This window comes from Rattus rattus, chromosome 8 (assembly GCF_011064425.1).
Source record: "Rattus rattus isolate New Zealand chromosome 8, Rrattus_CSIRO_v1, whole genome shotgun sequence".
NCBI lineage: Eukaryota > Metazoa > Chordata > Mammalia > Rodentia > Muridae > Rattus > Rattus rattus.
This window is the reverse complement of record NC_046161.1, coordinates 14,309,708-14,381,796: the sequence shown is the minus strand read 5'-3', so window position 1 is coordinate 14,381,796 and position 72,089 is coordinate 14,309,708. Positions and strand designations below refer to the sequence as shown.

The window sequence follows — 72,089 nt, the reverse complement described above, 5'->3', positions numbered from 1 at the left end:
AAATAAAACATTAGTTAATATTGGGTTAAATTCATGAGACCATGTGAAAGAAAAGACACAAATCAATCTCTTTACATATTTGACTCTTTTTCACTTTCTTGTTATTTCAGGATGAAATTTTCATAAAATATTTCCCTAGTTTAGATTTTTAAAATTTCCTTGTGAATTTACTGATAAACACCCCAAAGCCTCTCATGTCTCCCTTCCCTCACTTTTTCTGTCCTCACAATTTCCCCCATACCAACTGAGAACAAAATCTTTGGAAGGTATAGAGGGTATCTGCATGTCCCACAGTAATTTCTTCTGTCCTGATCTCTTTGTTTGTTAATATTCATTGCAGTGGCTCATTCATGTGGTATGAGTCTTTGTTTTTGTTACTCTATCAGTACTAAAACTTCACTGTGTCTCCTCTTAGGTATATTGCTGCTACCCAATTTCCATGGAGAATCAGTAGTTTTGAATTTTCAGAATTGGCCCCTTCATGCATTACAGTATTTCAACAATGTGGTAGGAGTTTGGGTCTGCCAATTCAATGCCCTGAATCAAGGGGTTAGAAGTAAGAGATGTCAACTCACCAGCTTTCAAACTTTAATTTACTTTGTTCTGGCTCAACTGAAATATAAGGTCTAACTCTAACCTGGTTTCCAGGTGAAGTAAGGGGCCTACTTACCCCAGTGTTATAGTCAGTGCAAGACATGGTCATTTCCCTCACTCTCATAACCTTGGAGTCAGTTCACATTTAGGCTGTAGATGTTAAGGGATGATGAGGAGAAAAGGATGTCTTTCCCTCATCGGTGACACCACCAACACACATGACTTCTTTATTTTTTGAGCTCACATGAATATTGGAAATTGAGTATCTGTATTCAAGAACTGATATCTTAAAAGGACCAAAAATGTCTGTTTCTAAGAGTGTAGGCACTATATTTTAAACTTATACCACACAACAATTACACAGCTTCTTTTCTCATGGGGGATAAAATAGCAAAGCTCATTAGTCTGTTTATCGATGTTACTGGTGTTCTAATCCTCACAATGCCTACGGGGATAAAAAAGTAGTATTCCAACTGGCTTAGTCTCTGACTCTGGAGATCAGATGAGAGACATCTTTAACTATTTATTTATTTATTTATTTATTTATTTATTTATTTATTTATAACTTTATATCCCATTTGCAGCCTCTCTATTTTCCTGCCAGTCCCAACCCTCATAATCACTTTCTCTTCCATTATCTCCTTTCTGCTCAGAGAAGGGAAAGCCCCTCCTTGTGTACTACCCCAACCTGGAACATCATGTTACAGGAGGACTAGGTGCATCCTTTCCCACTGAGGTTGGACAGTGCAATCCAGCTAGGGCAAGGGGATCCATAGCAGGCAGGAGAGTCAGAGCAACTCCCACTCCAATTGTTAGGGGACCCAACTGAAGACAAAGTTCTGCATCTTATACTTTCTATTTACTTCATTGCCCTTCTTTCACAGAAGTGACTGGAGAATAGATGAAAAATTATTCTCAGCTGGTATGTATTCCTGCATCCATTATACTCACCCTAAGCACATTTGTCAGGCAGTCATAGAGTCAATTCTCTGAAACTATGATAAAAAGCCTAAAATTTGTATTTTTCCTCCTTTTTTCTAATATTTTCAGTGCTAACCTAAACTGTTTATAACTACACTGAGTAGCTTTTCACAAACCTATCATGAATTTACACACATTATATCATAACTAGATAAACAAATAGGAGGATAGATGATTAATGGACTTATGCTTAAAACATATAAATTGTGAATATTTAAGGTATTATCCCCATTTCCGAGTTTGCATGGGAGGACATATTTTGATTTATATTTTCCAACATAATATTTTTATTGATTATTTGGGAATTTTGCATTATACCATCCTCCCAAATTCACTCTCTGTTCCTTCCATGTGCCCTCCCAACACTTCTGGCCTCTCCAACAAAAAAAAAAGAGGAAAAAAATCAAACAAGTCTAATTAGTCTTTATTACATTCCCTGGAGCATGGTAAAACTCTTACTGGCCTGTCCCTTAAATAGAGCTGAATACTTCCCCTCCTATATCTCTCCAGAAGTAATCAATTTGGAGTGGTACAATTCAGTATCCTTATCACACTTCTTAAGAGTTCTCTTCAATGACTTACTGTTTGGTTGTTACTTTGATGGGTTGCTAGAACAGACTGTGAATAGGAGTTGTCACAGAAACATTTCATGTCTTTCTTTCTCTATTGTGTGTCCACAGTCATTGATATCACTGCCATGGAAGTTTCTTAACATTTTACAGTCAATAGGAGTATGGATCATGGGATTCCATATTCTTTGTTAATAGCATAGACCATAAGCACAGCCCCCAGCTACAGAAGAACCACAGACCAAGACAGGGCCCTAAAGATAGCCTGGACCACAAATATCTTCAGGGCCTGAAGTGTCAAAACACGCCACTCAGATCAATAAGGAAACACATCCCACACAGTTCTGCCTGACCTTTACTAGTAACATGGGCCATAGATGTCAACATAGACTCTAGCTTCGGCAGGACCTTGTAACCAGTCATGGCCTTAAGCACAGACCTGCATATGTCCATGGCCCCAGGTGACAGGTACAGGACATTTGTATTAATATGGACATTGGTGGCAGGAAGGGCCACAGACATCAATACAACATCAGGTTGTAGCACAATTGATAGATATCTGCCTAGCTTATGTGTGTCACATGGGGCATGGACATCAGCATAAATCCCACAGCTATAGTAGGACCTTAGATCCAGAGATGGCCCGCAGTGTCAGCCATGATCCAGGACACCAGCATTGCAAGGGGTTGCAGCACAAGCTACTCATATTAATGTGGACCCAGAAAAGCACAGACTATGGATATTTCCAATCTGCACTAAAGACTATGGATATTAACACAGACACCAGCAATGTCACATTGTGGTTACACGGGCAACGCATATTAACACAGACCCCAGAATGAACACAGCAAAGATCTGGTCATCACCATGGTGATGGGTATCAGTAAAGTCTACATATATCGAATGGAACCAAGCAGCAGACTCAACAAACATCAACATGGCATCAGGCCACAGCATAAACCATGCATATCCATGTGCCAGTAGGTTGCAACATAGGTCTTGGACATCAACTGTGTCCCTGGCCATATCAGGACCCTTGGCCAGACATGGTCTTCAGCTACATCTTAGACTACAGTAATCTGTGTCAGGTCCAATACAGGAAGTGAACTATTCCTTATTTCAGGTCTTACTCATTGCCCTAACCCAGAGCATTCTAGCACCTGGGCAACATGTTTTTGGAGCTAATCTCCAATGCTGTAAGATCTAGGCATCTGCAAGATACATGTTTCTGTGTGGACCTCATTCCTCTCTCACAGCTGCCATACCCTTCACATCACCAGTTTCATCTTCACAGTGCTTGTACTGTTTTGTTCTTCCGTTTTTTTCCCACCTCTCCATTGCAAGGTGGCAGGTGATGAAAGGTACCATGATCCCTGGTTGACATTGGTACAATCCCCAGGGAACCCCAGTGATGGCAGGAGCATTCCAAGTCTTCCAGGATATCAGGCCCTTCTCACATATCTAAATTCCCCACAACTACCTGTAGAACAGTTTGAGACAGATCAGTCAGGTAAGGCAACACCCCATCCCTTCCTCCACAGGTGAGGATGTGACCACATGTCATGTAGGCTCAAGCTGATCAGTTGTAAAAGCAGAACCATGCCTCCAAATATGGAGATGAGGTATTCCAAAGCTCTCAGGGCAAACCAGTAGGAAGTACCCCCTACCAGAACCTGACCTATACTGAGACTGGATTTAAGAATCCTGTTCAAAAGAAGGAAAGGTGTGCAGGAACTACTCTATCGCCTGAGAGCTTATGTCATAAGAGTTGTAACAACACTGCTTTGGGAAAGATTTGCTCTCCTGAAGTCACTGCCAGAAGCAACCAGGAACCTCTTACCAGCTGAGTCAGGCTGGCTCAGCGCAGCTTGATGTCCCATGGGCAGTGGAATGAGGTGGAGCAGCACCATCAGTAGAGGTGGCAAAAGCTGTCCCACCTTCTTGCCTGAGTTCTCTCCCCTTCATCTGAACCCATGCACCAGGCCAGATCAGAGTTCTCTGTGGAGAGCCCGTTACATAGGCAGGACTCCGTCACACAATGTTTATTGTAGTGATGCCTTGACGTCATATTAAATTTCTCCATTCTGTAAACTTCCCTGCACCTGCTTAATGCTTTAATTTTAAGGCTAAAAGTTTGATTATTAAATATACTTGAGATATTAAGCCCCAAACAGCATAATTTTGTGAATAGAGTTTTCATTTATGTACTTTCTTTTTCCTGATGTTTGATTCTATTTATACACAACAGTATTTACATTTATGAGACTAATTAGTGAATTTGGTATGTAAGGTGTCTGTTTATTTAAGGAAGTAACATTAAAGGACAAATATTACTTCTAATCAGAGAGGCTTCCTTCAGCTGCTGATGGGAGCAGAGAATCACTGCCAAGCATTATGAAGAGAGAAAGAGAGCACAAATTCAAAAGCTTCATCTGGTCCCACATTACAGAGCTGTTTATCTGTTTTCTTCAGAGCTCAAGGAATCCCAAGAAAGAGTGGGAGGAATAATTGTACAAGACAGAGGAATCAAGGAAACCATGGCAAGACATCCCACAAAATCAACAAAATCAGAATCATAAGGGCTCATAGAGACGGAAACAATAATCATGGTGCTTGCATGGTTCTTCATTATAAACTTGGCATATATATTAGAGTCGTTAGTTTACTGTTGTAGGACTACTACCAGTGGGGATGAGGGATATCTCTGACTCACATGATTTTAGGACCCCTTTCCTTTCACTATGCTGCCTTGCCCTTGTATAAGGGTTTGCCTGTCATTCTTATGATATGTTCCCATGATATCCCTGTGAGGTCTGCTCCCTTCTAAAGAAAAACTAAGGAATAGTGGATCTGTAGAAGAGGGAAGGTAGTAGTTGCAATGAGAGTGGTAGTGAGGGTTTAAGGGTAGGAGCTATGGATAGAAAAGTAACTATAGTCAGTTTATATTATATAAGAAAAAATTTGAAAAATGAAGAGAAAATAGTACCATAAAATATTATTTCAGGTAATTTCTTTAATTATTTCCTTTATTTATATTTCAACTGTTACCCCTCTGGTACCCCCTCCCATAGTTATTCACCCCATTCCCTGTCCCCTGCACCTCCGAGAGGGTACTCACATTGGGCATCTCTGTTTCTGTGGCATCAAGTATCTACAGATTTAAGCACATCCTCTTCCATTGAGGCCAGACAAAGAGATCCTCTGCTTCATATGAACTGGGGCCTACAACAAGCCAGTGTGTGCTTTTTTGGTTGTTGGCTTAGCCTGTAGGATCTCCAAAGGGTCTAGGGTTAGTTGACATTGTTGGTCTTCTTTTGGGCTTTCCATCCTCTTCAGTGCTGTCAATTCTTCCCCTATGTTTTCCACAAGGATCTCAAACACAGTCAAATGGACGGCTATAAGTGTCTGCACCCATCTCTGTCAGCTGCTGGTAGACCTTCTCAAAGGAGAGCTGTGCTAAGTTCCTGTCTAAAAGCACAAGAGTTTGATGCCTTCTCATGGATGAATCCGAAGTTGGACCAGCCACTGTTCAGCGATGTGGTTCATTTATACAATCAAATACTATTGAGCTATTACAGAAAAGGACATTGTGAATATTGCAGGCAAATGGGTGGAACTAGAAAATATCATCCTGATTGAGGTAAGAAAGACCTAAAAGGCCATGCAGGGTATTTATTCAAATAAGTGGATATTAGACAAGAAGTACTTATTACCCATGATACACTCCACAGATCTTGATAAATTAAACAAAAAGAAAGGCCCAGTGGGGATGATTTAATCCTACTTAGAAAGGCGATCAAAATAATCACAGTGGACAGAGGGAGGGACAGATTTGGGTGGGAGAGAAGAGAGGAATAGAAAAAGGGATCAGGTACTTGTTGGGGACCGGACGTCCGAACTAGGCAAAGCTAAAGCCTTCCCCTGAGAAGATTCCCGAGAAGGGCTTAACCTTTTCAAAGAACTTGTCCCCAGAAGACTGTTGCCTCAGTGTCTAAGGAGAATATCTTGCAGTTTAATGATTGACCTTATGTCCTTGGGCACTTCCCAGTACTCCCCCGCCCTAAGCTTCAGTTCCTGCTTCAATTCCTGCTTCAGAGCTTTAAATGCTGTACATTCCTCTCAATAAACGAGACCTTGACAACAGAACCTTGCTTGGAGTTCTTTCCCCCCCCCCCTTTACCCTCAGGTAGCACCTCTTCGGGACCCTGAATAACTGGACCTGCTGGACAGGTCAAGTGGCACCTGAACAGGGACCCAAAGCACGGCCAACTAACGGACCACCACGGAGACAGGAGATCTGTGGAGAGGTTGAGGACTCTTCAGGCCACATCGCTTGTGCATCGCTGGAGAGGGAGGTAAGATGAGTCAAATAATTGTAGTCCCATTGTCATGGGGAAGATATTGTCTAAGGAAGCTTGTTTCATAGGAGAGATCAAGTGCTCACTCAGGAAGAGAGGAATAAGAGTTAAGAAAAAGGATTTTGTTAATTTTTTTTTTGTCTTTGTGTCAGAAACTTGTCTTTGGTTTATTATTGAAGGGCCAGAAATTAGCTCCTATAGTTGGGACAAGGTTGGAAAGTGTTGAAATGACGTATTGTAAGAAAAAGGATCCGAGGTGGTTCCGATTCAGGAAATAGCGTCTGTGTCTTTGTGTCTTTGTGTTTTGTGCCGGCTAAACTCTGGGTCTGTATTTGCTATTCTGGGTCTGTATTTGCTTGCGAGTTCTGGAGTTCTGGTTTTGCAGTTGCTCCCATCTTGGGCTGAGAGGGAGGCTCGTGTCTCAGGAGAGACTCAAGTGTGAGTGGTAGATGTGCCAGGGGCTCACCAATCGCGCTGCCCTGGGAGACGTCCCAGGAGGTGAGAAGGGACCCCAGGGACGCCTGGGAGATTCTCGTTTGGGTGCCAATGAGGATTCGGTGATTCTCATGGATTGGAGAAAAGACACGTCTTTCCAGCTGTCTGTATTTCCAGAGTGGTCCTTGTCTGTGTGTCTTAGGTCTTTGTTTTGTGTTACTTGTGACTTTGACAACGGGAAGATTCTGGTTGGGAAGGAGGAGTGATGTGGAATCTGCTCCTCTTCATCTGTCTTTGGTGAGCTCATGGAAGCTCCCATCTGAATCAGTTCAGTTTTTGTGGCAATCTTGCGGTGGCCGCTTGTTTTTTGTTTTTGTGTGCACTTAAGTTTTTTTCTCTGTTAATCTTTTGATTGTCTTTCTGTGTGACTGAATGCTTTTGCCCTCTTTGGCGGACCTCTATTTCCTGGACTCTCTTCTTGTTTTATCACCATCCCACTTGGGATGCTTGTTAGTGGCTATTACAAGAAATCTATAATGCTCACTTGAGTGTGCTTTAGAAACAAGAATTTCATGTTTGCCCTGGGTCCATCGGTATAGGTGTGGGGATAGGCTTGATTTCTATTGCAAATGATGTAACATTGCATATGTTAGTACTCCTAACACTTCTTGGGACTGTGCCTCAGGAATCACAACCTGTATAAGTTTAGAAGTTCTAAAAGACAGTCATGACCTTGGTGTATAGCTTCAGATAGTGTCCAGATTGGAATCCTGATGCTAAAGACTTAGTAAGACACAAAAAGAGAGTTGAGAATTACTTAGGGCTATCTTAAGGAGGATCCTAGGTGCTGCAAGGGCAGCTACAAGGACAGCTGCTGTTGCCCTGCAACACAAGGATTATGGAGAATTCAGGACTGCCATTGACTTAGATATAGAAAGAGTAAAAAAGACTTTTTAGCTGACCTCCAAAAATCCCTAACCCCCCTCTCAGAGATAGTCCTTCAGAATAAAAGAAGATTAGACCTGATATTCCTTAAAAAAGGAGGTCTATGTGCTACACTAAAAGAAGAATATTGCTTCTATGTAGACCATTCAGGAGTAATTATAGACTCCATGAGTAAACTTAGAAAAAGGTTAGACAAAAGACAGAGAGACAGAGATGCACATCAGGGATGGTTCGATAGCTGGTTTAGTAGATCTCCTTGGATGACTACTCTGAAATCTTCCCTTATGGGACCCTTCTTAATTGTGCTTCTGTTTCTGATTATAAGTCCTGGTGTGTTAAATAAGCTAGTTACCTTCATTAGAGAAAGAGTAAGTGCTGTTCAGATTTTGATGTTACATCAGCAATATCATATTTTAATTTAGTTCTATGATTAGAACTAGCCATTAGAAGAAGTGGGGAATGAAAGGTAGAATTTTTTTTTCTTTATTAACTTGAGTATTTCTTATTTACATTTCGAATGTTATTCCCTTTCCTGGTTTCCTGGCCAACATGCCCGTAACCCCTCCCCCTCCCCTTCTATGTGGGTGTTCCCCTCCCCATCCTCCCCCCATTACCGCCCTCCCCCCAACAATCACGTTCACTGGTGGTTCAGTCTTGGCAAGACCAAGGGCTTCCCCTTTGACTGGTGGTCTTAATAGGCTATTCATTGCTACCTATGAGGTTGGAGCCCAGGGTCAGTCAATGTATAGTCTTTGGGTAGTGGCTTAGTCCCGGGAAGCTTTGGTTGGTTGGCACTGTTGTTCATATGGGGTCTCAATCCCCTTCAAGCTCTTCAAGCCCTTTCTCTGATTCCTTCAACGGGGGTTCCGTTCTCAGTTCAGTGGTTTGCTGCAGGCATTCGCCTATGTATTTGCAGTATTCTGGCTGTGTCTCTCAGGAGAGATCTACATCCATTACCTGTCGGCCTGCACTTCTTTGCTTCATCCATTTCATCTAATTGGGTGGCTGTATATGTATGGGCCACATGTGGGGCAGGCTCTGAATGGGTGTTCCTTCTGCCTCTGTTTTAATCTTTGCATCCCTATTCCCTGACAAGGATATTCTTGTTCCCCTTTTAAAGAAGGAGTGAAGCATTCATATTTTGATCATCCATCTTGAGTTTCATATGTTTTGTGCATCTAGGGTAATTCAAGAATTTGGGCTAATAGCCACTTATCAATGAGTGCATACCCATACCATGTGTATTTTTCTGTGATTGGGTTACCTCGCTCAGGATGATATTTTCCAATTCCATCCATTTGCCTGTGAACTTCATAAAGTCACTGTTCTTGATAGCTGAGTAATATTCCATTGTGTAGATGTACCACATTTTCTGTATCCATTCCTCTGCCATAGGGCATCTGGGTTCTTTCCAGCTTCTGGCTATTATAAATAAGGCTGGTATGAATATAGTGGAGCACGTGTCTTTTGATATGTTGGGGCATCTTTTGGGTATATGCCCAAGAGAGGTATAGCTAGGCCCTCAGGTAGTTCAATGTCCAATTTTCTGAGGAACCTCCAGACTGATTTCCGGAACAGTTGTACCAGTCTGCAATCCCACCAACAATGGAGGAGTGTTCCTCTTTCTCCACATCCTTGCCAGCATTTGCTGTCACCTGAGTTTTTGATTTTAGCCATTCTCACTGGTGTGAAGTGAAATCTCAGAGTTGTTTTGATTTGCATTTCCCTTATGACTAATGATGTTGAACATTTCTTTAGGTGTTTCTCAGCCATTTGGCATTCCTCAGCTGTGAATTCTTTGTTTAACTCTGAACCCCATTTTTTAATAGGGTTTATTGTCATCCTGCGGTCTAACTTCTTGAGTTCTTTGTATATTTTGGATATAAGCCCTCTATCTGTTGTAGGATTGGTAAAGATCTTTTCCCAATCTGTTGGTTGCCGTTTTGTCCTAACAACAGTGTCTTTTGCCTTACAGAAGCTTTGCAGTTTTATGAGATCCCATTTGTTGATTCTTGATCTTAGAGCATAAGCCAATGGTGTTTTGTTCAGGAAATTTTCTCCAGTGGCCATGTGTTCGAGATGCTTCCCCACTTTTCTTCTATTAGTTTGAGTGTATCTGGTTTGATGTGGAGGTCCTTGATCCTTGGACTTGAGCTTTGTACAGGTGATAAGCATGGATCGATCTGCATTCTTCTACATGTTGACCTCAGATGAACCAGCATCATTGCTGAAAATGCTATCTTTTTTCCATTGGATGGTTTTGGCTCAAAAGGTAGAAATTTTAAGGTTGCCTCACCCACTAGACAAAGGTTCTGAGTAAAAAAACAAAAAACAAAACAAACCAAAAAACTGGTTAGGCCCTGGAATTGTATGTTCCAGGAAGCTTCTCCTAGGACCATAGAATGGGTAATTTACATCAGCCTGTTTGACAACTCTCTCCCAGGAACTAGCTGACCATAAAGTTAGATTAAAATCTTAGAGAACATTCTTGTGAAGCAGAAAGCTTCTCCCAGGAGCTAGCAGACCATAAAGTTAATCTTGAGAAAGAGGAAGCTCCTTCTTTCATTTTTCACTGGTATTCTCGACATTTTCCAATGATGTCCTTCCTACCCCTCTTCCCCAACAACAGTTTTTTTGCAGCAATATCCTCTTTACTGGATACATTTACCTGTCTCCTCAACTAGGGTCCTTCCCACCTATCCCTTGCTGGTTGCACAAATCATACGTCTTGGAAGAGAACAGTCCCGTAAGCTCTTTGGAAGGGACCCTGATGCTTTAATCTTACCCTATGTCCCCTCCCAGGTTTCTTGCTCAGTCAACATGTAGACGAATGGACAATTAGCTGCATTGCCTTTCAGGGTAAGATAGATAATCATTATTAGATATCATAGAAAACCTTAGATAAGTTTTTTCCACAAAATTACAGTTCCTGTGGTCTTTCCAAAGGTCACACGTGATCACCCTATGTCAGGAGTCTACCTTGTTTTTAGAGACGGCTCCTCTAATGGACAAGCCGCATTTTCCATTGATGGTCAAATACAACAGTTCTCTATTCCTTTAGATTCTGCTCAGCTGGTAGAGCTTCAAGCTATCCTCGCAGTATCTTGAGCACAACCCGATGCACCTATATACAGATAGCTCATATCTTGCCTTTTCTATTCCCCTGTTAGAAACAGTGCCCTATATTCAGCCTACCACCAATGCTGACCCCTGTTTGCCACCTTACAAAAGAATATTCAGAGGCATTCTTGCCCCTTCTTTCTGGGACACATCAGAGCACATACTGGATTGCCAGGCCCCTTAGTCGATGGTAATGATGCAGTTGATCACCTCACCCGGCTCGTGGCCTTGGCCTAGGGGGCCTTCTCTATGCCCCTACACTTGCCCAAAAAGCACATGACTTACATCACCTTAATGCAGAAACCCTTAGGATTAAATAGAAGATCACAGGTGAACAGGCTCGAGGAATAGTCTGTAATTGCAAAGGCCTCGTGACCCTACTGCCTGACTCCCACCTAGGGGTCAACCCCAGTGGGCTGGTTCCTGGAGAGCTCTGGCAAATGGATGTCACCCATCTTCCTTCCTTTGGTAAATTAAAATATATTCATGTCACCATTGATAACTTTAGTGGCTTTATCTATACATTCCTGCAGACAGGGAGGCCACCAGACATGTTATAAGTCATGTTATGGCTTGCCTCACAGTTTTACCTCATCCTAAGATTGTTAAAACAGATAATGGACCTTGATATACTAGCTCTAATTTTAAATACTTTTGTTCCCAACTGGGAATTAAACATGTCACGGGCATTCCTTATAATCCTCAGGGACAGGGTATGGTTGAAAGAACTCACCAAACCCTTTAAAATATGATCCATAAATTATAGTCAAATGGGGAAATATTATTCCCCCTTCCCGGTAATCACAAAATTTAATAAATCATGCACTCTTTGTCCTTAACTACCTTGTCATGGGACAAGGATGGAAAAACTGCAGCAGACTGCCTGTGGCACCCCCATAATTCTTATGATTATGCACCAGTCTTATGGAAGGACCCATTAACATCTCAGTGATATGGCCCTGATCCGGTCCTCATTTGGGGACAAGGATCAGCTTGCATTTATGATTCAAAGACTGGGGGTGCCCATTGGCTACCCGAGTGCCTTGTTAAGACCTTTAGCCCACCCAGGGGACAACCCTGAGGAATAGTCTAACTATGCTTAATTACAGATCATGTTGACCATGTTCCCCTTCATCTGGATCCCTGGAACCATCATCACGTCTGCCCTTACTACATCGCCTCACCAGATCTTCAACTATATCTGGGTGATTCTTAATGGCGCCAGAGACGTGATGTCTGCCAACTCCACCATAGTTGCACGAGTTCCCTGGCCCAATTTTGAGTTCCTGCAGTTCTGGGAAAGAGGCACCTCCACGCGTACGAAGAGAGAACCCATCACTGCTGTGACTCTTGCAGTACTCCTAGGCCTGTCAGCTGTGGGGACAGGAAATGGAGTTGCCTCCCTGATCACCTCCCAACAGAGTTATCATCAGCTCAGTGGCACCATAGACAGAGGGACATCAGTGAGCTTCAACCAGGAATAACCTATCTTAAAGATTCAGTCACAAAGAAATAAAAAAAAAAAAAAAGAAAAACAAGCAAACAAACAAACAAAAAAAGATTCAGTCACTTCCTTGGCTGAAATTGTTCTACAAAATAGAAGGGGATTAGATCTTCTTTTTCTCCAACAGGGAGGGCTCTGTGCGTCCCTCAAGGAGGAGTGTTGCTTTTATGCTAATAAGACAGGATTAGTAGAAAACAGCCTAAAAAGTTAGAGAAAGTCTACAAAAGAGACAAAGAGAAAGAGAAAAGAGTGAAGCCTGGTACAAAAACTTGTTTTCTGCCTCTCCCCTGCTCACCTCTTCTACCCAGTATCCTGGGTCCCTTTATAGGACTCCTGCTGCTCATCTCCTTTGCTCCATGGGTGCTTAGAAAGTTAACTGATTTTATCAAGGCCCAGGTAGATTCAACTACCAGGCAGGTCTCAGTCCATTACCACCACCTCCATTTTGAGGAGGCTGAGACAACCTGGGAGTGTGATACTCCCCTTGGGTCGCCTGTGGCTGGCCTCAACTTCTCCACCCTAAATACAGCCTATAACTCAGGCTGGAAAATCAGTCACTGGTGGAAGCTCCACTGACGGGAATAATATGGTGCCACATACCAGGCGCACACCTCACCGCTGTGAAATAACCCTATAATGGGATTAGCACGGGTCCATGATCTGGCTTGCCCACTCTCACAAAACACACACGTATAGCCCAGAACGGTGTGTTAAAGCACAAGATCATTCCTAGCCATTGGGGTGCAGTCCTACCTGCAAGAGTGGCTCACCATGGCTGAGCTGGGCACTCTGTGAGGCATGTCTGATCTATCTCAGACCACTACTTCCACCCTGGTGGAAATAATGAAACCTAAGTGAGAGTGCCAGACGTGAGGGCAACCTGTGTAGCCTAAGACACGGGGCTTCACTGACCAGGTGCTGGTTGTGGATGCACACCATATAGATAGAACTTCCTCCCACTGATAGTTAAGGAAAGGTGGAGATGTTGGGAACCAGACTGCCGGACAAAGGAAAGCTAGTGCCCTGCCCTGAGCAGATTCCTGAGAAGGGATTGACCTTTTCAAAGAACTTGTCCCCAGAAGACTGTTGCCTCAGTGTCTAAGGAGAATATCTTGCAGTTTAATGATTGACCTTATGTCCTTGGGCCCTTCCCAGTACTCCCCCGCCCTAAGCTTCAGTTCCTGCTTCAATTCCTGCTTCAGAGCTTTAAATGCTGTACATTCCTCTCAATAAACGAGACCTTGAGAACAGAACCTTGCTTGGTCTCCTTCTTTTCTAACCCCCTTGACCCTCAGGTAGTGCCTCTTCGGGACCTTAAATAACTGGACCTGCTGGACGGGTCAGGTACTGTGTGAGATCAGGTATGAGAGGAAAGAAACCCAGAGGGCTAGGAAAATGACTAAGATAATTACAGATAACCTAGAATATTTGAAAAGATCAGAATTAACATTACCATAATTGAGTGTGGATTTCTGAAAATCCATGTATCATTTTACTGATAAAGCTCAAAACTTAAATTATTAGAAAATAATTTCAGGCTACTTGGAAAATCTGCTAATTATAAAAGAATATAAATGCAGCATAGTGGATGGGAAAAGTCACTGGAGGGATATCATTTCTCGGACAAATCTCAGAACCTTTGAAAATGAAAGCAGTCTCACACTATGAAGCTCAAACCAGACTTAAACTCCAATTCACCTGCCATAACCTTCTGGTTAGTGAGATTACAATTATGTATTACATGTCTGTTAGGACACTTTTTTTTTCACTGAAATTTACATTTAAAACTTTAACAAAAATATGTGCTGATATTGAAACCCCAAATAAAAATTGGCCTTAATATAATCAGTTACCATAGTTTATGGATTGGGATGATTGAAAAAGTACATGCAGTTGAACACATAAGAGAATCAATTTTAAAGTCTAAACTGAAATGTACCTACATATGATGCTACCATTCAGTGTTCAAGAAATTAGTGACATAACTCAATAAATTAATATCATAATTACTTTATATTTTGTGGATCATCTTAGCTGTGGGAATAGGTGTATTTCTGACTCTTATGCCTTTTCTTGGAACTCTTCATCTTCTGTCGGGTTGCCTTGACTAGTGTGAATGAGAGAGCCTTTGCATTTTTTGCAATCCTTGATCACCTGCTATGTCTAGATGGGCATCTCTTTTCTAAAAGAAAATGGAGAGAGTGGATCTGGAGAACGAGAGACTTGTGGGTGGGGGCTGTTGGAAGATTTGAAGGACAGGAAACTGGTTTATTTAAATCTATTAAATCCACCAAAAACGTATTTATCAATGGCTCTATTTTCAATAATAAATGCACATATACACAAATGCAAAACATATTTACACAAAAAAGAGAAAAAGAACATGATATTTTCCTATGTTTCTCATACTGATGAGTCTGTAGCAAGAAGAAAATACTGAAAGTCTATCAGAACTAGTTTGTTCTCTCAAACAAAACTGAAGTAAACAGCCCATGTAGCCTATAACTTAAATGCCTACATTTTTGCTGTGCCTCAAATTATCTGAAAAACTCTCAAATGCATGGGTGGTAGTTTGTCTTATCTGTCTCAGGTATGTTTTAACAAGAATTCCCATTTAGGTCTTTTTACAATATTATTTCAGCCCTTAGATTACTTGATAACTTATTTGACCATCATTGCAAATGTTTCTGAATGCAGAATTAACAATGATAATTCATAATGATTTTGTTTGTGTGTGCCAATACTTGTTGTGACATTCATATACACATATGTTCTCTGAGTTGACAGGCATATGCATCCACATTTAGGTGTAGGTGACAGAACAAAATTGTTTACTGTTTCACAATCCTTAGTCACTTTACACATTTCTTGCTATTTAAAGAAAGTTGCAGTGAAGAATGTGTGGCCAGAATCCTCCAGAATCCATTTATTTCTACCTCCATAAATCTGGGATGAAAATCACATTGCAAAATTCTTGATGTTTTAAAAATATTGCTTTTAGAGTTCAAATTGAGTTCCCCATGTGACATAAAAAGTGCTTTATCCACTGAACCATAATATGAGATAATAAGAAAAAAGTTCAAATCACTTTATTAGCAGCACAACATTTTTCTTGATTTTCTAATTAGATGTGCTTACTTATAATTATTACATCACCTGTGACAGGTGTTCTTTAGCAATAGTCAGAAAATGTTGCCTCTGAAAAGGACTTATTTAGTTAATCTTGTTGAAAATTAAATCAAACTGTTGCAGTAATTCCCTATACATTTATGTGAATATAATTGTCAGAATCTCTGTCTTTTCCTAATGGGCCCTATTCTCTTGAGACTCAGAGCATGTCATTCTACAATTTAAGAATGTGCTAAAAATAGCTAAAGAAGGAGAACGATAGCAAAATCTTCCATGAAAACAGGTTAAAAATCATTCTTCCAGTGACTGTGATTAACAATATAATAGATCTAAATAATTAGGCGTTTTAATAGACATATCTTTAGAGAGCAATGGTTTTGGCTTCCAGAGAACATGGAAATAATTTGGCAGTGATAATCATTTGATATTATATTCACTCACTTGAAAAGCGATAATTGTCTCACTTTCCTTTAGAACAGGGGAATATATTAAATTGAATGAGGTGACCTGTATTCTTATGGCAATAAGTACATTTATTTTCTAAGGGCAGATATTAATCACTGCACAATGTACGCACATTTTCTCAAAGTACAATCATTCATAAGCAGAGTGTAAAAGAAAGAAACTCATTGTGATGGACACTCATATTAACCTTATATCTAATCCATTCATCCTTGCTCCTTTTCATCTATCTTCTCTCTCTCTCTCTCTCTCTCTCTCTCTCTCTCTCTCTCTCTTTCTCTCTCTCTCTCTGTTTCTCTATCTTTTGTCTCTATCTCTGAGTCTTGTCTCTATCTCTGTCTGTGTGTGTGTGTGTGTTTGTGAATACAAGAGCCTTGATTTATTATTTCCATGCTACCAAACACTCACAATTTTACTAGTTTTAAGAAGTGTGCTGGGTTGGGATTTAGTTCAGTGGTAGAGCACTTCTAACAAGCACAAGGCCCTGTTGGTCCCCAGCTATGAAAAAAAAAAAAAAAAAAAAAGAAAAAAGAAGAAGTGTGTGTGTATTTGTTTGTGTGTGTGTGTGTGTGTGTGTGTGTGTGTGTGTGTGTGTGTGTGTGTGTAAGTGCTCACGTGCATGCACATAATCACATGACCCATTTTCATTAATCCTTAGAAATAAGTAGATAATTTTGAGCAGTCTTAGAGAAAGAAATGGTTAAGTACTTATAAATATTAATTTCAAAAAAGTTGATTTACTACCACACAGGCTATCTTGTATATGGAGAAAACTAAAGGAATCTGTATCAATAATACCAAAACTTATTAATCCTTCCTTATGAAAGTGTATAAAACAAAGGAACTGCCCATTCTTCCAAAAGAGCTTACTTTTTGTCCTGTGAAGTGGTTTTCTGACACATGCTGGCATTTAGAATGAACCACAGCATGTAGAAGGAACCACTACAACAGAAATAAGAGGAGGAGAAGAAACAAATGCTGGGAATGGTATATCTTGTGATAATGATATTGTTTAGATTCATAGTCCAAGTCAAATGTGAACCTGAACAGAAAGGCATGAACATGGTGTTCTAATATTGATACATATGTATCTCAGGTGCAATTTGTTACATTCATGGTTTCCTTAGTTCACTTTGGACTCTGCAGTCAAATTATAACTAAAACTCATCTAGAAATCATTCTGACAATCTTTCCAGCTACAGAGGCCCAGACATTTCTCTACTTAACAGACATGGATAAGTTGACAAAAGAAAAAGAAAGAGTGCCATGATAAATTTAGCCAAATTCTAACATCTAAGATTAGAATGAAGGACAACAATGAACTCAATGATAAAAATGACCAGGTCAGAAGCACATAGTTTAGTAATTTTTAATGGTGCATTAGAAGAGAATGTTATCTATAACTGCCACATGACTCAAGATGTAGAAAGTCAAAAATAAGTCATCATTATAAGGTTGGTTGAATTTTAACAAAACTTCAATTCCCAGGGTTGAGTGGTATGGGTGAATAAGCAAACTATTGATTTCTAAAGAATGGAATGTGGATGTTTGAGAGATTTATGTTAGAGCTGATAACATTGAAACCTCTGAATGTCATGGTTTTATCTCATACTTTAAATAAGCACCCCCCCGCCTCCGGCTTCAAGAGAAGATGTTTCCAACCCAACCCCCAAAATTTAACTTTCCACTTTTTTATTATTTCTAAACCTGCAATGTCTTTCTTTGATAAAAATTTCCAGAGAAGACAAAATTAATGTCCTTTATGGACTACCAAGTTTAGCCTCTTGATCTGTAATTAGACTTAATGGTAAACACACTTGTAGAAAAAAGATAAAAAGTACAATCTATGAACATGTGGGATACCACAGAAAAGACCTCAGTGAGTTAGCTAATTCAGTCAAGAATAAATCAGGAAAATTATGCATGGGGATGAATTTAGGAAAGGGGACAGCATTTAAAAATGTAAAGAAATAAAATATCCAAAATAAAAAAGGGAAAATAGAGAAAAGTACAAACAGCAAAAACAACAACAGCAACAGCAACAATAGCAACAACAACAACAAAACATACTGAAAACAATCAAACAAAAAAGGGAATGGTAGAAGGGATATAAAATTGGATCAGACTGATTTTACTGATATGAGCCAACAGAGTAGGTATTCTTCTTTTAATATGAGCATGTAAAGGAGTAAAAATTACTGCCTATAGTCTGGTATAAAGCCCAACCTGCAATCTAGGTTCTGCATTCTACTCCCTATCCTGTAGATCTACCTGCTTTCATAGAGGTCTGCTCCTACTATGGACAGCTAAGTGAGACATGTATGCCCCAATATGCCACCCTGAATCCCTGTTGCCCAAAAGCCCAAGACCCACCCTGTATTTTCTGAGTTCCATTTTGGATATACACATTTATCTGCACTTAATTGTAGAGTCTGTCCACTACCTGAGCCTGTTCCTGCCTTCAAGCCATGAGGTTTGCTGCCACCAGACTACTCAGTCTCCTGCCATTTCCAGGACTACCATACCATGCAATACTAGAGACAACTAGATGGTTAAACGCAAGCACAAGACATAATCAACAGGTTTGAACCTGCACCCAGAACAGACCTAGGGCACTGGATCTGCCCAGAATCTTACAACACCCAGAAGAACCTTAACTCCCAAGTGCTCTGAAATGCCCAGGATCACAGATGAGGCTACAATATCTGACACAACACCCAGAGCAACTGGGACCGCCAGGATCCAGGGATAGAGGAACCACTGTCCAGCCAGTGACACGGGTCCCTTGAGTTTTAACCTGTGCCTGGAGCAGACCAGGGGCACTGGCTTCATAGCCAGTCTCACAACACCCAGAGGGAACTTGACTCCGAGGTACTCTAACACACGCAGGATTACAGGATGACAGGATCACAGAGGTATCTCAAAGCCCAGGAGATAAAACACACCCAAAGTCACTGGAGCTCTGACAGATTCAAGATCACAGTGAGGGCCACACATTTTTCCCAACATGCAGTGTAACTGCGACTCCCACAGGAACCAGGGAAATACCAACCCCAGTCCAGCTAGAGGCACGAGTTCTTTCTGGCTTGTAAATGTGCCCAGAGGCCAGAGCAGACCCAGGGCTCTAGCTCCCCATCCACTCCTGCAGTACCCAGAGAAAGTTTAACATCCGGGAGCTCTGACACAAAAGGATCTTTGGAGCTTGGTAATAGGAGGATTTCAGAATCCCAGAGGTGGCTTGATTCCCAAGAGCTCTACCACACCCAGAATATCAGGATCACAGGATCCCAGAATTACAAAATCACAGAAACAGCTGGACTCCAAGGAGTTCTGATACTACCAGGATCAAGGAAGGGATAGGCTCCATCAGAGACAGCAAGGGCAATTAGCACTAGAGATATCCAAATGGCAAGAGGCAAGTGCAAGAACATAAGCAACAGAAACCAATGCTACTCAACAACACCAGAACCTAGTTGTCCCACCACACCAATCCCTGGTTACCCTAACATAACTGAAAAGTAAAGTTCAGATCTAAAATTCCTTCTTATTAATATAACAGAAATTTAAGAAGGACATAAATAACTCATTTATAGAAATACAGGAGAAAACAAACAAACAAGTAGAAGCCCCTAAAGAGGAAACAAATAAATGTCTTAAAGAAATATAGGAAAACACAATAGCCATAAGATCTACCCTGTATTTTCTGAGCTCCATTTTCTGATATACACATTTACCTGCAATTGCAAATCTGCAGTCCAATAGGTAAAGGAATTGAACAAAACCGTACAGGATTGGTATTCTAAGTAGAACATTAAAGAAAACAAAAAGGTAGACAACCCTGGAGATATTAACCTAGGAAAGAGACCAGGAGTCAAAAATACAAGTATCACCAGCTATGATAGATATAAGAGAGAATCTCAGGTATAGAAGGACTACTACTTAGAACATTCTATGAAGCCATAGTCACACTAATACCTAAACCGTACAAAGACTCAACAAAGAAAGAGAACTTCATACCAATTTTCCTCAGGAATGTTGATGACAAAATACTCAAAAAAATCTTGCAAACTGAATACATGAACACATCAGTATGATCTTTCACCATAATCAAGTAGGCTTCATACCAGTGATGCAGGAATAGCTCAATATAAGGAAATCGATCAATGTAATCTACTATATAAATAAACTTCAAGGAAGAACACATAATCATCTCATTAGGTTATGAAAAAGCCTTTGACAAAATAAAACACCCCTTCATGCTAATAATATTGAGGAGAATAGGAATTAAGGCAAGCCAATAGTCAATATCAAACTAAATGGAGAGAAACTTGAAGCAATCCCACTAAAATTAGGGAAAAGACAAGGCTGCTGACTCTGGCTCTATCTATTAAATGTAGTACTTGAAGTTCTAGTCAAAGATATTAGGAAACAAAAGGCATTAAAGGGATACAAATTGAAAAGGAGGAAGTCAAGATATCACTATTTGCGATGATTTGTGATGTAATACACATGTGACCACTAAAAATCCATGATAGAACTCCTACAGTTGATATAAAACTTCAGCAAAGTGGCTGGATACAAAATTAAACCAAAGAAATCAGTTGCTTTCCTCTACTCAGAAGATAAATGGGCTGAGAAAGGTATTAGAAAAATGACATCCTTTACAACAGTCACAAATAATATGAAATATTTTGATGTGAGACTAACCAAGCAAGTGATAGATTTGTACAATAAGAACTTCAAGTCTCTGAAGAAAGAAATTGAATACCTCAAAAGATTGAAAGACCTTCCATGGATCAACAGGATTAACATTGTAAAAATGGAAAGATCTCATGCTAGCAAACTAATAGCTCACAGGGAAGCTCTAGAACGCACCTAAGAGGAGTGGATGCAGGAAATAGTTAATCTCAGGACTAAAACCAATCACTTATAAACAAAGAGAACAATACAAAAATGCAAAAAAACCAAGAGCTGGTCCTTTCAGAAAATCTACAGGATAGACAAACCCTTAGCTAAACTAATTGAAAGGTAGAGGAAAAGTGTCCAAATTAAAAAAAAAAAAATTCCAAAATGAAAAGACAGATATAATAACAGGAACAGAGAAAAATTTAAAAAAACCTGTTACATTAAACACTTATAATCAACATTGTTGGAAAAATCCAAACGAAATATGATCTTCTAGACATACACCACTTACAGTGTTAAATCAGCCCCATAATCCTAAGTAAACAACAAGTCACTATTAAAAATGCTTTTTAGGGTTGGGACGATTTAGAGTGGTAGAGCGCCTAGGGAAGCGCATGGCCCTGTTCGGTCCCCAGCTCCGAAAAAAAAGAACCAAAAAAAAATGTTTTGGTAGAGCCTACAAATACAGAGGCATATGCTCAGAGACAAACATTGGACTGAGTACCAGGACCAATGTAGGAGTTAGAGAAAAGATTGAAGGAGCTAAGGGGTTGTATCCCCATAGAAGAATAACACACCAACCAACAAGAACACCCCAGAGCTCTAGGACTAAATCACCAACCAGTGTACACATGGAGACACCCCAGGCCCAGCCGCATATGTAACAGAGGATGGCTTTTTTCTGACATCAATGGGGAGGAGAGGCCTTTGTCTGTGAAGGCAGGATGCCCTGCATAGGGGAAATGCCAGGTAGGGAGAAGGAGGTGTGCACCCCTCACAGAAGCAGGGGAGGAGGTTGGGATAAGGGTGTTCTGGAAGGAAACCAGAAAGTGTTTATTTTCATTTGACATGTAAATAAAATATCCATAAAAAAGAGATTGAAAAAAAATGTCTTCCATGGGTCCGGGGAAATTCTATCAGAGCTTCAAAGAAAAGCTAATATCAATTCTCCTCAAAGTACTCCACAAAATAGAAACAAAAGGAACGCAGCCAAATGCATTTTATGATTCAACCCTGAGATTCCACCTCATACCAATCAAAATGGTTAAGACCCACAAAAACTCAGGTGACAGTAGATGCTGGTGAGGGTGTGGAAAAAAGGAGCACTTCTTAATTACTGGTGGGATTGTAAGCTGGTATAACTACTTTGAAAATCAATCTGGTAATTCCCCAGAAAATTGAAAATTGTTCTACCTAAAGACCCTGCTACACTAGTACTGGGCATATACCCAATGATGTTCTACTGTGTTCTCCACTGTGTTCATTAGCCTTTATTTGTAATTAGCCAGAAGCTGGAAAAAACCCAAAATGTCCCTCAATAGAAGAATGGATACATAAAATGTAGTAATTTACACAATGCAATCTATTGGTCTACTAAAAACAATGAGTCCATGACTTTTGAAGCCAAATGGAAAGAACTAATTCAGGATTCTAACTACCCATCTCAGAAGTTTTAACTCAGAGTTATTCCTGTTAAAATGAAACAGGGACAAAAATGGTGCAGAGACTGAAGGAAAGACAATCTAGAGACCTTCCCCCTGTGGTATCCATCTCATATACAGACATCAAAACCCACACTATTGTGATACCAAGATGTGCTTACAGACAGGAGCCATGTATGGGCGTCCTCTTAGAGGCTATGCCAACACCTGCCTAAGACAGATGCTTATACTCACATCCAATCATTAGTCAGAACACAGGGATCCCAGTGGAAGAGTTAGGAGAAGGACTGAAAAAGCTGAAGGGGATTGCAACCCATAGGAAGAACAATAATATCAACTAGCTAGAACCCTGAGAGCCCTAGGGACTAAACCAACCAAAAGTAGATGTGTATGGGTCCATGACTCCTACTATACATGCAACAAAGAAATGCCTTATCAGGTATCAATGGTAGGAGAGTTGCTTGGTTCTTTCTGTGGAGGCTTGTTACCCTGAGGGATGGGGATGCTAGAGTGTTAAGGGAGGAATAGTCAGTGGTTTGAGTGCACCCTTGTAGAGGAAAAACTAGAGGAGTAAAGGTGCAGAGTTTGTGGAGGGAAGACTAAAAGGAGGATAACATTTGAAATGAAAATGAATAAAATAAGTAATAAAAATAAAAAATAAAATGATGACTTTATATCTTCCGATACATAATTCCTAAAAGGTAGGGAAGAGATGACATTAATTTTATCTTCATCATCAAGAACTAAGAACATTTTTTTATGTTAAAAAGGCAGCAGAACTCTGAATTCAAATAGATAGAGAAATCAAGATATTCCATGACAAAACCACATTTACACAATATCTTTCCACGATCCCAGCCCTACAAAAGACAATAGATGGAAAACTCCAACACAAGGAGAAAAATTACCTCCAAGAAAAGGAAGAAAGTAATCTAATTTCAACTAATACAAAAAAATAAGCACAAAACAAACATAATTCCACCTCTAACAACAAAAATAACAAGGAAAAACAAACATTGGTCCCTAATATCTCTTAATATCAATGGACTCAATACCCCAATAAAATTACATAGACTAATAGACTGGATACATAAAGAGGATGCAACATTTTGCTGCATAGAGGAAACACCCTTCAGTGACAAAGACAGATACTACTTATAGTAAAAGTATAGAAAACAATTTTCCAAACAAATGGTCCCAAGAAACACACTGGAGTACCACTCTAATATCAAATAAAATCTACTTTCAACTGAATTTCTCAAAAAGATAAGGAAAGACACTTCATATTCATCAAAGGAAAAAAATCTACCATGATGAACTCTAAATTCTAAATGTCTATGCTCCAAATGCAAGAGCACCTACATTCATAAAAGAAAACTCATTAAAGCTCAAAGCTACATTCCATCTCACACAATAATAGTTGGAGAATTCAATACCCCATTCTCATCAATGGACATATTATGGAAACAAAAACTAAACAGAGACACAGAGAAACTAACAAAAGTAAAGAACTGAAAGAATTAAACAGATATCTATAGAAAACTTCATCTTAAAACAAAAAATATTAACTTCTCAGCAACTTATGGAACCTTCTCCAAAATTGACCATATAATTGGTCATAAAACAGGGCTCAACTGATACAAGAAGATTGAAATAATTTCATGGATCCTAACAGATCACCATGGACTAAGGCTGGTCTTCAATAACAACAAAAATGACAGAAAACCCATATACACATGGAAGGTGAACAATGCTCTACTCAATGATAACTTGGTCGAGGAAAAAATAAAGGAAGAAATTAAAGACGTTTTAGAATTTAATGAAAACGAAGGCACAACAAAGCCAAACTTACAGAATAAAAGCAGTGTAAGAGGAAAAGTCATAGTCCTGAGTGCCCCCAGAAAGAAACTGGAGAGAGCGTACATGAGCAGCTTTACAGCACAGCTTAAAGCTCTAGAAAAAAAAGAAGCAAATACATCCAAGCAGAGCACATAGCAGGAAGTAATCAAACTCAGCATTGAAATCAACCAAGTAGAAGAAAACAAACTATACCAAGAATCAACAGAAGCTGGAGCTTGTTCTTAGAAAAATTCAACAAATTATTAAACTCTAAAACAGACTAACCAGAGGGCATAAAGAGAGTATCCAAATTAGCAAAATCAGACAGAAACAGGGAGATATAACAAGAGAAATTGAGAAAATCTGAGTGAAATGGGCAATTCTCTGGACACATACCAGGTACCAGTGTTAAATCAGTATCAGATAAACCATCTAAACAACCCCATAATTGCTAAAGAAATAGAAGCATTCATTAAAAGTCTCACAAATAAAAAGCCCAGGACCAGATGTGTTTAGTGCCTATCACTAGATGTTTCTATCAGACATTCATAGCAGACCTAATACCAATTCTATCCAAATCATTCCACAAAATGGAAACACAAGGAACACAACCTAAGTCATTCTTTGAAACCACAATTACACTAATACCTAAACCACACAAAGACTCAACAAGAAAGAAAACCAGACCAATTTACCTTATGAATATCAATGCAAATTTACTCAAAAAATTCTTGCAATCCAAATCTAAAACGACAGCAAAACAATCATCTATTATGATCAAGTACGCTTTATCCCAAGGATGTGGAGATGGTTCAATATACAGAAATCCACTAATATAATCCACTATATAACAAAGTTAAAGAAAAAACAAACAATGATCATCTCATTAGATTCTGAGAAAGCATTTGGCAGAATTCAACACTCCTTCATGTTAAAAGTATTGGAAAGATCACACATTCACTGCCCATACGTAAACATAGTAAAAGCAATGTACAGCAAACCAGTAGCCAACATCAAGCTAAATAGAGAGAAACTTAAAGCAATCCCAATAAAATCAGGGATTAGTCAAGGCTACCCACTCTCTCTCTACCTATTCAATATAATACTTGAAGTCCTAGCCAGAGCAATCAGAGAACAAAAGGAGATCAAAGAAATACAAATTGGAAAGAAAGAAGTCAAAATATCACAATTTGTTGATGATATGATAATATACTTAAGTGACCCCAAAATTCCACCAGAGAACCGATACAGCTGATGAACAACTTCAGCAAAGTGGCTGGATATAAAGTTAAATCAAATTAATCAGTAGCCTTCCTATACTCAAAGGATAAACAGTCTGAAAAATAAATGAGGGAAATGACACCCTTGCAATACTCACAAATAATATAAAATACGTCAGTCTGACTCAAATAACCAAGTGAAAGATCTATATGACATGAAGTTCAAATCACTGAAGAAAGAAATTCAATATCTCAGGACATGGAAAGACATCCCAGGCTTATGAATTGGAAGTATTAATATTGTAAAAATGGAAATCTTGCTGAAAGCAATCTACAGATTCAATGCAGTGCCCATCAAAATTCCAACTCAATTCTTCATAGAGTTTGAAAGAGAAATTTGCAAAGTTAAAAACCCCAGGATAACAAAATATACCTTCAACAATAAAAAAAAAAATCTGGGGGAATCACCATCCCTTACCTCAAGCTGCATTACAAAGCAATAGTGATAAAGACAGGCAGTTAGATCAATGGACTATATTTGAAGACACAAAAATGAATCCAAATATGTCTCGTCATTTGTTCTTTGACAAAGGAGCTAAAACCACTCAGTGGAAAAAAGATAGCATTTTTCATCAAATTGTTTTGGTTCAAGTGGAGATTGGCATGTGGAAGAATGCACATCAATCCATTCTTTTTTTTTTTAGATTGGATATTTTTTATTTACATTTTAAATTTTATTCCCTTTCCTGGCTTCCCATCTATAAGCACCCTCTGACGCTTCTCTACCCTTCTACTCTAAGGGTGTTCCTCCTCCCCAACCACCCTGCCTTCCAGTCTCCCCACCCTGTCATTACCCTACTTTGTGGGGTCTAGCCTTGGCAAGACCAAGGGCTTTTCCTCCCATTGGTGCCCAACAAGACCATACTCTGTTACATATGTGACTGGAGCCATGTGTCTGTCCATGTCTAGTCTTTGGGTAGTGGTTTATTCCCTGGGAGCTCTAGTTGGTTGATATTGTTGCTCTTATGGGGTTGCAAGCCCCTTCAATTCCTTCAATCCTTTATCTAATTCCTCCAACAGGGACCCTGTTCTCAGTTCAATGGTTTACTGCTAGCATTTGCCTCTGTATTTGTCATGCTCTGACTGAGACTTTCAGGAGATAGAATATAACAACCTCCTGTGAGATTGCACTTCTTGGCATCATCAATATTGTCTAGTTTTGGTGGATATATATATATATCCCCAGTTAAGGCTGGCTCTGAATGCCCATTCCTTCAGTATCTACCACGAACTTTATCTCAATATCCTCTCAAATGAGTATTTTAAGGAAGACTGAAGCATCTACTCTTTGGTAGTCCTTCTTGAGCTCATGTGGTCTGCTTGTTTTATCTTGAGTAATTTAAGCTTTTGTGCTAATATCCACTTATCAGTGAGTATATATCATGTGTGTTTTTCTGGGATTGAGGTACCTCATTCAGTATGGTATTTTCTAGTTCCATTGATTTTTCTATGAATTTCATGACATCATGATTTTGATACCTAAGTAGTACTCCATTGTATAGATGTAACCACATTTTCTGTATCCATTCCTCTGTTGAAGGGCATCTGGATTCTTACCAGCTTCTGGCTATTACAAATAAGACTGCTATGAACATAATGGATGTTGGCAAGGATGTGGAGAAAGAGGAACACTCCTCCATTGTAGGTGGGATTTCCAGCTGGTACAACCACCTTGGAAATCAGTGTAGAGGTTGCTTAGAAAATTGGACATAGTACTATCTGAGGACCCAGCTATATGACTCCTAGTCATATACCCAAAAGATGCTCTAACATATAACAAGGACACATGCTCCACTGCCTTCATAGCAATCTTATTTATAAAAAGCCAGGAGATGGAATAACACATATGTCCCTCAAGAAATGGCTGTATAAAGGAAATATGGTACATTTACACAGTGGAGTACAATTCAGCTATTAAAAACAACTCCCTGAATTTTATACGCAAATAGACAGAACTAGAAAATATCATCCTGAGTGAGGTTACCCAATCACAAAAAAACACAATTTATTCAGTGACTAATAATTGGATATTAGCCCAAAAGCTTGGATTACCCAAGATATAATCTTCAGAACGCATGAAGCTGAAGTAGAAAAACAACCAAAATGTGGATGCTTCAGTCCTTCTTAGAAGGGGTAACAAAAATATCATAGGAGAAAATATGGTGACAAAATTTGGAGCAGATACTGAAGGAAAGGCCTTCCAGTAACTGCTCCACTTGTGCATACAGTCCATATACAGACAGCCACCAAACCCAGAATATATTGCTGATGTCAAGAAGTGCATGCTGACAGGAGCCTGATATAGCTGTCTTCTTAGAGGCTCTACCAGAACATGATGAATACAGAGGCTATTACTTGCACCCAATCATTAAACTGAGAGTGGGGTCCCCATTGGAGGTATTAGAAAAATGATTGAAGTTGCTGAAGTTGTTCTCAGAGACTAAACCACCATCCAAAGAGTACACATAGACAGACCCATGGCTCTTGCTGAATATGTAGCAGAGGATGGTCTTGGGCAACAATGGGAAGAGAAACCCTTGGTCCTGCCAAGGTAGGACCCTCTTACTCCCCAGTATTGGGTATGTCAGTGCGGAGAAGAGGGAAGTGTTTGTTGGATGGGTTGGGAACACCCTCATTGCAAGAGGGGGCTGGGGAAATAGGATAGTGGTTTATGAACAGGAAACCAGGAAAGGAGATAAGATTAAAAATGTAAATAAAAATCCAACAAAATAAAGGTATAATAGTTATAAAGTATCTTGTAAAGTAAATAATGGTTTAATATAGTGGTTCACAATAATGTACTCTTATTTTCTATACAGTATACACATAAATGTTATATTTTCTGTCTGGAAAATTTTGTGTTAACAATACCTTATTCAGTCTAACCTTGGGATTTTTTATGCTTCCTTTTTTTTAATAAACATGATTTGTAAGTAGGATTGGCTCTTTCTATAACTTTTTGTCATGAAGTAGTATATATATAAACTTTTGTTTTCCAAATTCTAGAAAATGGAAAACACTTGTCTGCTAGTTTTGATTGTCTTTGGTACCCCAAGGTTGAGTACCAGAAGTTAACAGAGGTTCATTGCATATAGAACACATAGGACATATTTTTATTATCATTTCTTTGTCTTGCTGCAAAGTGATAGAAAGCTTTTTCTTCAAACATTTTCCATTAATATGTTTCTCAAGAAATTTTCAGACTTCTACCGCATTTCCTATTATTAGCTGTTCAATTTTGCATGTCCTTGAGCTAAGGTATCTGGAAAACCTATGTAAGACTGAATGTGAGTAATAAGTTATGGATAATTTCTACTTTTGATGGTCTCTTGCAATTGAATAAAGAATACCTGTTGTCATCAGTATCAGCTAACATATATCCTGAAAGAGAATATTTATGTAGAGTCAGTTCACATACCAGAACATGGAATGAAATCTGCTCTCTGAAAATATCATGAAATGCTTCTGATAATCTGTAAACAACTATTTTGTATTGAATCTTTCAAAAACTTCTACAATCAATTGGCACAATTAATCAATTTTTTTCATAAGACTTGAGGAATTTTTTTGAAGATACAGATGTTATCACTACTTAACGAAGAGATTGGGGAAAATTCCAAGAACACACTTTAATATCATTAACAACCCAATAAACAGAAAAATTACTTTAACAGAATATTTCATTTCATTTACAAGGCATTTAGTGCTTTACCCATTTGAAATATATAATTTTCTAGGAGTTATTGATATTAACATGTATCTCAATTAGAACTGCAGTGACCATAATGAATTCCTGTTATCAGCATTTATCCCATTTAAGATATTAATTCATGAATTATTTTATAAGGGTTATAAATTAAATGTATATACTACCCATTTTACTCATAATGTCAGGTAAAGTTTAATACAAGATATGAATTATATACAGTCAGTTGATTGACATATAATACTTAGAGACAATCCATGGTAGAGAGGGATTTTTAAGTGAAGATGCTGGACTCCATATATGATCACATACTCAGTCATTATTTAACCTCAGTTTCTGCAGGCCTCCTAACATGTCTATGTGATCATATTCTTTACTGGTAGAAGCTAACAAAATGATAGAGACATAAGAATTTTGTATCATTGTACATGGTAGTTACCTGAGTACATAGAAGACATATAGAAACTGAGAGTTTCAAACTGGACTCTTGTTCAATATTTGCAGAAAAGTTTCTGAACAGTAAAGATCCAAATGCTACCATTGTTAAAACTTATTTTCAAACAAATACACAATAATAAGTGACAACATAATATGTACCAAGTTTTAGTAACCCTAACTAAAATATATTTAACAACATTTCACGTGGATTGAATGAACTGTTATTTCTATATCATATGTTAATTCACAGCACAAGTTAAATTCTCCAAATATTTCTTTCCAGACTTACTAGAAAAAGAGAGGAAGAACAAAAAGTTGGATTCAATTTCTTTCTTCAGAGGCTTGAAGTTCTTGTAATACAGATCTTTCACTTGCTTGTTTAGAATCACCCCAAAGTATTTTTATATTATTTATGACTATTGTGAAATATGTTATTTCCCTAATTACTTTCTTCTTTATTGGATTTTTAAAATTTACATTTCAAATGTTATTCCCTTTCCTTGTTTACAGTCCATAAATTCCTATTACATCCTTCCTCCCCCTGCTTTTATGAGAGTGTCCCCCATCCCCCCCCTTCCTGTCTCCTCACTATGACATTCCTCTACACGGAGGGGGTGGTGGAGTGGAACCTTGGTAATACCAAGAACTCTTCCTCCCGTTGATGCCCAACAAGGTCTTCCCCTCCTACATATGCACCTGGAGCCATGAGTCTTTTCCATGTGTAATCTGGATGATGATTTCGTCCCTGGGAACTCTGATTGGTTGGTGTTATTGTGCTTATGGGGTTGCAAAGCCCTTCAGCTCCTTCAATCCCTTCTCTATCTCCTCCTTTGGGGACCATGTTCTCAGTTCAATGGTTGGCTTCAAGTATCTGCCTCTGTATTCATCATGTTCTGGCAGACCCTCCCAGAGACAGTTATATCAGGCTCCTGTCAGCATGCACTTCTTGGAATCAGCAATATTGTCTGGGTTTCATGGCTGTATATGGGCTGGATGCCCAGGTAGGGCAATCTTTGGAAGACTTTTACTTCAGTATTGTCTCTGTACTTCCTCCTATATTGATTTTTTTAAAAGTTACCCCTTCTAAGAAGAACTGAAGCATCTGCACTTTGATCATGAATCTTCTTGAACTTCATGTGGTTTGTAGATTTTACCTTGGGTAATACAAGCTTTTGGGCTATTATTTACTTATCAGTGAGTGCATACCGTGTGTGTGTGTGTGTGGTTTTTTTCTTTTATTTTCTTTTTATTTTTTGTTTTTGATTATGTTACCTCACTCAGGGTATTTTCTCAGCCTGTTTCTCCTTCGAGTAGAGAAAGTCTAAATGGATCTGTGCCCTCCACATAAAACCAGATACAATGAAACTAATAGAAGGGAAAGTGGGGAAGAGCCTCAAATACATGGGCACAGGGGAAAATTTTCTCTACAGAACACCAATTGCTTATGCTGTAAGAACAAGAGTCGACTAATGGGACCTCATAAATTACAAAGCTTCTGTAAGGCAAAGGACACTGCCAATTGGACAAAAAGGCAAACAACAGATTGGGAAAAGATCTTTACCAATCCTACCTTTGATAGAAGGCTAATATCTAATATATACGTGAACTCATGAAGTTAGACTGTGGAAAATCAAATAACCCTTTAAAAAATGGGCTACAGAGCAAAACAAAGAATTTTCAATTAAGGAATATCAAATAGCCACAAAACACCTAAAGAAATGTTGAACAACCTTAGTCATCAGGGAGATGCAAATCAAAATAACCCTGAAATTCCACCTCACACCAATGATAATGGCTAAGATCAATAACTCAGGTGACAGCAGTTGCTGTTAAGGATGTTGAGAAAGAGGAACACTCCTCTATTTTTGGTGGGACTGCAAGCTTATATAACTACTCTAAAAATCATTCTGGTGGTTTTTCAGAAAATTGGACATAGCGCTACCTGAGGACCCACCTATACCACTCTTGGGCATATACCCCAAAATTTTTTTCTACATATAACAAGGACATATGCCTCCACTATGTTCATAGCAGCTATATTCATAATTGCCAGAAGCTGGAAAGAATGCAGATTTCCTTTAACAGAGGAATGGATACAGAAAATGTGGTACATTTACAGAATGGTGTCCTACTCAGCTATTAGCAACAATGACTACAGAAAATATTTTGCAAATGGATGGCAAATGGATGGAACTTGAAAATATCATCCTGAGGGAGTTAACCAAGTCACAAAAGAACACATATGGTATGCATTCACTGATTAAGTGAATATTAGCTCAAAAGCTTGGAAAGCCCAAGGTTCCATTCTCAGACCATATGAAGCTCAAAATTAAGGAAGACCAAAATGTGTACACAACAGTTATTTTTAGAAGACTGAAAAAATACTTGAGCAAGGAAAAACAGGACAAGTATTGGAGCAGAAACTGATGAAAAGGCCATCCAGTGACTATCCCACCTAAGGATACATCCCACACGTAGCTACCAAATGCAGTCACTATTATTGATGCTAAGAATTGCTTGCTGACAGGCACCTGATATGATTGTATCCTGACAGGCTTTGCCAGAACCTTACTGATACAGATTATGATACTTCCAGCTAACCATCATATTGAGCATGGGAACCCCAATGGAGGAGCTAGAGAAATGAATAAAGGAGGTGAAGGGGTTGGCAACCACGTAGGAAGAACAACAGCATCAATTGAGATTCTCCAGAGTTCCCAGGGACTAAACCATGAAATCAAAGGGTACATATTGTGGAACCCATTGGTCCAGCCTCATATTTAGTAGAAGATGGCATTGTCTGGTATCAATAGGAGGAGAAGCCCTTGGTCCTGTGTAGGCTCTTTTCCCCAGTGTAGGGGAATTCCAGGGGTTGAGATGTGAATGAGTTTGTGGAAATGGGTGCATCCACATAGAAGCAGGCGAAGGGGGATTGGAGGAAGGGAACATGGAAATTCCATTATTATTATTATTATTATTATTATTAGTAGTAGTAGTAGTAGTAGTAGTAGTAATATTCCCCAGGCACACATTTAAACAGGCCAGACAGGCCCCATTGGAAAGAGTTCTTTATAAATGTTATAATGATGCTGAAGTGAAGCTCTTCACAGTTGATGACTTCTGGCAATGAGTAGGGGAAGAACTTTGTTATTTCTAATGAGGTGGTAACTGGGAGTTTGACTATGCTCTAATAAGTATATGAGGAACACAAACTGAACTTGGTATATTAATATTCTTTTTGGTGTGGGGGAACAATGTTAGGGTCTTCCAGTTCGGAAGAACTTTTAATTCCTAAAAGTATTAGGTTTGCAAAAGTATGTTATAATCACATCAATTCTTCCCTCCCTAAAGTACTTCCCATTTTGTCATGTTGTCAATACATTTATAAAAGCAAAACAAAACTTTATATGTACTTCTGTATCTAAGACTTTAACTATTTTTTCCCCTTTCTTTTCTTGGTGTTTAGTCTTCTCAGTTGTCACATTGGAAGTTAATTTTCATTGCAGTATAGTGAGAGTGCCTTTATATTGACATGAATTTGGGCTACATATTTCTCTTTGTGTATATTCAATCTGGCATCCTAATATCTACAAGCCTGTCATGATTTTGAGGACCCCTATTTCTAGTCAATGACTTTTCACAGAAGGACACTCTTGACATTACCTTTTCCATCTCTCGAGTTAACATATATACTCATGGTCATACCTATCTTTAAATACAGTTTGATCATGAATGAAAATAAGCATAACTTTCAATATATAGGTTGCACGTATTCAGTTAAATGTAACAAGAAACCATAAATATGTTATTATTTAAAAAGTTACCTGTAAATGCCTAATGGAATTTATCAAGACATGATATCAAACCTACTTCTAAAATATTTCCTATTATTAGATTGAAATAAATATTTTATTTTTAATTGCAGGGTTTTTACATGCACACATATGCTTTGATTAAAGCCATCCAGATTAATTCCAGCACCCTCCACCCCATCACTCCACCACTTTCTTATGTTTAGGGCGTGTATTTTTTTTTTAAACAAAACTGGTCTACTTAGTGGTCTCCTGTGCATGCATAAATGTAGCGTCATGTACTGGATCATTAATACTCAGTGCAATAAATAACATTTTAAAGATCAAAACTAGATATATTAATAGAAAACCCTGCTCACCAAGTCTAGTACAGGGATTTAGTATGGCAATTATTTCAGAATTAGGCATTATTGTAGCAAAGGAAAGGGCTTAAATAATATCTTTTTATTGGATATTTTATTTATTTACATTTCAAATGTTATTAACTTTCCCAGATTTCACTCCAAAATCCCTCTATCCCATTCCCCTCCCCATGCTTCTATGAGGTTGATGATCCAGCCCCCTGCCCACTCCCACTGCTCTGCCTAGCATTCCTCTGCCCTGGGGCATTAAGCCTTCACAGGATCCTATTTAATTTCCTATCTACATTTTTTCCTAAACTCATTTCAGCTATCAAGAAAATCAGGCATTGATAGAAGAGATTTAATGGAGAATCAAAGAATAATTAACTATTTTCTGCTATAGATCTTTTACTATCCTATATTCCGGAAAAAAGTGTTCAATTTTAATTCACTTATGCAAACGCTGATTCATAATTTTGTTCTGAGAGAACTTGCACTGTTCCTTTTAAAGCATTTTGAATCAAAACTAACAGATATTTTTAAGGAAGAAAATGTAATTGTTGAGGATATATTATTCTGGGTATTCTTATTATGACAGATTATCAGTACACATCTACCAAGATGCTCAGAATCTAAAATATATGTTGCAACTCTTTGATCACCAATAGTATTATCACAAAAATGCAGCTTTGTGTCAGTGGTATTCATTCTATTTACAGGTTATCAACTGTAATTACTTTTGCAAAATCAATAGAGAAAATATAACTCCACAACAATTGTAATCATGTGTTCAGTATTTTAAATCATGTGTTCATTATTCACATCAATTTTCAAACAAAGTGTCCATATGGATACTGCAAAAGCAATGTGCAATTGAATCATAAGCGTAGCAAAGAATTTTCCATCTAAGAACTTTACAAAATATATTATTAAATACTTTATATGGTTATTATTTGTGGGTAATAAAATTAAATTATAATTAAAATAGTGAAAGAAGGAACATAATCAATACTAGAAATAAAATACTGACTGCCCAAATCTGAAATTCATCTTCATAACTATTGTAAATTAAGATTTTTTTCCTGTCTTCTCATTTTTGACCTTAATACATGGAATAATATTAAAATAGTTCTTCTAGTTACACAAAACTGAAAAAAATGCTTCTCTTCATTTATTGGTTCTGCAAAATCTAATACTCGTGTTTACCACATCTTATAATTCCACCTAAATGACAGAAAAACTAGAAATGTATTTAAGTCTACCACTTGGTACAGTGCAGAGATGTAACAAAGTTACTGCATCAAAGTTCAACATGATTGTTGCAAAAAAAAAGAACTAAAGGGATACAACATTCTGTATTATATTTAACTTGACATCTTCATTTCCCCAAAACTCACAGCAGTTTTGAGTAGATTTGAAATACTATGAACTATAACCTGCCATATGCCTTACTTTCTATGTATTTGAAAAGAAAAACATGTTCAACTTTAATTCAAAATTTAAAAACATAATTTATATTTTATAAATGATGTCACTTTCACTGTTCAGTTTCAAGTACCATGTATCTAAACTGTATTTTTAAAATGAAGTAAATTTTATTGATGCTAATTACTGATAGACTGTCTCAAAACTGTCAGCAGCCAATAATGTCACAGAGAAAAAATACTATTTTTTGTACGTCAGGCTTTACCTTAGGCTATTTCACAAGTAGCTCATATAAATTAATCATCTCATTTATTCTAATGTAAATTTCATCAAGTGGCCCTTTACACCTTCTTTAGTTCCAATACCTTTTCTTTCAACCATTTCTGGCTGGCAAAATCTCCCATACCTGATTTTTTTCTCAGAGTTCTTAGCTCTTCCCTGATGTCCTACTTTCCCTCCCTGACCTGTTATAAGCAATCAGATGTTTATTAAACCATTCAGAAGTTGACAAAAATGTTTATGAAACACTGTGACAGGGACATAAAATTTTTAATACCAAAGTCCACACAATATTCAGCACCCTGCTGGAACAGAAATCAATACTTGAATAATGCAAAAACATCTGTACGAAGTACACAAATAAATTTCCCAACAATAATACTTAATAAAATACATATTCAGATTATGATATAAAGAATAATTCTCAGTAATAACTATTTTGTTGATCAGAATCTAAAACAGAACTTTCAGTTCTCCAGTACTAAAAATTCTATCACATAGATGGACTTTTGTTTCAGTAGTGTCTATCCGGTATAGACTTTACCAACAGTACCTACTTTTGAGAAATTAATAAAGAAAACATGACATGAAGACACCTGTAATTTTAGGGTTTTTTATGTGTACTGTGGACAAAATATGTTTTAAAATCTAAATTTGATTGATAAATATTAATCAAGACAATATAACTTTACCAAATATAGTATGCCAAGTACTCACATATTGCAGTCATTTTAAAGATTACAGGAAACTGGAGAACTTCAGCTCATTATAATTCCACTTAAATTGAATTTTTCTAAAATGACACATTCATGCTGCAGGATATGTCACACAAGATAAACCATTCTATAAACAATAGGATTCGACAATAGAAAAACAACACTATGCATCATGGAAATAATTGCATTATTTCTGATAGAGCCTCTCAAGGCACAGGTGATATGTATCCAAAACATTTAACAAGTTACTTAGAGTCTAAGAAACAAATTCCAATCCTCTGGTAAGCAATAATACTATCACATGGATGCATTTCGGCTCAGTGTTACACTTACTTTGTATAGGTTACCAACAGTAACTAATTTAAGAAAACAACAGAGAAGAAATAACACTATCGCATCTCTAACTTTACTGTGCCTCTCTGTGAATTATGGTTAAAGCAAATTCTATAAGAACTAAAATAAAAGATGGGGATATATCTGGAAAAATCTGAAAGCAAATTTTATATAAGTTGAAGTATACCAAGTACACATTGGAATTGTTTTAGTGAGTACAGCAAAGTGGAGAGCTAAGATTATTCTTAATTTGACTCTCTCTGCAATGCCAAATCATTAACATGTATTATATCACACAAGATAGAGTCTACCAACAAGTGTCCTCAAGGCTTTCTTCATATCTCTATTTCTTAGACTGTAGATAAATGGGTTGAGCAATGGAGGAACTACACTGTACATCATGGAAGCCATTGCTGTGTTTCTAAGAGAATCTGTCACGGCTGAACTGATGTAAACACCAAAACCTGTCCCATAGAACAGGGAAACAACAGATAGATGTGATGCACAAGTAGAGAAAGCTCTATGCTTCCCTCCAGAAGATGGCATTCTCAAGACTGATGACACAATGTAAATATATGAAAAAACAATTCCACAGACAGGACCACCCCCAAAGACAAAAGCTGCAACAAATATTAAAAAATTATTGAGAAATGTATCAGAACAGGCAAGTTTGATAATCTGAGCCAGCTCACAGAAAAAGTGTGGAATTTCTAGTTCTGTGCAGAAGGAAAGTCTTAAAACCATTAGACTGTGAAGTAGGGCATCCATAATGCTAAAGAAGAGGGAGAATAGAATCATGAGGACACAGAAAATAGGGTTCATGATGACTGTATACCTCAGGGGTTTGCAAATGGCTACATAGCGATCATAGGCCATCACTGCCAGGAGAAAATTTTCCATTCCACCAAAAATTGAAACAAAGCAGATTTGCGATAGACATTCTATGTAACTTATGCTGTCGTCATGGGCTTGGATATTCACCAGCATTTTTGGAATTGTGACTGTACTGTAGCAGATGTCATTAATGGAAAGAATAGAGAGGAAGAGGTACATGGGAGTGTGCAGTTGTGACCCAGAGCTGATAGCCAAGATGATAATCAGATTTCCCAGAACTGTAATCAGATACATGGAGAGAAACATGATGAAGATGAGGGGCAGCAGTTTGTGATTTTCTGTCAGTCCAAGTAAATGGAATTCTGAAACTGCTGTTTGGTTTTTCAGTTCCATATTTTTGGTGTAAACTTTGAAAAGGAAAACGTAAAAAGAAAATGGAATTTGTGAGCACCTTTGTCAGAATCACTTATCTACCTGCCAGAATGGCATTAGAATAGCATTGCCTCTAATAATTGTACTGATATAGACCTATATCATATTTTAAACACAGCTTATGTACAATAGTTGACCAAAGTACTTAAACTACTCTGATAACTCTCCACAGTGTGAAAATTTAGGAAAATTCTTTAGTATTTGAGGAGAAATATTTATTGAGAATTACATTATTTTTCAATGGAATAAAATCACACCTGCATTGTCCAGATTTTGAAACCTGTAAATAAAACTTTGGTTAAATTTATGTGATTATATGATGGACAAGAGACAATTCAAGAGAATCTCTTTTTATCATTCACTTTTCCTTGTTTACTTTTGTATTCTTGTTCTTTCAGGATGAAATTTTTATAAGCTATTCCCTGTAGTTTTTTTATTTGTTCTTTGTGAATTTCCAATTATGCACCAAAAGTCATTCATGTCTCCATCCTCCTTCATCAGCTCTCTTATCTTACAATCATCAACAACCACCAACTAAGAAAAACATCTCATTATGGAAGCTACAGTGTATCACTGCGTGTTATACTTCCCCAAACCTCTTTGTTTGTTAATATCATTGCCATGATGCATTGGTCTGTTCTGTGGCTTTTGCTTTTGCTACTCTACCAATACTTGAACTTCAACATGACTTCTATAGATAGCTTGCTGTTGCCCTATATCATAGAGATTCTTGAATTTTGAATCTGTAATCTGGTCACTTCATGCACTCTAGTAGTTCACCAATGGCATAGATGTTGGCTTAGACCAATTCAGTGTCCTGAATCATGCACTCTATACTAGCTTATATAAAACCTCTGCAACCAAGACCGTCTTTAAAATGCAGTTCATGTGATTTGCCAGGCTTGCTTACCACAGTTTTTCAGTCAGGGAGAGACTTGGCCACTTCTACTACTCTCAAAACCCTGCAAACAGCTGTCCCTTCTGCCTTACATGGTAATAGATGATGTAGTGATGGGAAGGAGAGTTTCCCTCCATCATCTATCCCACTGGCATTACCTTAATTTTTATAGCTTACCTGAATATTGGAAATTGAGTATATATCCGCAGGAACTGATGTCTTAATGTATCCAAGGTTTTCTGGTACTGAGAGTATAAATACTGTGCTTTAAATTTATACCACACACAAACTTACACAGCTTCTTTTCTCATGGGTGATAAATAAAAATAACTACTCATCAGTCCATTTATCTTCTTCACAGTTGCAATCCCAATAATGTCTACTTTGTTAAGCAAGTAGCATTCCAAGTGGCCTGTTCTCTGACTCTGGAGACCAGATAAGTGGAATCTTATATTTATTTCTTCATGTATTTATTCACTTTATATCCCTATTGCATCCCCCATTCTTCTCCCAGTCCCGCCCTCAAAAGACCCTCCCCATTATTCCCTTCCTTCTCAGAAAATTAGAAGGTCCCTAGGGTTCCTGCCTACTATAGGATGTCAAATTTCAGCAGAACTAGGTACATTCTCTCGACTGAGGTTATACAAGGCAATCCAGTTATGGGAAGGATATCTAATGGCAGGCAAGATAGTGAGAAACAGCCCACATTCTAATTTTAAAGGGATTTACATGAATACCAAGCTGTGAATTTTATTCTGTCTATTTAATGCATCACCCTTATTTGACAGATGTAGCCAGAAATCACTCTCCTCTTTCACCTAATCCATAATAATTTCCCTAAACATATCTCTGAAACTATGAATAAAACTAAATTTGTATTCTTGTAGTATTTCCCTTAAGTATCTTTAGTGCTATACGTTCACTAGCATGGTCATACTCTAAGTGGCTTGGTGCTTATTTAGAACTGAGGCCTTTCCAACCCCACATCACTGCTAGAAGCCATAGTTGTAAAGAGCTATAGTCAAGCCTTCATATCATATTTCTTAAAAGTGATCTTCAATGGCTCTGTGTTCAGGCTGTTGATATTTTTTGTTTGTTTGTTTTGTTTTGTTCTGAGCAATTGTTGAAGTATGGAAAGAGGTTGTTATAGAAAACTTCCTTGTCTTTCTTTCTCTATTGTTTTCCTATGGCATTGATATTACTGCCAAAGTAGCTTCTTAACTATTTTTTTTTTTACCAATTTAAAAACTTTAAATGATTTGAGCAATAAAATTTTTTAATGTTTTATGACATGAATTCTCTTTTTCCAACTTGTATATTTTTCTTTTTTTAATTGGATATTTTTGACTTACATTTCAAATGTTATTCCCTTTCATGGTTTCATATCCACAAGCCCCCTATTCCTCCTCCCTCCCCTTTTTTCCATAAGGGTATTCCCCCTCCTCATCGATCCTCTCCCTCATCCATCCTCAACCGCATTCCCGCCCTGACTTTCCCCTACAATGGGGGCTCCAGCCTTGGCAGAAACAAGGGCTACTCCTCCCATTGGTGCCCAACCTGGCCATCCTCTGCTACATATGCAGCTGGAGGTAAGGGTCTGTCCAAGTGTAGCCTTTGAATGGTGCTTTAGTCCCTGGGAGCTCCGGTTGTTTGGTATTATTGTTCTTATGGGGTTGCAAGACCCTTTAGCTCCTTCAATATTTTCTGTATTCCTCCACTGGGGACCCTGTTCTCAGTTCAATGGTTTGCTGGTAACATTCACCTCTGTATTTGTAACGCTCTGGCTGAGTCTTTCATGAGACAGCCATATCCATCTCCTGTCAGCATGCACTTCTTGGCTTCATCAATATTGACTGGGTATGGTGGCTGAATTCCCAGGTGGAACAGGCTCTGAATGGACATTCCTTAAGTTTCTGCTCCAAATTTTGTCTCCATATCTCCTCCTGTGAATATTTTTGTTCCCCCTTTTAAGAAGGACTGTAGCATCCACACTTTATTGTACTTCTTGTGTTTAATGTGGTCTGTGGATTGTATCTTGGGTAATTCAAACTTAATATTCACTTATCAGTGAGTGCATACCCTGTGTGGTTTTTTGTGAGTGTTTTATCTCACTCAAGATAATATTTTCCAGTTCCATTCATTTGCCTATGAATTTCATGAGGCCTTTTTTATAGCCAATTAGTGCTACATTGTGTAGATGTAGCACATTTTCTATATCCATTCCACTGTTGAAGGACATCTAGATTCTTTCCAGCTTCTGACTATTATAAATAAGGCTGCTATGAACATAGTGGAGCATGTGTCTTTGTTATATGTGGGAACATCATTTCGGTATATGCCCAGGAATGCTATAGCTGGGTGCTCAGTTAGTACAATATTAAATTTTCAGAGTAACCTCCAGACTAATTTCCAGAGTGGTTGTGCCTGCTTGTATTTCCACTAACAATGGAGGAGTGTTCCTTTTTCTCCACATCCTTGACAGCATCTGTTATTACCTGAGTTTTTAATCTTAGCTATTCTGACTGGTGCAAGGTGGAATCTCAGGGTTGTTTTGATTTGTATTTCCTTGATGACTAAGGATGTTGAATATTTCTTTAGAAGTGCCTCAGCCATTTGATACTCCTCAGCTGAGAATTCATTATTTATTTCCTGTAACCCATTTTTAAATAGGGCTATTTGGTTCCCTGGAGTCTAACTTCTTCTGTTCTTTGTATATACTGGATTTTAGCCCTTTATCAGATGAAGGATTGGTTAAGATCTTTTCCCAATCTGTTGGTCGCCATTTTTCCTAATGACAGTGTCCTTTGCCTTACAGAGTTTTGCAGTTTTCTGAGGTCTCATTTGTCAATTCTTGATCTTAAAGCATAAGGCATTCTTTTTTTTTTTTTTTTTTTTTTTTTTTTTTTCGAGCCGGGACCTAACTCAGGGCCTTTTGCGCTAGGCAAGCGCTCTACCACTGAGGTAAATCCCCAACATCGGCATTCTTTTGTTCAGGAAAATTTCCCCTGTTCTCATGTGTTTGAGGCTCTTTCCCACATTTTCTTCTATTAGTTTGAGTGTATCAGGGTTTTATGTAGAGGTCCTTGATCTCTTAGGGTTTAAGCTTTTTACAGGGTGATAAGAATGGGTCAATTTTCATTCTTCTATATTTTGACCTCCAGTTGAACAAGCACCAATTGTTGAAAATGCTATCTTTTTCCACTGGATGGTTTTAGATCCTTTGTCAAAGATCAAGTGACCACAAGTGTATGGGCTCATCTCTGGGTCTTCAATTCTATTCCATTGATCTACCTGCCTATCTCTGAACCAATTCCATACAGTTTTTATCAAGATCACTCTGTAATACAGCTTGAAATCAGGGATAGTGATTCCCCTAGAAGTTCTTATATTTTTGAGTATAGTTTTAGTTATCCTGGTTTTCTTTTGTTTTTGTTTTTTGTTTTTTGTTTTTGGTATTCTGAAGGAATTTGCAAATTGCTCTTTCTAACTCTCTGAGAATTGAGTTTGAATTTTGGGGATTGCATTGAATCTCTAGACTGCTTTTGGCAAGATGGCCATTTTCACTATATTAATCCTGCCATTCCAGAAGCGTGGGAGGTCTTTCCACCTTCTGAGATCTTCTTCAAATTCTTTCTGAAGAGGCTTGAAGTTCTTGTCATACAGATCTTTCACTTGCTTGGTTAGATTCACACTGAGATATTTTATGATATTTGTGACTACTGTGAAATGTTTCATTTCCCTAATTTCTTTCACAGCCTGTTTATTCTTTGATTAGAGGAAGGCTACTGATTTGTTTGAGTTAATTTTGTACCTATCCTCTTTACTGAATTTGTTTTTCAGCTGTAGTAGTTTTCTGTTGGAACTTTATCTACTATCCTATCATCTGCAAATTGTGATATACTCACTTCTTCCTTTCCAATTTGTATCCCTTTGACCTCCTTTTGTTGTCTGATTGCTCTGGCTAGGCATTTGAGGACTATAATGAATAAGTAGGGAGAAAGTGGGCAGCATTGTCTTTCCTGATTTTAATGGGATTGCTTCAAGTTACTCTCCATTTAGTTTGATGTTGGCTACTGGTTTGCTATATATTGCATTTACTGTGTTTATGTATGGGCCTTGATCTCCTGGTCTTTCCAAGGCTTTTACCATGGAAGGGTGTTGATTTGTGTCACATGCTTTCTCAGTATCAACTGAGATGATCTTTTTTAGTATGTTTTAATGTCATAATTGTAGCCAATATTATATTAATTTTTTCACATGCTTGAGCATATAGCTCCTTTATTTGATACATGTAGTTTAAGAGTTAAAGAGAATATAGAACCATTACAGATAGCCTACAATATTTGAAAAGGCTAGAAAACATTCCAATAAGCAACATTATCATAATTAAATGTGGATTGATGATATTGAATTATAATTTATAAATAAAGTTCAAAACAAACTATTAAAAGATAATTTTAAACTACTGGTATAATATGATAATTATATAAGAATATAAATGAAGCATGGTGGATGGGAAAAGGCATTAGTGGGATATAACTTCTAGGAACAAATCTCAGAACCCATAAAAGTGAAACAGTCTCTTGTAATCGAGCTCATATCAGACTGAAACTCCAATTCCCCTACGATAGCATTCTGAATGATGAGATTAACCACTATGTATCATTAGCCTGATAGAACATTTTAAAATAATATGGTCTTTAAATTTTAAGTTCATATTATAGATATAATCCACATGATCCTAACCATATGACTATGCAAAAACTGATGTGATATGCATACATAAACTTTGAAACTCTTTGCCTATGTATCTAACTATAATAGTATTTCCTCTTTGAGATAGATCAAGAAGTGTTTGTTTTAATAGAAACTACAACTGAAAAAGGCATTAGTACAATCATCTACCATAATTTGGTGGTTCAGGGTCACTTGAAAAAATACACAGAGCTGAACACATGAGAGAAATTTATCTAGACATCATGTTATTATTCATTGTGTAAGACATTAATGACAGATAACTCAAAAATCGAGTTTCATAATCATTATATGTTTTTTCTTTTGTGTGTGTGTGTGAAACTACTAACACTGGAGACAGGTGTATGGCTCTTTGCCTGCACTTGAGACACTTCTTTCTCCTATTGGGTGGCCTTCTTATATTATTTTGTACTGTTTAGCTGTCAAGACCAGGAGGCCAGCATTTTTTTGGAGAGGAAATGGAAGGAGAGTGGATCTCAGGAAGAAGGGAGTTGGGGGAAAGTGTTGGCAGATTTTAAGAAGAGGAAACTGAGGTTTATTGAAATTTATTAAATCTACCACAGAATATACTTATGGAAGTTTTATTTCCAATAAGAATGAAAAGAGAAAAAAAAGAAAGAAAGAATGAAAGAAAGGGAGAAAAAGAAAATGATTTTTTTCACATATTCTTTAGGAATAACATTTTATCAAGGAGAAAATACTATGTTTCATAGGATTAGCTTATGCTCTCAAACAAAACCAAAGTTAAAAAGGGAACTTAGCACATGGACCTTTTAACTTAAATACCTACAACTTTGTCATGGCTCCAGTATTTTGGGAAAAAAAACACTCAAAATATATCTGTGGTAGTTCCTTTTAATCTGTCTCATGGATATAAGAGGAAATGATATAACGAACACCCCCAGTAAATTTTTTGACAATTTTACTTCAGTGTTTAAGTTACCTGATAATTTATTTGATAATCTTTGCAAATGCTTCCGAATACCAAATTAACAATGACAATTCATAATGACTTTATGTGTTCAAATATGTGTGACATTCAGGTGCATATATCTACCTCTCTCTCTCTCTCTCTCTCTCTCTCTCTCTCTCTCTCTCTCTCTCTCTGTGTGTGTGTGTGTGTGTGTGTGTGTGTGTGTGTGTTTGTTGTGAGTTCATAGGCACATGCTTGTGCACTTAGGAGTAGGTGAGAATACTAACTTAGGGACTGTCATTGAGGCTTTTACACCTTTTTTTTTTTTTTGACCCAATTGATAAGATATAATTGCCCACCTAAACATACAAATCCCAGTACCATCCATCCCTTAGGAACATTAGCAACAACCAGTAAATACTCAGAGTGGAACCTTAACGTCAGCCTCCTTCGTCCTGCCATGGTTTCTCTCCGTCTCCTCTCCTCCTTTCCCTTCCAGTCTCCTCCAAACTTCTCTCCCACCCATCCTTCCTTCTCCTCCAATGACAGGCCTCCTTCTATCCTGTACCTGCCTCTTACCTGTATTTTACAAATTCAATGGGGAGGTGGTGAAGTCACCTGAGCCCTGAGTAAGTGACTAGGCAGCTGTCCTTGGGGCAGTGGAATTAGCATCAAAATACAGATAACTCCAGGGCAAACAACAACATTTCCCCCTTTTTGTCCAGTTAAAAAGCCTTTTCACTTGTATATAAATTGAATACAATTATTACCATTCTACAATTTATGAAGCATATGATATACTCAACACCCAGTCCATCACTATACCAGTTAAACAGAACATTTAGTTATCCATTCCAGCTTAAGAAAGGCTTAAAGCCTATATCTTGGCTAGCTTGTATACTATCTGTTAACAATCCTTTTTTTTTTTTGTTTTTTTGTTTTTTTGTTTTAAACACAGTTTTAGTGAAGGCTGTTTGACCAGAATGCTACAGGAATCCACCTATTTCTACCTTCCTAATTCTGGGAACACAAACAAACACCAAATTTGACTTTTAAAACATGTTGATGTTTAGAGTTCTAACTCAGGTTCTCATGCTTGTATAAAAACTGTTTGGTACACTGAAACGTATCGCAAGCTTAATAACAAAATTAGTTCAAATTACTTTATAACATTTTTTCTTGATTTTTCTGTCAGGTGTTCTTACTTTTAATTTTTGGATCATTTGTGACAGGTGGAAAGCCTCTAGGAGTTCTTTCGCAATAGTTAAAAAACACTGCCTTTCAACAGATCTTACTTAATTAATCATGCTGTAAATGAAAATATTATATTATACCAATTACCTCTACATTTATGTGAATATAATTGTTTGAGTCTCTGCCTCATCCTAATGAACACTATTCTCAGGAGACTAATATCATGTCATTATACAGTATAAACATAGACCAAAAATAGATAAAGGAGGAAAACAAACACAAATCTATGAAAACAGGAGAGAAGGCAATCTTCCAGTGACAGACAATTACCATATACTATATCTAAATAATTGAGTTTTTAAGTAGACATTTCCTTAGAGAGCAATAGTATTGAGCTCCCAGAGAACATGAAAGTAGTTTGGCAATGATAATTATTTCTTCCAATGTAAGGCTCACACACTTGAAAATTGTACAGTATCTTATTTTCTTTTTAGAATAAGGAAACATTAAATTAGATGAGGTGACCTGTGTTCTCATGGGCATTACTAGATATATTTCCTAAGGGCAGGATAGTAATCAATTTGCAAAGCGCACACTTTTCTAAATTTTATAAACAGTGTGTAAAAAAGAAACTTTTATTATTTGACTCTCATGATAACCCCATCTTTAATCTGCCCATCTTTGTTTCAGTTTGTCTCCTCTCTCTCTCTCTTCCTCTCTCTCTCTGTCTCTCTCTCTGTCTCTCTCTCTCTCTCCCCCTCCCCCTCCCCTTTCCCCTCTTTGTGTGTGTATGTGTGTGCTTGACTGTCATTACCTTGACTTTATTAACCCTTAGGAATAAGAGAGCAGTATTAGAAACAGTGAGAATTTCTCTAGTACAATAAAAGCAAATTTAAGAGAAAAGTTGCTATATGTACTTCAGGAAATCTGTGTATGCAGAAAAGTAGGGAAATCTAAATCTATGATACAAACACTGATGAATACTCCTTGTTGAATATATTTAACATAAAGGAACTACCTGTTCTTCTAATAGTATCCACTTTTGCTCTTCTCAGAGGTTCCCTGTCACATGCTGGCACGTAAAAGGAACCAAAGCAACAGCAATTAGATGTCAAGGATGACAATGTGCTGGGGAACGCTATATCTTGTGATAATAAGATCATAAAATTTCATAGTTTAAGTCAAACAAGGAGCTCAATAGAGGGAATGTAGAAAGGTTCTCTGGTACTGACTAATATTATCTCAGCTACAGTTTGTAACACATATGCCAATCAGTTAACATTTTGTCTGAAGGCAAATTAATATCTGAAAATTATCTAGGAATCATTTTAAAATTTTCTCCAATTCCAGAAGCCCAGGTGTTTCTCTAGTTAGCATATATTATGAACAAAACTGTATGCACAAAGCAAACAATTTTGAAATGTCCAGAGAAGATATCCTATAGATCAGACATCTTCTCACCCAGATTGTTGAATGACTACACCAGAATTCTTGATTGAGAATTTATATTAATGTTACTATTACTAGTTTTTTCATTGATGAAAAGTGTTTTCTCAAAGATGAAATTACAACTAAACAACAAATACTATCTCATAACATGTTTGAGAGAGAGAAGAGACTAAATTTTCAACTACATTTCTACACTGAGATGCTAAGCTTCAGCAGGCTTGCAGAGCACCACCGTTTGCTGTAGATCTCGTTATAAATATTCCTTGGATCATAGTTTGAACAAATGCACCCTATTTTCATGCTGTATACAGAGCAATATTCTGAAGCATTGTCAAGTTTTCAAAAGTCTCATCCTTTCCAACCCCTTTTCAGAATATTTTATTGAATGGTAATATCATACAAACCACTGAGATATTCTGAGGTTCAAAAAAGCATCTGATAAATGTTCAAACACTTCTGGTGCAGACAAGGTGAGAAATCAGTCATTGATTGCATCCTAAAGCAAGTTAATGAAACAGTAATGACTTGGTAGCATGATGCTAATAAAGTGACAGTGACTTTGAAATTTTCTACTTGTTGTATAGCTTTTCAAGGAACTATGGAAACTACTGCAGAGAAATTGTTAATCTTTAGTCTTACTTAGCTGTTGATCTATTATGATAGATTAGCAATATATGAGGTCAACATTGAGCAATAGTAACTCATGGAAAAAATACCCCATTCATAGAAAAACCACATCTTTCACTGTTCAATTATTTTGAATTTATCTCGTTTTCTAGATTTTATGCTAATGAAAATCTTATCACCATTCTTATTTTAAATATAATACTCATGATAAATTACTAACAGCAGCTGTGCTTACATTTACAGTTCTCTAGTCACCATTCTTGTTTTGCTGGTACAAATATATATTTTATTTCAAAATTAATATTGGCTAAATACCTGCAAATATAATTATACTGAAATTATATTGTAAATATAAAAGGAAAGTACCTAACTTATTTGAAGATAGTGTTCTAAAATGTGACACTCTCCTATATGCAGGCTGGTAAAGAATGTGCAGTCAGGAAGCTGGCTTCAAATATGACTATTTTCAGGCATACAATATGACATGACTGAATTAAGCATTCTGACGATTCAATGTGAATATATCTTAGCAAATTTGAAACTAATACCATCATGAAACAACAACTATTTGCCTTTGTCATAAATATCTACTAAGTACTGAATAAATTTACATACTTAAAGAGAAACACATAAATTTAGGGTTTATAGACAGGAGCTTCAACCTTTGCAAAACTTCTAAACATGATGTTACCCACATTCATGAAAATGGCAATAATTTCCCAGGAAAATTTATATATCCTCTTACCTTTTACTCAAAAACAAAAATATCATTGAAAGAGTGGTTCCTTGTATGTGACTTTTATAAAAACTGAACTGTTACAAATTTGCATGTATTTCCTAAAAGAATTAAAGGTTCAGTCCCTTCTCACAACATTAGTTCCAGCCTGCTTTAACATGGATAAGAACAGGGGCACTGCAATAAGACAGCCTGTATGGCCAGAAAATTACAAATCAATTATATATATCTAGCACAGCTGAGGACCACTAAATATCACACACATACAGTTTGGTTAGCAAATAACAAATGTTTGCCCTGATTAAATTATTATGCTACATGATTTAAATAATTGAGGGAATGGAGCATTAATGTGATTTTTCAAATTATTAATGGTATATTCACTTCTAAAGTTAGCCAAATTTTAAAGTTACTTCTCTCCATAAATACACACACACACACACACACACACACACACACACACACACTCACACACACAGAGAGAAAGAGACAGAGAGACAGAGAGAGACAGAGAGAGACAAACAGACAGAAAAACAGAGACAATGACAGAGAAATCAGAAAATGGAGAGAGAGAGAGAAAGAGAGAGAGAGAAAGAGAGAAAGAGAAAGAGAGAGAGATTAATTTTGTAAGTTCTAGTTTCTTCTAGAGAACCTTGAAAAGTTCAGATTTTGTTACCGTAGATGGTTATAGAGCAACAGAACTATAAAGACGAATAATTTTAATGTCTAGGATTAGACTTTTCAATTTTTCAAAACTTACCAAAAGCATCTCTATTACTGTAGACTCTCATAAATTTGAAGCTTTTAGGAGAAAGCCCATAGCATGAACTATTTTACAAGGTTAAGGAGAAAAATTCATTATATTATCCTGTTTCACCAATTGTGAAAGAAAAAAATGTATGTAGTGATTCTTCATGTGCAATAAATATTTGACAAGTTGTGGAAAAATAAGAAAACTATGAATGTTGGTTTGTTGTTCTTAGCATGTTGAATACGTTGACAAAGCTAAAGAATGAGGATCATGATAAAACTGTCTAAACTCTAGTACCTCAGATTATAGAAAAGGATAGCAATTAATTCCATGATAAACTTGATGAAGATGAGATGAATATTAATTGTGTAAAATTCTCTAATGTTGCTATGGAAGAGATTCTTATTTGCAAAGGTCTCAGAACCCAAGTTATAGAAAATCAAACAGAAGCCATCATTATAATGTTGATTGAACTACAACAAAAGTCAAGTCCTTGACTTGAAGAATGTTGGTTGTTAAATTAAAGACATTATCTGGTAAAAGTGGGATTTAAATGTGTACAAGGAAGCTATGGAATCTAAGAACACTGAAATTTCTGGGTCTCCAGGAGTTCTACCCAAGAAATAAATCTCAGCCTCTGCTGAAGGTGAGCCCAAGTATAAGCCTCTGTAATTTTGCCTTTTCCATTTTAAATGGGAAAATTAATGCTTAATTCTTTATTTTTAATTCTTTAAGGCAGCAGTGACTTTCTCTGGTAAAAATGGCAGACAAGAAAACATTAGTGTCCTGTATGGTCAACCAGTGGTAACCTTTAGACCTATAACTAGAATTAATTTTAAGCAGGCTCTTAGAAGAAAGGTAGAAAGTGGAATCCATGAGAAGGTGTGCTAAACTTAAAAAAAAAGATTAATGAGTAAGCTAATCTATTCAAGTAATGGTGTGGAAAACATGTTTGTGAAAGGACTTTAATGATGTGGTATGATGGTAGAAAGAACAAAATACTGGATCAGGCTGATCTACTGATATGAGCCAACTGAGTAGAGATTCTAGTTTTAAGTTACACAATTAAAAAATAGTACCAAAAATGTTATTTGAATGGTTGGCTGAGATTTGAACCAAATATAGCATACTGAGAAGGAATTAGAGATACCTAATAGTCCTTGGCTTACTATGTATGGAGGGATTTTCAAGCTCAAGTAAATAGCAAAGCTAGAGTAAGTATGCTGTATACAACTTATTCTCTACAATGGGAAGACCCAGAAGACATACTCTTCACTAATTCTTATGAGATTCTATATGGTGAGGGGCACCACACATTTTAAGAGATTTGTTGCCATATGTATAATTGTAAAAGACAATAGTACTAAATTTGATGGTTCTCACTTGAAAGTTAACTACAATGGGGTTATTTGAGCCTTGAAATAGCAATGGCCAGGTTATACCACCAAAACACCAATAACAAGGTGATCATAATGAACAGAACAGGCAAAGCAATATCTATAATGGCCTAATCATAATATTCAGAACAAAGTTTATGTTATCATGATTTTTATGGACCTTTGCTACTGGATAACCAATCATGTTTCTAGGCATGAAATGAATAAAAAACCTACAATGTTCATGTTTCACACACACACACACATATATATGTGTGTGTGTGTGTGTGTGTGTGTGTGTGTGTGTGTGAGTGTGTGTGTGTGTATAAATTTTCTTAAACAAATTAATAAAATGCTACATTGAATGTTGTCAAAATAGAATTTTGGCCAGCGAACCAATTTCAAAATGTTAACTAGTTTTCAATCACAGAATGTCTTGCACCTGGCTAGCTACCGTCTCCTGAAAAAGGACCTTGATAAAATACTAGAGTTTGAATCTGATTCATGAATACCACAAGAAACGTTATTGACCTCAAGTTAAGATAGGTGCTTATACAAGTCCCATATTTAATGTTGTTTTTGCTGAAGTTCTACTCACCGACAGTACAGTGGGCCATAAAACTAATTCTGTGACTATTTACCTAGTCCTGGAAGTTGCAGTTGGCATACATATACTTCGAAATTTTCAGAACCTTTACATTGGTTCCCTGTTTTTTACTGTAGAATAAAGGGTACTATGGTTGGAAAGGCAAAATCAAAGCCTTCAAAGTTGCTTCTATAAGTGAATACATTGAATCAATACTTATGTGGTATCCCCTGGATAATATTAGAAATTAGCACCAATATCAATGTATTTAAAGATGCAAGAGAGGTGGGTCCCACTGAATTTCCTATTAACTCTCATATTTGGCCAATGTAGAAGACAGCTCTTCTACTAGATATGGTGTCCTTACTTAAATAGATTTACATATCTCCTTGCAGATAGAATGCAACTATCGATCTAACAAGTTCCCTTTTCTCTGTACCTAGATATAAGGACAACAAGAAGCAATTTTAAGTTGACAAATCCAGTAATATACATATATAATTTACCTTAAGGATATCTTAACTCTCTAGGCCTGTATTATAACTTTGTTAGAAGAGATCTTGATTATTTGACTCTTCAATGAAATATCACAGTGCTATCCTATATTGATGATATTATACTGATTGGACAAAGTAAACTAAAGGTAATAACAATTTTCCACTCATGAATGAAACATATGTACATCAGAGGATGAAAAATAAATGTAACCAAAATTCTTATCTCAGTGGAATTCTTAGGAAACCTGTGATGTGGGACATGTAGACAATAGCCACTTTAAGAAAACAATAAGATACTGCACCTGGTTCCACCTGTCACAAAAGTGCAACACAATATTTAGTTCACTGATTTGTATTTTGGAACATTATGTTTTTTTGTTTTTTTAATTCTTTTTTTCGGAGCTGGGGACCGAATCCAGGGCCTTGTGCTTCCTAGGCAAGCGCTCTACCACTGAGCTAAATAACATTATGTTGATTATTCCTGAGTGTTGCTCTGGCCCATGTACCAAGAAACTCAGTTTAGTGTGGGGCCAGTAACTTGGGGGGAGTTGTCAGATCCACACTGTGTGTAGGCTGTACTACCCCTTGGAACATATGTTCAAACTGACCCATTGATACTTGAGGTATTCATGATAGATATGATTATTGCTTGGAGCCACTGGTAAGCTTCTATAAGTGAGTCACAGAAGGTACATTTGAAATTTTGAAGTATATATCTGCCATTGTCTAAGACAACTATTTTCCCTTTGCAATATTTTATTGGTCTACTTACTATTATAACATAGATGAAAATGAAACGTGACAAGAGGTCACCAAGGTTAAAATGTGACTTGAGATGCTCATCATGATCTGAGTACTATCTCACCAGATAAATATAAAGCAGAATATGAACACCAAAAATCCATTGTCCAATGTCATATAATGATAGGACTAAGGACCCAAGCAAGATACATGAGGATCTGCCTAATTGCCTATTACTTCCATTCCTATTACAAGGCTATCTATGCTAAGCATGCGTCTATGGTCTCAGGGGATGTGTTGACTGAAAAATGTAAGAGTAACACCTGGTTTAATGATTATCTTCAATGGTAAGCAGGCATCATCAAGAATTGGACAGCAGCAGCCTTATAACACATTTCTGGGAAACACTGAAAGATATCAACATAAAACCAGTTTCACAGTGGGCAAAACTTTGGGCAATACTTGTGGTCATTCAATATTTAAAGGGAAAATGGCATGATGTATGATTGTTCATTGTAACCAGTGGATTAACTAGATGGTGGAAGACTTGAAAAAAACATGATTGGAAAATTGATGAGAAAGTCATTTGAATAAATTGTATGTAAATATATCCCTCCATATGACTGAAGGGAGTAAAGATAGTCATGTGCTATGTCAATTCTCATAAAAAGATGACTTCAGCTCAGAATGATCTCAGTGATCATGTAGATAGAAAGACCCATGCTGTAGACAGGCAGTCTCTTTTCCTACTCATTCTTGTTTTAACCAAAGAGGCCCATGAATAAAGTGGCCATGCTGGTAGAGATGGATATTAAGCATAGGCTTTTCAAAATGGTCTGACACTCACTAAGGCTGACATAGCTAATGAATGCCACAAATGCCAACAGTAGAGATGAAATCAAATTCTTAAAAATGGTATGGTTCTCCAAGGTTATTAGCCTATGACCTGATGGATAGGTGATTGAATTAGATGACTTCTGTAGAAAGGGAAATATGTACTAACTGGGGGAGATATTTATTCTGGCTTTGGATTTTCATTTCCTGCACTTAATGATTCTGCAAAAAAAAACATAAATGGACATAAAGTATGCATTTCCCCTATGATTTCTATTTTATATAGTATTACTTTTATCTAAGAACCTCATTTCCAGATAACATCCAGATAACTGTGACAGTGGGCCCTTAATCATGCGATTCCCTGGTCATGCAATGCTCAACTACAATCCAGAAGTAGTTAGTCTGATAGAAATATGGAATGGTGATCTGAAGACCCACCTGCAATGCAAGCTATGGGGCAACATCCTCAAGGGCAGAAATAGAGTACTCAAGAAGTCAGTTTATGATTTGTATCCATATCAACTATGTATTTTGTCTTCTTCCATTGCCAGAATGCATGGGTATAGGAATCAAGGGGTAGAATTGTTGAAATCATGATCACTCCTAATGACATAATAGAAAGTTCTTCGCTTCCCATTTCTGTGGCATTAAGTATTCCTGGGTGATGTGTTTGACTACCGAGCAGTGGGGTGCTCTTGCAAACACAACCATTCCATTGATCAAAAGCCATAGATTTCCCTCTGTTCATTTTTGGCTTCTGATGTTTTTAAGAACAGTCTAAGAAAGGGTTGTAAGTATTAGAAGGTGTGGGTGATCCAGATAATCAAGGGGGAAATAGCATTAAATCTCTATATTGGAGGTAAGGACGACTATAGCTGGAATACAGAAAAACTTTTATGGCATCTCTTGGTAATCCTACATTTGTGATTAAATTCATTGTGAAACTACAGCAACCTAGTTCATGCAGTATGACAAAGGGCACATACCCATCACTAAAAAAATGTATGGGTCACTCCTCTAATAAAATGCCAAAGTCTGCTTGGGATGCTTACTGAAGATGAAAGAAAAAGAATAGGCAGTAAGTAAGATAGTAATATATACAAGCTAATGCCTAGAGACTAGTAACAGAGGCACAAATTATAATAGACATATGTGTTTCTCTTGTATTTTGTTAAGAGAGTGTTTGTACAGTTATCCCAGTTTTCTTTCCATTGTCTTTTTGTTATGTCTTCTAATATCAATATCTATCATATTTAAGCTTGATATAGTTAAAAAATCCACTTCAATGGACATTGCCTTATATGCTAGATCTATAATGTACTTGCTGTTGTCCAGGGCATAGTTTTATTATTCTGGGCATAAGAACGAGATGATTATTGCTTTGACATGGAAACTAAGCCTGCCATAATGATATATGGTTGTGTGCTAGGATGACAAGGGGTAGAATGATGAAGGCTATTCTTGTTTGTAAATTTGAAGAACATAGTCTCTCTTTTGATTTACCTTTTATCCCTTCCATGGAACCCTAAAATCTTCACTGGCATTAGACCCCATTTATATAGGATTCTATAATATATTGAATATACAATCTGAGATATCCAGCTTCAGATACTGAAGAACTATTGAATTGCTTGACATTCTGTTCACTGGAAGTTGTTGATTGAAGAGCTGGAATGCAGCCTGTATGTCAGTCTATACATCTCTGAAAGATCTAATACACACACACACACACACACACACACACACACACACACACACAAAACATATATATTCAAAATGTTATATTATTCTATGGGATTAAAATGAATTATTTAAATATACATTTTTGATTAACACATTTGAATATAAATTATGTAATGCAAATATTGAACATTCAAAGCATGTCTCAGTGAATTTTAAATATACTTTTTTTAATTCACATTATTAGTATATTAAAATTGTGTGTGTCTTTTTTATGTTTGTATATATCCCATATTAAAACAAAAGAATATTACCAGTCTTAGATTTAAATGTGTCCGAATTATTAATATTGAATACAATTATAGTTATTTCATAAATTGTCACACCCACTCCAGTAGAGTCTGTGTGACATGAAGCTCTTGTGCTTCGTTTCTATCCAGAACAGAGGCCTGTGCCTAGAATGGCTTGGGCTCCTGGAGGGCCCTGGCCGTCTCCCTACAAATAGATGATGACCAGGGTCTATGCTTGTGGTGGAGGTGCCTTCTGTGTTCTAGCCTTGGTGATCTTAGCAACTTTAAGCCTGTCAACAATATCTGATTTTAAGAATATAGCAGTGTGGGAAGACGGTCATGTACCTTTAGATGTCTCAGGAACTGAAAGTTCAGAGACAAAAACGTCTCACACCATCATGACCCTGATAAACTCAACGGCTGCGATGCATTCAAATACTGTATCCATTAGCTCCTAGTAAATAGGAGAGAAATTAATTACAGTTACTAACAACATGACTGTTCTAGAAGAGCCTTTCCCCTCTTTTGGAAAAGTTTTGTTTAGCACGATTCAAAATAGTACTGATTCTTTTAAAAAGATCATAGACAAGTTCCAACAAGTTGAACAAACTTATCAAGTGTTAACTATGGTTACGATAGTTTACTTACTAATCTGAGAGGCCATAAACATAGAGTTTAAACTTTATTAAAACAAAAGTAAATGATGAATACATACCTGGTGCCCACAAATCTGGCAGTATAACTGCAGTTTTTTAAACTATTGTTTGTGGCTGAGAATTGTTTCCTAGACTGTACGTTCTGCTTTCCTCCTTACAAGAGACATTTGGTGGGGTGATGAATAAGAGCTGGATGACTGCCAATTATGATGTACCTGTTCTAACTGCCTAAATCTACGCCAAGAAGTAAAGTTTTTTGCAACAGCACACACCTCGAGTTTGTGTCTGTCTGTCACGCCTAATCCGTTCTCTACCTAAAATCCAAGCCTTTGTCTCTCTGCTGACACACTCCCCTGAGTGGTCTGAGACAATAAATATTTTGATATCTTGATTTAGATTTCATAAAAAATGATTTCTATTTTAACTGGTTTCTACATGTCTGGGAAGTCATTCTGGCCCAAAATTTTCATGTAGAGCCTAATGAAAAGAAAAAATGAAATATAGGTCTATGTTCTTGTATAGGAACTTTCTTGGCAAAGTCATTTTGAGGCAGGAGTCAATGCCTCAAAAGAGTCAAGTTGAGATTTGTGATGACCTAATTCCTTCCCCTAGGCTCCACTTATGAATTATAAAGCAGCTGTGACTTAGATATAAGGCATTCTCTTTGCTAAAATCTTCTGATTTAGTGTTCTGTTGACCTTGGCATTTCCAACCTATGAATAGTATACAGTTTCTGTTAGCTTGCTTGACTTAAGTCATCTTCTTATGTAAGACTTCTGGGTTATTCATTTTGTCTTCCCTTTTTTTTTTTATAGTCCTAATTCTCTCATAACACAATAAAATTCAATACATTTATTCCTGCAGGTCAGCATGGAATAAAGTATCCAATATTAACATGAGAAAATACAGAGAAATACCATAGTTCAGTAAAAAATGATCATAAAAATAATAACTCATAAATTAAAGACCATATGTGAATTATTAAATGTACGAGTCTGACAAAGCATTAGAATTCATGTATGTGTTTGAGTGTGTGTGTGTGTGTGTGTTGTGTATATGCTGTGTTTATATGCTTTCCTCATGTTTTTTCTTCATCACATTTTCTGCTTTTAAAATATTTTGTAATATTCTGATTTTTAATCTAATTAATTTTTATAATACATTCTTAGATGCCAGTTCATTTGGCAATAAGAGACAGGAAAGTTGTGGATCTGTTTTGGAATGGAGTTGGAAAGGGCAAGGTGGGGTTGAGGAAGGGAAAACTGTAACCAGAATATACTGTATTGAAAAAAATTACATTCAATAAAAGAAAAAGACAAGGACTTAGTAGTGTAGAATTTAAACGATCAAGAACAAATTTCCAAAGACTTTATTGACCATAACAACAAAAGTTTCTACCTTAAACATTCACATTAATAGAGGTTTAATTTACTTATTATTGAGTTTTTCTTCATTGATAACTAGTGTCAAAAAATTGTCTCTGAGCACTGTTGCAATAAAACTATTCCACATTAATGATTGTGTACCATGAAAAGCATTAAATATATATCTACCCCAAAGCCTTTCCTTATCAAGAGTATGCCATACAAATCTACTCACATATTGTAAAAGCTAAACACCTGCTTTAAATATGCATAATTCTACTTTTCAAATATTACATTACTGACCAAGCAATCAGGCAGAAATTTTTCATCAGTTTGTTCTCTGTATGCTTTCTCCAAACTACATTTTCCAGCAATCTCTAAGAAATGTTGTATGGAGTTTAAAAATTTGACACTTTGGTTTAAGTTATTTTTCTGTGAAACTCACATGTGATGATAAAACAGCACACAATCTTGTGATGAATTTTCTCAGGGCTTGCTTCATGTCCTTGTTCCTCAGGCTGTAGATAAATGGATTCAACATCTGAGGAACTACAGAATACATAACAGAAGCCACTATAGACTTTTCAGGAGAGTCAGTCACTGAAGAGCTGATATACACACCCAAAATTGTGCCATAAAACAAGGAGACAACACATAGGTGAGATCCACAAGTGGAAAATATTTTATATCTTCGGCCAGATGATGGCATTCTTAGAACTGCTGATAAAATATGAGTGTAAGAAAAAATTATCCCAGAGATAGGAATTCCCCCAAATATACATGATGCAAAATACACCAGGATGTTATTAATGAGTGTATCAGAACATGAAAGCTTGATGAGCTGAGCAAGTTCACAGAAGAAATGAGGGATTTCCACATCTTTGCAGAATGACAAGTGAAGAGCCATCAGCGTGTGCAAGAGACCAAACACAAGGCTAAGGAACAGGGAAACTAGAACCATCAGGACACAACAGGAAGGATTCATTATTGTGGAATACCTCAGAGGGTGACAAACGGCCACATAGCGATCATAGGCCATCACCGCGAGAAGACAGTTTTCAAGGCCAGTGAAAACCAACACAAACCAAACTTGTGTAAGGCAACCAGTGTAAGTGATGCTTTGATTCTGGGTTATCATGTTTATAAGCATATTTGGGATTGTATTTGTGCTTAAACAGATATCATTAATAGAAAGACTAGAGAGAAAAAAGTACATTGGGGTTTGTAGGTGTAGGTCAGAGCTGACAGCCAAGATGATGAGCAGATTTCCTAGTACAGTGACAAAATATATGCAGAGGAACAAGCTTAAGATGAGGGACTGGAGCTGAGCATCACCAGTTAGTCCTAGAAGAAGAAATTCTAAAACAGCTGAATGATTTCTGGATTGCATTAGACTGATACTTCTTTAGGAAATAATACAGGAAATTAAAAGAACCTTTGCTAGATTTAGATTGATGGAAACGAAAATTCTGGGAATGCTTTATTCTTCATGATTGCTTCAAGGTATATGGCCCTGCAGAATTTAATCAACATTTAGAAATATTTATAAAATATGAGACTGAACACCTAGAAAGGAAAAAAAATAAACTTTTAAAATAGATAACATAAAAGTTTAATTAACTGACTAATGATTGATGCTCACTTCCATTTTCCACTTGCTAATGCCATTTGTTTATTTGTTTTGTCAGGCTCCAACATTTTAAAAAGTGCTAAACCATTGAACCTTATGAAATATGGCACATAATTTCATAATTAATCTATGCTTTTGAGAATCTAACATGAGATTGGATCACCTGCACTTATATTCTATGTAAAACATATGAACTTTGTCATGCTGGAAAATAATTTGAAGAGCACCTGAAATGATAGATGGGATGCTTTATGCCCTCAGCTACACAAGGACAGAGAACTCCTCATGGACACCAAGAACACTGCCAACATTAAAAAAGAAACATGATTATAAACCAGATTCCGGAACTTTATGCAACTTTCTAGAACAAGTCCTGCTAAGACACTCATGAAAAGATTTAAAATATCTAGAGGATATCTCAGCTTTCAGAATTTAACATTTTACTTTATTTTTCCTGAATTGATTTATTTTTGCACATGGACTATGTTTCACCTCTAGGATATTCTTCTATATATATATATGTATATATATATATATATATATATATATGTACATATATAGTTAAATAGTGCTAATGGAGAGAACATCTATTGAAGATGTACATTAAATCTTTCATTTTAAGGAGAAGTAAGTTAATATGTGAGAAGAAAATTGTCCTTGATGTGTAGAGACCGAAAGAACATTTGCATGTTTGATGTTGGTGGCAGCATGTACTTGAGAATGTGTTGAGCAGGAGATTACTTGGCACCTACTTGTCAGTATACATTTAGCTTTTTCATTGTTTCTTTTTTTATAATTGTATAAAACATCAGTATTTATGCAAATATGTTAATGAAGTACTTACGATCTCTGTTTTCATGAAGAGTGATGTTCAACATTTCACAAAATGTGTGAAAGCAGACAGTCCTTTTCTCAGGTAAGGCAGGCTCAAAAATGACTCACAAGTTATAAAACAAGTAGGTAGTCATTACCAGAGAGGCTGTCGATGGCTTATGACTTAGGTATTTTGAATGAAAATATATTTGGCTGACACCCATATTCCCAAATTTCCCAGGGGTTGATATCTAAATCTCATTATAATGAAGAAATAAATGTGATCCCAGGTGTGCAAGTCTATAAACATTACTAGGCAAAAAGACAAGTATTAAGGATATGTGACTTATTGACTCTATGGCCATGCTTCTATCACTCAGTGTTCTCTGCTTTTTGTTTTCTCAAACGATCAGTTTTTACACATGAACCATTAAAATTTTGTAATCAATTCATGCATTGTGTTGTTTATTCTTTGTTTTCAAGAAACTCATTTGAATTCAAAATCTAAAACTATGAATTATATATTTGTGGATGCTCATAAGACTAAATATTCTTGTACTATAAAATTATTGTTGGTCATTAATAATTGGATACTAATTGTTTTTAACATTAAAACAATGTTTTTAAAAGTAACCAGAATTTTGCCTCATTAATTTTAGTTACTGTATCTCCGTAGCTCTCAATCTTTTTATTTATCTATGTATAATCTACCTGTTTATTTGTGCAATCTACTCATATATTTTTTTTGAATGTGAGTTTCCCATTGTGGTTCTCTACAAACAGGAGAAGAGATGCAATATTTTTTTTCCATAATGAGGAATTCAAGATTGTTTTTCAAGTTTTAATTTTTGGCTCCAGTCATATTAGTCACAGTATCAATCCTTTTTTTTTCTAACATTTGCTAGGCTACATTTATAGGCCTCATTCTAATTAATTAGTTAACACTGATGAAAATCTGAGTTTCACTGTAAGATTTTCATATGTTAGGGTAATTCCTTAATTTTCTTTCCCTACTCTCCATCTACTTCCCTCCTTCTTTGGGATGATATTTCTGAATCTAAAATTTCTTATATTATTTGTATGCCATCCTTGTTTAATTTACAAACAACATAAGATAAAATACACTATGAATATCATGATTTACCAAAAATATGTAAGCATACTCTTCCCATTCCTAACGTACTTTTTTCAAGAGGCTTATTTATCCTTCTATAAAACACTTGATTTCTTCTTTATGAATAGTAGTAATAATAGTAGTGGTGGTAGTAGTAGTAGTAGTAGTAGTAGTAACATAGCATTATGAATCTGTTTATGTTATTTATCTATTCATCTTTAGATAACAGAAATTTAGCCTGACAGTTATCATGCCTATACAAATATTCCTTCAATAAATTCCTTCAGCAAAACTATTAGAAAAGTAATTTTGTTCTATTCATCTTATTCATAATTATTATGATTCATTTCTTATGATTATTGATTTTTAAAGGCTAGTTATTAGAAAGAAGAATTTATGCCTTACAAAAACCAAACTCAAAATCTTTTTCTTTTTAATAGACAGATTCCATATTTAATTATATGTGCTCTTTTTTTCTCTCCATCTTTCTTAACTTGGGTATTTCTTATTTACATTTCATTTGTTATTCCCTTTCCCAGTTTCCATGCCAATATAACCCCAAAACCTCCCCGTCCTCAAAAAAATGACTATGAAATTCATAGGCAAATGGATGGAACTGGAAAATATCATCCTGCGTGAGGTAACCCAATCACAGAAAAATACATAAGGTATGCACTCATTGATAAGTAGATATTAGTCCAAATGCTCGAATTATGCTAGATGTGCAGAACACGTGAAACTCATGAAGGATGACCAAAATGCGAAGGCTTCACTCCTTCTTTAAAAGGGGAACAAGAATACTCTTGGAAGGAAATAGGGAGGCAAAGTTTATAACAGAGGCTGAAAGAACTGACATTCAAAGCCTGCCCAACATGTGGCCCATACATATACAGCCACCAAACTAGAAAAGATGGATGAAGCAAAGAAGTGCAGGCTGACAGGAACCCGATATAGATCTCTCCTGAGAGACACAGCTGGAATATGGTAAATACATAGAGCGAATGCCAGCAGCAAACCACTGAACTGAGAATGGGACCGCTGTTGAAGGAATCAGAGAAAGGACTGAAAGAGTTTGAAGGGACTTGAGACCCCATATGAACAATGCCAAATAACCAGAGCTTCCAGGGACTAAGCCACTACCCTAAAACTATTCATGGAATGACCCTGGGCTCGAACTGCATAGGTAGCAATGAATAGCCTAGTAAGAGCACCAGCGAAAGGGTAAGCCCTTGGTCCTGCCAAGACTGAACCCCCCAGTGAATGGGATTGTTGGGGGGAGGGCAATAATGGGAAGAGTATGGGTAGTGGAACACCCATATAGAAGGGGAGGGGGAGGTTTTAAGGGGGTGTTTTCCTGGAAACTGGGACAGGTAACAATTGAAATGTAAATAAGAAATACCCAATTTAGTAAAGATGGAGAAAAAAAAAGAATTCTTTGTTTAGCTCTGCAGCCCATTTTATTTTAATGTTTTTTAATTTTTATTGGATATTTATTTATTTACATTTCAAATGTAAAGCCTTTTCCAGTTTACTGAGTATAAGACCCTTCTCCCCTCCCTCTCCCCTTATAATAGGGTGTTCCACTTCCCATTCAGTCCACTTATATCCCCCCTCACCCCAGTTTATAATCCCTTTAACTGGGCGTCCAATCTTGGTGGCACCTAGGGCTTCTCCTTCCATTGGTGACCAGAAAGGCCATTCTCTGCTACATATGAAGCTGGAGACATGGGTCAGTCTGTATATAGTCTTCAGGTAGTGGTTTATTCCCTGGAAGGACTGGTTGGTTGGCATTGTTGTTATTATGGGGTTGCAAGCCCCTTCAACTCTTTCAATCCTTTAATTGCACCAACAGATTTCCCCTTCCCCGTTCAGTGGTTTGCTGCTAGCAGTCCCCTCTGTATTTGACATGTTCTTGCTCTGTCTCTCAGGAGAGATCTATATCTGGTACCTATAAGCATGCACTTCTTAGCTTCATCATTCTTGCCTAATTTTTGAGGATATAGCACATGTGGGGCAGGTGTTGAAAGGCCATTCCTTCAGTCTCTGCTCCAAAGTTAGCCTCCACATCCACTCCTATGGATATCTGTGTTCCCCTTTTTAAGAAGGAGTGAAGCATCTGCATTTTGGTCATCCTTCTTCTTGAGTTTAATGTGGTCCGTGGATTGCATCTTGGGTAATTCGAGCTTTTGGACTAATATCCACTTATCAGTGAGTTCATACCATGTGTGTTTTTCTGTGATTGGATTACCTCACTCAGGATGATATTTTCTACCTCATTCCATTCGCCTATGGATTTCATGAAATCATTGTTTTTGATAGCTGAGTAGATGTACCACAGTTTCTATATCCATTACTCTGTTGAAGGGCATCTGGGTTCTTTCTAAGTTCTGGCTAACCATATGGAATGATTGAGCATTCTGTGTGCGCGTGGGTCTACATCCCATCCATATCTTTTCTCCAGAATGACTTGAATACCACAAGTGTTTGTGACTTTGCCATAAACACATCTCTAGAGACAAAAATAAAAGCTCAAAAAGCTTACAGCTCTGAGCTCACACTTTAATTCCAACATTGGGTCTGCAGAGAAAGGAGCATCATTAAAGGTCCAAGGCAATTAGAAGTGACAGCTAGCTTTTTATTCTTGGCTGTAATCAGTGTATCTCAGTTCTTACAGTACTAACCTTTAGCCAGGCAGGTAGTGGTGGCAAACACTTTGAACCCCAGCACTTTGGAGGCAGAGGCAGTAGGCTCTCTGAATTTGAGGCCAGCTTGGCCTACAAATCCATTTTAAGGACATCCAGGACTTCACAGAAGAAGCCTGTCTCAAAATCAAAACAAAACACAAAAACAAGTCTTAAGGTCAGGTAGTGGTATACACCTTTAATCCCAGAACTAAGGAAGCAGAAGAAAGGTAGTACTGTGAGTTCCAGGACAATCAAAGCTACATAGTGAGACCCTGTTTCAGGAAACCAAAACCCAAACCAAAAAAAGAATCTTCAAATTAATGTCACCAAAATCCTGTTACTAAATGTATTGCTTTTTTTTATAGTTTACCCAATGTCTTCTTCTCCACTTGTTTTTAATTTTGAAGCAGCAACCTCAACTTAGATACTTATTTAGTTAGGAAGTGAAGGCAGGAATGTCTAAAAGTGACCTGCCAAGTCTTTTGTCCCTAAAAAGATTTTACATCGAGAAACGTCTGAGTAGAAAGAAAAGATTGGCTGTGCTCTTGGTTGTCCTTTTGATTGCATCTGGAATCAACAAAATCAAATTCCTGAGCAAGTCCATGTACAGCCCCCCACCCGCTCTTTCTCTCTAACCCTCTACCCCCTCCTTTACCTCTACCTCTTCTTCCTACCCCATACCTCTTCTGAGGCAGCATCTTACTAACTAGCTCTGGCTTATCTGGAACTTTCTATATACAATACCACCCTCCATGGAATTAAGGAGATCCTGTTGCCTCTACCTCCGGAGCTCACGGATTGAAGATGTGTGCTATACTATGCCCAACTACCAGAAATTTTTCCTGTACTATTTGACATGAGACCCTCCCTAAATGTGGGCGGTACCTTTTGGCAGCATCCCAGATAAAAGGACGCGCGAGAGAAGGAAATTTTGCTTTTGCCCTCCGTCTTGCTGCCAAGTTACTTATCCTGCTGGTTGGCGCTCCTTCGCTGAAAGTAGGACCAAGTTCGTTCTTTGGGACTTCAACAAAGACGGAAAGAACATAGCCCAACGGGATTGCTTTCAGCCTTCTGCTCCAGATTGAGATTGCGGAGAAGTCCAGCTTCGTGCACTGAGCAACTCTGGGATTGCCAACTTCTCCAGAGTAAGACAGACACTGACTGTTGGACTACGCTGATCACATCCTTATTTGTGAAGGCAAGGCTACTTCTACAGAGTTCAAGACATGGGATCCACACACTATAACCATAACCCCAATTTCTACAACATGGAGGTGCCTGAGATTGAGGTGGAAATCGAGGATGAGCAAGAGGTGAGAGCTGCAGAAGAGAACAGCTTTTTCTGTGAATGTGCTCTAGGCTTTGAGGACAAACCTGAGTACCAGGCTCTGTTTAACCAACAGGGTGATACGAATGTCGCCGTCAACTTGATCAACCTTGGTGGTGCTGTCGCTTTCTCCAGCCAAGGGAGCCATCAAAGTCCGAAACAGCTACAGTTGGAGGGATGGGAGACCTCAATTGCCAGAGTTTTACAACCACAATCACAGCCACAGCTCCAGCCCCATCCCCGGCGCACTTGACCACGGATCCGCAGAGGTTTGACACCCTGGCAGCTGAGCAAACTGGAGAGAGTTTTTCAAGAAGTTCAGTACCCTGATGCAATCACAAAGAAGCACCTTGCGAAGTGCCTGTATTTGGGAGACTCTGAAGTGCACCGTTGGTTTAAGATAAGAAGAGCCAAGTATAGCAAAAATCAGCGCCTACATAAGTTCAGTTGTACCCCTGATGGTACCCAAAGTACCTTTCCCTAAAGTTTTTGGAGAAGCCCTGGAGTGCCATCCTAGTCCAGGAACAACCTAACCCCTTTCAGCAGTGAAGATCCGAGTATTAGGAAAGGGGGGTGAAAAAGTTGTTAGTTCAAGGCCAGCCATAGCTACATATGGAGATCCTGACTTAAAAAAAATAAATAAATAAAATAAAAAAAAACAAAACAACAAAAAACAAAAACAAAACAAAAAAAACTGTGAAATAAACACTTGAGCCTCCCAGTCTATGTGAAGAAAAACAACAACGGGAGAGGAAGTCACGGAAGTGAAAACAAACGAGGATTGACTAGACAGTCTAGAAAACCAGGCTATATTAGAAAAAAGGCTTTGAGGGAGAGCCAAAGCTACATGACATTCTCTGTCGTAAGGCAGCATTTCTTCAAAGCCAGAAATCTGATCCAGGACTGCAGGACTGAAATCTGCAGATCTCAGAGCCTTCCGTAATAATGAATTTAGGACTTGTGGAGATCCACTGGTTTCCTAGAAACCACGTTGAATAACTTGCTGGAGGAATGACGAAAGCAAGAGCTCTGAGACCCACACTGATCATCTGTAGGAAGCCAAGCCATTCCTTACCCATTTCCTGAGCTTCCTAAGAGAAGGGATGCACAGACCTGCTTGGTGATATGCACTCAGCATCGGCCTCTGCTAGGAGGAGCCAGCAAGAAAAGGAGGAAGTCTCAGTCCATCTGATGACATTAACAATGAGAAATACAGTTCCTTCATTCAGAGTCTCTTGGACACCTGGTGCCAGGTAGGAGCTTGGCTGTCCAGGCAAGCAGAAGCAGGCTTTGCATAGCTCAACCTTCAGGAACTACTCTCCTCCTCTTCAGAAGATAACCAGAGGTCGGACACTGGTCATCAGACATACAGGAGTAGCTTATTGGCTAGCTTTTGTGTTCTTCTTTGACCGCTTCCATTCTCACCCCATAGCTTAGGCTGTCCTTGAACTCACAGAGATAGATCTGCCTGACACTGACTCCCATGTACAGGGATTAAATCTGTGTGCCATTACACCTGACTGATGTCCAAGCCTTTAAAATGTTGTCCCCATGCCTATTTTAAATAAAATCAGTAAATAGAAATAAATAAATAATGCTGCTATGAGCATAGTGGAGCATGTGTCTCTTTTGTATGTTGGCACACTTTTTTAGGGTATATGCCTAGGCAGTGTATTTAGCTGTGTCTTCAAGTAATGGAATGTCTTCTGTGTCTTCTATTCTATTACACTGATATCTCTGCCTGTCTCTGTACAAATACCACACATTTTTTTTAAATCACTATTCCTTTGTAATACTGCTTGAGGTCAGGGATGGTGCTTGCCCCAGAAGTTCTTTTATTATTGAGTATAGATTTTGCTATCCTGGGTTTTTTGTTATTCCAAGCGAATTTCCAAATTGTCCTTTCTAGCTCTATGCATAATTGAGTTGGAATTTTGATGGGGATTGCATTGAATCTGTCATTTGCTTTTGGTAAAATGGCAATTTTTACTATATTAATCCTGCCAATCGATGTGCATGGGAGGTCTTTCCATCTTCTGAAAGAATTTTCAATTTTTTTCTTCAGAGACTTGAAGTTCTTGTCATATAGATCTTTTACTTGATTGCTTCAAGTTTCTCTCCATTTATTTTGACGTTAGCTACTGGTTTGCTGTATATTGCTTTTACTATGTTTAGGTATGGACCTTGAATTCCTGATCTTTCAAGGACTTTTATCATAAATGGGGTTGAATTTTTTCAGTTGCTTTGTCTTAGGGTCTAATTGCTGTGAACAGACACCATGACCAATGTAAGTTTTATAAAGGACATTTATTTGAGGATGCCTTACAGGTTCAGAGGTTCAGTCCATTATCATCAAGGCAGGAGCATGGCAGCATACAGGCAGGCATGGTGCATGAAGAGCTGAGTTCTACATCTTTAACTGAAGGAAACCAGGAACAGACTGAGCATCCCCAAGCAGCTAGGAGGAAGGTCTCCAAGTGACACACTTCCTCTAATAATAAGGCCACACCTTCTAATAGTGCCATTCCCTGGCCAAACATATGCAAACCATCATATGCTTCTTCAGCATCTAATGAAATGATCATTCGGTTTTTATCTTTGCGTTTGTTTATATAGTAGATTATGTTGATAGTTTCTGTATATTGAACCATTTGTGCAACCCTGGGATGTAGCCTACTTGATCATGATAGATGATCGTTTTGATGTGATCTTGGATTCAGTTTGCAAGAATTTTATTGACTATATTTGTTTCAATATTCATAATGGAAATTAGTCTGAAGTTCTCTTTGTTGGGTCTTTATGTGGGTTAGATATAAAAGTAATCATGGCTTCATAGAACGAATTTGGTAATGCTCCATCTGTTTGATTCTCTGTGTCTAACTTCTTGGGTTTATTTTTTTGTATATACTAGATAGTAGCCCTCTATTGAATGTAGGATTGCTAAAGATCTTTTCCCCTGTTGGTTGCCATTTTGTCCTAATGAAAGTGTCCTATCCCTTATAGAAGCTTTGCAATTTTATGAAATCCCATTTGTCGATTCTTGATCTTTGAGCATAAGCCATTGGTGCTCTGTTCAGGAAATTTTCTCCAGTGCCCATGTATTCAAGATTCTTCCCAACTTTTTCTTCTATTAGTTTCAGTGTATCTGATTTTATTTGGAGGATCTTGATCCAATTGGACTTGAGCTTTGTACAGAGCAATAAGAATGGGCTAATTTGCGTTCTTCTACATGCTGAACCAGCGCCATTTGTTGAAAATGCTATCTTTTTTTCACTAGATGACTTTAGCTCCTTTCTAAAAGATCAATTGCATAGGTGCATAGGTGTGTGGATTCATTTCTGGGTCTTCATTTTTATTACATTGATCTACCTATCATATTCCATTGATACAAATTTTATCACTATTCCTCTGTAATACAGCTTGAGGTCAGAGATGGTGATTTCCCCCAGAAGTTATTTTATTGTTGAGTATGTTTTCCCCTACCCTGTTTTTATTGTTATTGCAAATGAATTTGCAAATTACTTTTTGTAAATCTTTAAAGAATTGAGTTGTTTTTTTGATAGGGATTTCACTGTATCTGTAGATTGCCTTCAACAGGATGGCAATGCTTCCTATATTAATCCTGCAATCCATGAGCGTTGCAGATCTTTCCAATTTCAGAGATCTTCCTCAATTTCTTTCCTCAGAGACATGAAGTTCTTGTCCTACAGATGTTTCACTTGCTTGGTTAGAGTCACACCAATGTATTTCATATTAATTGTGTATATTGTGAAGAGTGTAATTTCCCTAAATTCATTCTCAGCCTGTTTATCTTTTGAGTAGAGGAAGATTACTGATTTGTTTGAATGAATTTTATATGCAGCCACTTTGCTGAAGTTGTTCATCAGCTGTACAAATGTCTCTGGTGGAATTTTCGGGGTCACTTAATTGTACTATCAGATCATCTGAAAATAGTTATATTTTGTCATCTTCTTTTCCAATTTGTATCCCTTTGACCTCTTTTTTTTCTGTTGTTTTTGCCTATGGTGACCCCTTTATCTTTCTTTCTTTCTTTTTTTTCCTCCATCTTTATTAACTTGGATATTTCTTATTTACATTTCAATTTTTATTCTCTTTCCCAGTTTCCAGGACAATATCCCCCAAACCCTCCCCTTCCCCTTCTATATGGGTGTTCCACTCCCCAGCCTCCCCTCATTACTGCCCTCCCCCCAACAATCACGTTCACTGGGGGTTCAGGCTTGGCAGGACCAAGGGCTTCCCCTTCCACTGGGGCTCTTACTAGGATTTTCATTGCTACCTAAGCAGTTGGAGCCCAGGGTCAGTCCGTGTATAGTCTTTGGGTATGGTGGCTTAGTCCCTGGAAGCACTGGCTGGTTGGTATTTTTGTTCATATGGGGTCTCTAGCCCCTTCAAGCTCTTCCAGTCCTTTCTCTGACTCCTTCAACGGGGGTCCCATTCTCAGTTCAGTGGTTTGCTGCTGGCATTCGCCTATGTATTTGCCATATTCTGGCTGTGTCTCTCAGGAGAGATCTACATCCGGTTCCTGTCAGCCTGCACTTCTTTGCTTCATCCATCTTATCCAGTTTGGTGGCTGTATATGTATAGGCCACATGTGGGGCAGGCTCTGAATGGGTGTTCCTTCAGCCTCTGTTCTAAACTTTGTCTCCTTATTCCCTCCCAAGGGTATTCTTGTTCCCCTTTTAAAGAATGAGTGAAGCATTCGCATTTTGGTCATCCTTCTTGAGATTCAAGTGTTCTGTGCATCTAGGGTAATTCAAGCATTTGGGCTTATCAATGAGTGCATACCATGTGTTTTTCTGTGATTGGGCTACCTCACTCAGGATGATATTTTCCAGTTCCATCCGTTTGCCTACGAATTTCATAATGTCATTGTTTTTGATAGGTGAGTAATATCCCATTGTTTAGATGTACCACATTTTCTGTATCCATTCCTCTGTTGAAGGGCATCTGGGTTCTTTCCAGCTTCTGGCTATTATAAATAAGGCTGCGATGAACATAGTGGATCATGTGTTCTTTTTGTATGTCGGGGCATCTTTTGGGTATATTCCCAAGAGAGGTACAGCTGGGTCCTCAGGTAGTTCAATGTCCACTTTTCTGAGGAACTTCCAGACTGATTTCCTGAATGGTTTTACCAGTTGTCAATCCCACCAACAATGGAGGAGTGTTTCTCTTTATAAACATCCTCACCAGCATCTGCTATCACCTGGGATTTTGATCTTAGTCATTCTGACAGGTGTGAGGTGGAATATAAGGGTTGTTTTGATTTGCATTTCCCTTATGATTAAAATGATGAACATTTCTTTTTTTTTTAAGATTTATTTATTTTATGTATGTGAGTACGCTGTAGCTGTCTTCAGACACACCAGAAGAGGGCATCAGATCCCATTACAGATGGTTTGTGAGCCACCATGTGGTTGCTAGGAATTGAACTCAGGACCTCTGGAAGAGCAGTCAGTGCTCTAAACCACTGAGCCATCTCTCCAGCCCATGATGAACATTTCTTTAGGGGCTTCTTAGTCATTTGATATTCCTCAGCTGTAAATTCAAATATTATTCCCTTTCCCGGTTTCCAGGCCATCATCCCCCTAACTCCTCCCCCTCCTATTCTATATGGGTGTTCCCCTCCTGATCCACCCCCAATTACCACCTCTTCACAGCAATCCTGTACACTGGGGTTCCAGCCTTGGCCGGACCAAGAGCTTCCCCTTCCACTGGTGCCCCATTTTTTAACAGGGTTATTTGTCTCTCTGCAGTCTAACTTATTGAGTACTTTTTATACTTTGGATATTAGCCCTCTAACATTTGTAGGATTGGTAAAGATCTTTTCCCAATCTGTTAGTTGCCATTTTGTCCTAACGACAGTGTCCTTTGCCTTACAGAAGCTTTGTAGCTTAATGAGATCTCATTTGTCAATTCTTGATCTTAGAGCATAAGCCATTGGTGTCCTCTTTTCTTTTTTTTCTTTTTTTTTTTTTTTCGGAGCTGGGGACTGAACCCAGGGCCTTGCGCTTGCTAGGAAAGCGCTCTACCACTGAGCTAAATCCCCAACCCCGCCATTGGTGTTCTCTTCAGGAAATTTTCCTCACTTTTTCTTCTATTAGTTTGAGTGTATCTGGTTTGATGTGGAGGTCCTCGATCCACTGAACTTAAGCTTTGTACAGGGTGGTAAGAATGGATCGATTTGCTTTCTTCTACATGTTGACCTCCAGTTGAATCAGCACCATTTGCTGAAAATGCTATCTTTTTTCCATTGGATGGTTTTGGTTCCTTTGTCAAACATCAAGAGACCATAGGTGTTTGGGTCCATTTCTGGGTCTTCAACTCTATCCCACTGGTCTGTCTGCCTGTCTCTGTACCGATATCATACAGTTCTTCTCTATTGCTCTGTAATACTGCTTGATGTCAGGGATGGTGATTCCCCCAGAAGACCTTTTATTGTTGAGGATAGTTTTAGCTATCCTGGGTTTTTTGTTATTCCAGATGAATTTACACATTGTTCTGTCTAACTCTCTGAAGAATTGGAGTGGAATTTTGATGGGGATTGCACTGAATCTGTAGAATCTTTTCATACAATGGCTATTTTTATTATGTTAATCCTGCCAATCCATGAGCATGGGAGATCTTTCCATCTTCTGAGATCTTCACTTTTTTTCTTCAGAGACTTGATGTTCATATATAGATCTTTCACTTGCTTGGTTCAAGTCACACCGATGTATTTTATATTATTTGGGACTATTATGAAGGCTGTCATTTCCCTAATTTCTTTTTTAGCCTATTTATCTTTTGTGTAGAAAAAGGCTACTGACTTGGTTGAGTTATTTTTACCTAGCCACTTTGCTGAAGCTCTTTTTCAGGTTTAGTAGTTCTCTGGTGGAACTTTTGAAGTCACTTAACTATATTATCATATTATTTGCAAGCAGTGATATTTTGACTTCTTCCTTTCCAATCTGTATCCCCTTTACCTCCTTTTGTTGTCTGATTGCTCTGGCTAGGACTTTGAGAACTACAATGAATAAGTAGGGAGAGAGTGGGCAGCCTTGTCTATTCCCTGATTTTAGTGGGATTGCTTCACGTTTCTCTCCATTTAGTTTAATGTTAGCTACTGGTTTGCTGTATATGGCTTTTACTATGTTTATTTATGTGCCTTGAGTTACTGTTCTTTTGAGGACTTTTATCATGAAGGATGTTGAATTTTGTCAAATGCTTTCTCAACATCTAATGAAATGGTCCTGTGGTTTTTATCTTTCAGTTTGTTTACATTGATGGATTTC

General features: G+C 37.5%; 2 protein-coding genes across 2 annotated transcripts; both read right to left on the bottom strand.

Moving 5' to 3' along the window:
- Window positions 1-36,904: 36,904 nt before the first annotated feature.
- LOC116907100 (olfactory receptor 7G2-like) lies at window positions 36,905-37,858 on the bottom strand. Its single transcript, XM_032910068.1, has one exon. The coding sequence runs from the start codon at window positions 37,838-37,840 to the stop codon at window positions 36,905-36,907; it is 936 nt and encodes a 311-aa protein (XP_032765959.1). The 5' UTR covers window positions 37,841-37,858.
- Window positions 37,859-57,653: 19,795 nt separating this feature from the next.
- LOC116907216 (olfactory receptor 7G2-like) lies at window positions 57,654-58,622 on the bottom strand. Its single transcript, XM_032910182.1, has one exon. It carries the CDS (start codon window positions 58,617-58,619, stop codon window positions 57,654-57,656), a length of 966 nt encoding a protein of 321 aa, XP_032766073.1. The 5' UTR covers window positions 58,620-58,622.
- Between the last annotated feature and the right edge of the window lie 13,467 nt (window positions 58,623-72,089).

Coding starts and splice junctions, on each gene's coding strand:
- LOC116907100 (XM_032910068.1), bottom strand. CDS start 37,840: ATGGAACTGAAAAACCAAACAGCAGTTTCAGAATTCCATTTACTTGGA.
- LOC116907216 (XM_032910182.1), bottom strand. CDS start 58,619: ATGCAATCCAGAAATCATTCAGCTGTTTTAGAATTTCTTCTTCTAGGA.